Source organism: Grus americana, chromosome 29 (assembly GCF_028858705.1).
Source record: "Grus americana isolate bGruAme1 chromosome 29, bGruAme1.mat, whole genome shotgun sequence".
In the NCBI taxonomy this organism is placed as follows: Eukaryota; Metazoa; Chordata; class Aves; order Gruiformes; family Gruidae; genus Grus; species Grus americana.
The window spans coordinates 1,483,115-1,534,686 of NC_072880.1; the positions used below are offsets into that span (position 1 = coordinate 1,483,115).

The 51,572-nt window shown below is 48.9% G+C and overlaps 3 protein-coding genes across 3 annotated transcripts; 1 reads left to right on the forward strand and 2 right to left on the reverse strand.

Moving 5' to 3' along the window:
- Positions 1 to 9,008: 9,008 nt before the first annotated feature.
- On the reverse strand, positions 9,009 to 24,852 carry NCSTN (nicastrin). The gene is made up of 17 exons (XM_054806532.1): positions 24,721 to 24,852; positions 24,360 to 24,464; positions 22,325 to 22,448; positions 21,694 to 21,812; positions 20,503 to 20,648; positions 20,164 to 20,314; positions 19,579 to 19,688; positions 18,682 to 18,834; positions 14,791 to 14,895; positions 14,531 to 14,608; positions 14,216 to 14,385; positions 13,080 to 13,182; positions 12,708 to 12,803; positions 12,102 to 12,189; positions 11,809 to 11,960; positions 11,253 to 11,465; positions 9,009 to 9,705 (listed from the first exon to the last, which is right to left on the reverse strand). The coding sequence occupies exons 1-17, from the start codon at positions 24,830 to 24,832 to the stop codon at positions 9,583 to 9,585; spliced, it is 2,148 nt and encodes a 715-aa protein (XP_054662507.1). The 5' UTR covers positions 24,833 to 24,852; the 3' UTR covers positions 9,009 to 9,582.
- Positions 24,853 to 24,945: 93 nt separating this feature from the next.
- COPA (COPI coat complex subunit alpha) lies at positions 24,946 to 46,172 on the forward strand. Its single transcript, XM_054806174.1, has 33 exons — positions 24,946 to 25,055; positions 25,247 to 25,360; positions 25,839 to 25,912; positions 26,211 to 26,291; positions 26,586 to 26,662; positions 27,103 to 27,212; positions 31,043 to 31,152; positions 31,730 to 31,829; positions 32,396 to 32,531; positions 32,975 to 33,057; positions 33,657 to 33,807; positions 34,228 to 34,294; positions 34,407 to 34,482; positions 36,553 to 36,635; positions 37,593 to 37,732; positions 38,657 to 38,742; positions 39,159 to 39,297; positions 39,631 to 39,793; positions 39,905 to 40,051; positions 40,339 to 40,528; positions 40,651 to 40,746; positions 41,125 to 41,213; positions 41,448 to 41,571; positions 41,866 to 41,955; positions 42,047 to 42,156; positions 42,355 to 42,432; positions 42,635 to 42,703; positions 42,922 to 43,058; positions 43,663 to 43,849; positions 43,934 to 44,044; positions 44,265 to 44,426; positions 44,529 to 44,723; positions 44,994 to 46,172. Exons 1-33 carry the CDS (start codon positions 25,016 to 25,018, stop codon positions 45,051 to 45,053), a joined length of 3,675 nt encoding a protein of 1,224 aa, XP_054662149.1. The 5' UTR covers positions 24,946 to 25,015; the 3' UTR covers positions 45,054 to 46,172.
- On the reverse strand, positions 46,171 to 48,038 carry S100A11 (S100 calcium binding protein A11). The gene is made up of 3 exons (XM_054806175.1): positions 47,883 to 48,038; positions 46,635 to 46,772; positions 46,171 to 46,459 (listed from the first exon to the last, which is right to left on the reverse strand). Exons 1-3 carry the CDS (start codon positions 47,883 to 47,885, stop codon positions 46,307 to 46,309), a joined length of 294 nt encoding a protein of 97 aa, XP_054662150.1. The 5' UTR covers positions 47,886 to 48,038; the 3' UTR covers positions 46,171 to 46,306.
- Positions 48,039 to 51,572: the final 3,534 nt, after the last annotated feature.

Here is a 51,572-nt window from a genome sequence, read left to right on the forward strand (position 1 = left end):
GGACACTAACCGGGGACAGCCCACTCTGCTCGGCTGCAGTGACACAAGCACAGATGCCCTTTCCATAACGCAGTCACCTTAACTCTGCCCTGGGCTAACGCAGACTCTCAACCTTCTTCCTCCCGTAGGTAAAAGCTGAGATTACAAAGGCCCCTTCATCTGTCAGCGTGAAATTTCGCTCTGCCAGGTGGGAGGATTTCATCTGGGGATATCCCTCAGGTTGGAAAACGGTTGCTCTTTGTACCTGAGAAGTGTCAACGGGCAGGACGCAGCCCTGGTGCTGAGCCCTGCGCGGCACGCATGCAGCCTGCAAAGCCTTGCAGAGCCGATCGGCTCGTGGAGGGCGAGATGAACACCGGCAGGGCTGTGCCAGGGAGCAGGGGAAGATGAAGCCACGGCCGCAGGTCTCATGGGAGGGTGACGGCAGAGCAAAAAACTCCAGACCTTTCTCCAGCAATCCAAGCCAATATTCCCCCCCGTGGCTGCAATCCTCCCCTGTCCCCACTCAGAGCCTTCAGCCCATGGGAGCTGCCGTGGTCCCCGGGGATTTTGGCGGCTGCCTCGTTCTCTACCTCCTCAGCAAGAACTTCTGAGCTTCAAATATCCTAAGGCTAGCCAAAAAGTGATGAGATTTGGGGGGAGGGAGAACAAGAGACCCTCTGGCTTTGTTCTTCACTTCTGAGTTTCCCAACTTCCTGGCTGGCAGAAACTGGTATTCCTTGTCAAAACCAACTAGGTTTCTTAATCGCAGGAGCCCACAAGCTGGAGCCTGCAGAAAACCCTTGTTTCCTCTAAATTCCTGGGCCTCCTTTTCAACACAGCGTTCAAGAAGAAAGAGGCTGGTGAGCACCGTCGGGAGCACAGCCAACTTTTAAAAAAATCTCTCTATACTTTCGGCTTGACCTGTGAGGTTGATGGACCCATTGCAGTGGTTCCATCCAAGGGGATGAAGCCCTCCAGGACTTTCCCACCTCAACCCACGAGGTTCAGGGATCAGCTGCAGAGAGAGGAACTGTGGCACAGGGCTGGGGGGGGGGGACCCAAGCCGGGTTCGTCACTCCAGGCCTCCTGCATGCATGCAGGGAGGACACGGCGAGGTATGAAAAGAGACTAGAAGAGGCAGCATTTGGCAGGAGATGAGGTGACATATTGTACAAAGCCACTGGGGACCACGCTGGCCTGGGCTTGTCAGGGAAAACAGGCAGCTTTAACCCTTGTGCTGCTGGAGCAGATCCAGCCCAAGTTTTCTAACTTTTACAGAGTGAGGGTCTGCACGTCCAAACAAGGGGTGGGAGACCTGAAGGAAGATCCCTGCCACAACTCATAGCTGCTGGAAAGACAGCGTCCCTGGGGGGGGTGTTACTACACCTGCCCGTCAACTGGTACCTTCGTGCACACGGCGGGACTGTGCCCCATCTCTCCAGCAAGGGCCCTCTGCAGAACAAAAGGCGCTGGGCTCCACTGTGTTCTTGTGACCACCCAGCTGCTCATTCATGGCAAAGTTTTCTCTGGCAGATCTGCCTTTTTGGACCGTTCCCTGCAGCCAAGCTATCAGAGATCCCGTAGCATCCACAGTGTCACGTTTGGTGCCATTATACTTTGTCCAGATATGCACAAGTGCAGTTTGTGGAGGGGGCAGCTGCCAGCTCCATCACGTCTGGTTTGCAACACGCTCTTGCAACCAACGTCTGCAGCCCGGGCTGGCTGCGAAGGCTTGGACGCTCTGCACAGACGGTGCAAGGCCTCGCCGACCACCCTGTGATGCTCAGCCGGGTGATGCTCCAGCTACCATACTCTTCACAGACAGCGAGCGGGAAGCAGAGCTAGTTTGGATCGACGCTAGAGAAGCACCTGAGCAACCTGTTAGTCTTCACGCAGGGTGACGATGCCCTGCAAAGTCAGGGCTCAAGGCGTTTTTAGGCACGTATGTTAGAGCACATAAATGGGCGTGCACGTGCAGGTGAGCTGTGCAAGCTGCGTGTGCACAAGTGCACATGCAAACTTGGGTTGCAGAGTACGCATGCGTATGGGTAGGTGGCTGAGCAAGGTCCAGCACCCCTCAACACATGTGTCTGCGCGCACACCCATGTTTACTTGTGCGTGTGCTTAGCTAATAACAGAAGGCTCCTGATCCGCACAGCTCTCTCCACGCCCTGGCCACGCTTGCCTGGCTAGTGACAGAAGCTCTCAGCTCCGATAGCCCCTCTCCTCGCCTTTGTCTCCCTGCCTTTTATTGAGTGCAGGTTTTGTGAGCGGTCGGTGACAGACGGCCCCGGTGCTCGATAACTAGACAATCTGTCACCACCACCACTGACAGCTTTCACAAGGAGCCCCTTTCCTTTCATCCTTCCCGGTTCCCTTCGTCTCTGCTTGTCCCCCTTCCACACGTGCTCTCTGGCTTTGTTCCCCCCTAAAAGCCAAATAGCGACAGAAGCTCCTGATCATAATATTGCTCTAATCGAGTCTGTCATAATCGGATCCAATCTAATTACGTTCAGATCCCTCTCTTCTCCTGACTCTCTCTATTGCCTGTCCATCTGTCCCTCTCTTCCCTTCCAGTCTTTGTGTCCATCCATCTGTTATCTGCAGGCCTTTCTCCCTTCCCATCATCTCCCTGGGCCCCTGCCCCATTCGCAGCGTGGCCGCCCCGGCCCTTTCCTCCAGCGGCTCCCTCTCCAATCTATCTCTCTTAAAGGCCTCTCCATCAATCCATTTAGCAGCAGCTCCCTGCCTCCTCTAGCCCATCTGCTTCTCCCTTTCTGCTGGCTGCGAGATGCAGAGATGCCGTTTTGTTTGTATGTCGATCTTGATTAGCCCCAGAAACCTCACTGTTAAAGCTGTGCTGGCACTGGGGAAAGATCACCTGGGTAGCAGAGAGCTGTAGGTCCTAAGAAGCATCCTCCATCCCTGCCTCATCATCTACCTCCTCTAAGCAATTGCATCACACACAAGCACCCAGGCTGGACACGCAGAGAGAGGACAAGGTGGAGCAGAGCCGGGGCAGACGGCTGCAGTGGTACCCAGGTATCGGTGTGTTGTGGATTTGGGGCACGGGGTCACTCCAGGGTCTTCTGTGCCTTTCCCAGCAGCAGCAGGTGCTGGTCTCTGTCAGAGACGAGGGCAGCAGCAGAGATGGACCCTGGGCATGATCCAGTCTGGCAATTCCTACACTCCTATTTGTAGTAGTCAGACCCTGATTTTAAACACATGTTGGAGTCAGATGCCTGCTGGGTGCCAGCCAATGGCCCTCGCTTACTGCGACAGTTACCCTGAGCTAAGCTGCCTTCATTCCTCGTTGCTGCTCATGGGTAGGACACACAAAGCAGTTGTCAACGATCATGGCAACAGGACTACTGGAGAGTGACCATGGGCTACTGGACAGAGCACAGGACTGGGACACGGGCCCCAATGTATCCTTTAGACAGCAGCATCACACAAAGGCTCCATTACATCTGTATCCGCTTTATTGCTCCATGGTCCACAGCCTTATGTAGGGAAAGGATGGGCTTAGACCCACTTCACAGAGACTCAAGGCACAGGTCGTACAAAGCTCAGAGGTCTTTAAAGTATGCAGCCCTGACAGATCTAGAGCAGTTTCAAAGGCGTGCAGAGGAGTAGCTCTTGTGGCAGGTCACAGGTTTTCTCCACATACTTATTTGGGAGTTAAAGCTAAATGCTCTCCCTTGAGCAATCCATGCCCAAGTGACTGTTACTTGTGAGAACGGGGTCTGGTGGTCAGCATATGCATTACAGCAGCATGTAGAGCAACACCTCAGCCTCTCTAAATCCTGAGCAAGGTATCAGGTAGGCAATAGCCCAACTGGGAGCTGGACCCAGCCACACTGCAATGCTGACCATCAGAGAGAAGTGCAGGGGGTGAATGACAGTCCTAGCAAGGCCATCTGTGGGACAGCTCGACTCCAGCCAGCTGCAGGGAACAGGAGAGGCAGCAGAAGCTGGGCAGACCGGAGAGGAAGGAGAAGTGTCATCTCAAGTAAGAGAAATAGCGACTTCTTAGAGAAGTGATGGAGAGCACAGTACTATGAATGCTGCTCTGCCACGTCCCAAGCTCAGTCCCCAGCTTGAAGGCGGCGACGGTAGCTCTTCCTATAGTTCACCCAACAAACTTTCCTGCCCTTTGTCAGAAAGCCTCTTTCTTGATCTCCAAAAAGCAATCCCTTCACCCCCACAGCAGGCTTCATCTCTATTTCAGCTACTGATAAAACATAGAAAACAAATTATTTAAGATGACACCAATTTTTTCTTCCTGTCTCCACCGCTTCCTTCTCCCAGAAGCCAAACAGCCCTGGCTTTGTTCTGGGTATTAATTAACTTTCCTGCCTCTTAATATTCCAGAGCCATAAAGTTCCCAGGAGCTGGGAGGCCGGGCGCTAAGAAAACACACATTTCCTCTCCTTTCTCCTTGTCTCATTGACTGTCACCCCCATATGTCTCCCCCCTCAGGGCACAAGGGCAGCTGCAAACCCTCCTCTCTGGGCTCAGCCCCAGCCCTCTGCCTCCCGGGAGGCAGCTGAGTTCAGGGGTCAAGAGAGTCAGTGGCATCTTCTTTTTGTGCAGAAATCCCTGGTAGAGTTGCACGGGGAGAGAGGAGAGGAAATTGATGCTTGCAAATTATGTGTGCGCATGAAGGGGGGAGCGTGTGTCTCAGCAAGATGCCTGGGGGCTCTACGGCAGAGACAGCATGTGCCAGCTGCCCTCCTCAGCAAGAGGAGTCAGGGGCTGCCCAAAAAAACCCAGGCGGGGCTTTGATGTAGCTGGAGGGGGTTTGGGGAAAGTTTCTTCGGAGCAGGTTGGTAATCCAGGTGCTATGTGAGGCATGGGTGGGAGCTCCATGGAGAGTCTGCGGGGTTATCAGTAAGGACAGGACTTCTCATGGGTCCAGGCAAGGCAAGGTACAGGGATGAAGCTAATTTTGGAGGATCCTGGACAGTCAGGCAGAGATCCCTGAGTTTCTACTCTTGGCTTAGCACATTGTAGCCAAAAGAGCTGGCAGCAGGTAGCGAACGACCTCTCAGAGTACAACAGGACAGGGCTGTCCAGCCAGCACCAGACTCACTGGAGCTGGGTGTGGGAGGAGGCAGGAGTAGGCACAGAGCTGCAGCCTCTACCTTCATGAGCAAAACACAGCGCAAGGTGCAGACAGGCAACTGCCCCTGGGAGCAGCTGTCCCAGCTTTCACTGGCGTCAACGGCCTGTTTATTTTGAGGAGCAGTTCAGCAAGACTTGCTAGAAGTTGCATCACTTCTTTTTCCCCTGGCAGAGGGCTGCAGAACTTGCTTCTTCCAGGCTCCATCTCCTGAGGATGAATTTGCCCTTGGCTGCTCAGCTGCCTTCTCCTTTCTTCCCTGTTTCTTTGGTGAAGCGTTGAGCAAGGGAGAGAACTTGCAGAACCCCTCTCCCACTAAACCAGCAGAATAACTGACCTGCTGAACTCAACGCCTAAAAGATGCCAAGGATGCCAAGTGCTTGGACAGAACTCAAAGCCATCCAGCACCTACAACCATCAGGAAGAACTGGTTGGACTAGTAATGATGTAAAACAACCTCAAAATGTAGTAGTTCTGGAAGAAATTCAAGTAGTCATGCTTTGGAGCAACAAGACAAAGTCTTAACAGAAGAGAGCATTTTCCCAGTACCTGAACTTGATTGTGATGCTGAACTGAAATGGAGTGAGCTTTTGTTTCCTCTGCTGACTGCGCTACAGAGACGGTAACCTTTGTCAGCTGGGAGAGTATCTTAAATCACTGCAGCAAGGTTTGCCAGAAGAAATCTGTTGAAGCCAGAGAACAGCTAGGTATCTCTAGTTCCTGGGAGCTGTTTCCCAGCTGGACTATGTCCTCCTGGACCAGATATGACAGATACAAGCGGTGCTTGCCGCATCCCTTCCCTAGACCAAGAGGCAGCCAGGGCTGCTCTGCTCTGAGCCGCTGCTTCAAAGACGACCAGACAGGGAGCAGGAAAGTTGTTTGCTTTCCACATGTTTTGCATGATTTCCCATGCAAACTTTTCTAATTATCAAAGCAAATTGGCTTTGAACAGGGGAATTATCTCGTTCACGTCAGCCTACCTCAAAGGCGGCCACACCACCAGCTTTGCACCGTCATCCAGCACAACTTAAGACTCTACCTTATTTAGCCAGCACACATCAAAACACAGGCAGTTGCTCCTCAGAACTCAGTAATTCTGTTTCTATCACAAAGATAAAAATAAATCTACATATATGCCAACACTCAAACTACTTTCCACATTAATGTACTGAGAAGGCACTTATTCCCCATTGCTTATTAGCATTAGGGATGCTCTAATTAATGCACATAATCTCAGGAGTGATGGAGAAAAGTGTATCAGGGGAGTTATCAACTTTAAGGTTTGCGCAGCTGAGGACAGCTGCTGTTATACCAGGATGGGCAGGAGGAACTAGAAGTACAGCTCAGCCCCAAACCAAGGGCAGCTACTGAACATTACAAAAGAAGATGCACGAGGAGTCAAGCCTGTTTCATTTTTAAACTGGGGACATGAATCTACCGCAGATAACTGTACTCAGACTGAAGGCATGGAAAGGACGGCTTAAGAGTGAGCCTTTCCAGGGCTAAAACACTAACTCTGGGCTTAAAGCAGCAGACAGCAACTCCCTAAGGGGCAGCGATTTAGTAGCCATACACAAAGCAGCAAAGGCTTTCCTGGCCCCAGCGGAGGGGAATGAGCACTCCCAAATCCAGTCAGCTCTTTGTTTGAAGATCAGGAGTGAAACTAAACAACTGAATAGGTCACAGAGATCCCAATTCCTCCCAATTCGCCCTGTTTATGAGCTGGAGAGGGGTGCAGGTGAACGTAAGACCTTTTTGCATGGTCTTGTTTTCATATCAAATGGGATTTCATTCTCCACAACACAAAAAGCAGCTCCTTTCACCAACATTAGCTTTACCTTAACAAAACACCTTTGTATTTCAAGTACTGTTCACCTCAGGGTCTCGAGAGCATCCCCTCACCCCTGTGAAACAGGGCAGTAGCAAGGTCCGTGTCGCTGGTGAGAGAAGGGCACTGCAAGGGGAAGGGAAGCAACCGCAGCCAGTCTGGCGAAGGACAAGGAAGAGAAACCTAGGAATTAGGACTCACTCTCGTAGCTCATTTACTTCCCAGACGAATCCCGCAATCCTATTTCTTCCCCACCCCCTTTCATCCAACACTCAGGCCCGATTCCCCAGAGGAGGGAAGGCTCAGATCTGCACGGCACAAGCCTCATCATCAAAAGCCAGCTGAGCAAAACGAATTTACTGACCACAGCAAAACACAACAAGGAGGGCTGGAAACACCTACGGCTACTGCCTTTCCTTTTACCCCGCTGTGCAGCAACACTGCTGGCACCAAGAGAGTTTGAGGGACGTGCAAACCCCCAGCTCAGGGTAAATTTTGGGCTGACAGTCAAGCGAAGACTTGTGGTGTTTTCCAGCGTTGGCAGCAGGAGGGAAAATGTGTCTCTGCTGCAGTGCCTGCCAGCTTAGCCCCCTTGCTTCTCCCTTCCTTTTGTCAGCCACTGATAGGAGAGTTGCTCATTGCACTGTCCACAGGGGAGACCTGTTGGCCATCCAAGGAGCGGCGTAGGCACAGACAACAGAGACAGCTGTTTGTTCCCCTCGCCAGAGAGCAGCTCTGAACAAAAAGCTGGGAGTGGTAAAAGGGTTTATTTCTGTTTGTACGGGGAAAAGCAGGAGGAAAAAAAAAATCCAACCAGAAGCCTTCAGGGAAAAACGAAAAAAAAAAAAAAAAAAAAAAAAAAGCCCAAACCCAAGCACAGAATCTAGATTAAAAGATGGGAGAGAGAACAGTATGGGAAGGATATATCTTTAATTTGAAAATTATCAAGAACCCTGTGTATATTGACCCAGTTTGCTGATCAGGCATCACCGATCCCACCATCTCTCCACACAGCACTGCTCCACCATCAGTTAAATATTTGCATTTTGATATGTAAAGAAAAAAAAAATTATAATAAACTTACTTTAGGGAAGGAAAAAACATTGGTCCTCTGTCTCATCCAAAACACTCTCATGCACAGAAATAGTTTACTTTTTGGGGAACTGATTTTGTTCTGACAAAGTTGGAATGAGTCCAAAGATTAGGAGTTAGAGGCTATGAAAATCCTTACTGTAAAGGCAAGATATCTCCCTGTAAATTGAGATATGAGTTTCTTCAGCATTGCTAGGAGAAATGAAAAGAAATCAGGCACAGAAACACTTCACCAAGTATCAGGAGCAGTTTCCTGATAGCAGGACACATTAGCAAGTGGAAAAAGTCTCCCTCAGGGTAGTGCTGAAAGTACAAGGTCTGAATTACTTTAAAACTCCAGAGCATACGCCTAGCTGAGAAAAGACTTAAACACAATAAGCCCACGCTGTCCTCTGGGGAAGGGAAAGCGATGTCTGCTGTAGTGCTAGTCAGCTCCGATTTCTGGAATTCATCCTCTCTACCTGTTTTTGAGGTCCTCGCTTTGGACAACAGCACCATCACACCTTTAAATCCCAATTGCTGAAGAACAAGTGAATTTTCATATTAAAAAAACCCAACCAGGAATATCCAAGTGCCTGGTCAGTCACAACCGCTAGCCCTGAGAGCCCAGTCTTGCTGAGCACTGAGCAATAGCATCGAAGGAAATAAAGTGTGTAAGCATGCTCATTAAAAACCACGTTTATTATACCAGCACCTAGGGATTGACGGAGATCAAGGTACCATCGTACAAAGCACCGTTTGGAGTGATCGGCCATCCCTGCCTTGGAGAGCTTACAGTCTAAACAACAGTGAGTTAAGTCCCTGTCCTGTCTGAGGGCACAATGTCTGTCTTTTGGCCAGTTGTAGAAAGAATTTGAACTTTCAATAAGAGTCAAAAAAGAAATCAGACAAATTCTGTTTCTCCCAAGACCAACGCATATTGCAACACCCAGTGGTTTTGGTCCTTTTGGCAGCAACTAAGACAAAAGAGGCAATGGGTTAACTTGTAAGCGGAGATTTTTTTAATTAAATGGAACTATTTATATATATACAAAACCCAGAAAATATTGCACCATTAAAAAAAGGACATTTTACATCTAATCATCTGTTAAACAACCCTTGCCCTCCCTGCATTGTAGTATACACAGATTCACAGCAGCTGTTGGACATTAACAGGCAACCTGTGCTGTTGGACACCACGGAAATCTGTCGGTCCACATACATCCCAGAGAAAATCCCTTTCCCCTTTCCACTCTTGCCTTCATTTAGGGAACACATCCATCACATTGTCGTCTCAGTGGCATTCAGGACCAATCCTCTCGAGTTGCTCAGAAGGAAGGACAAATTAAAAAGAAAGGCTTTGGGAACTTCTCAGTCAGAGTCTCTTTAGGGCTTGGTCGGCACGGTTTTCTGGGAAAGTCTGTTACATTTTAGGGCTTAGTCCCCAGAACCCGAGTACAGAAGCTCTGGAAAGAACCATTTGCATCCCTATCCAGAGAGAGAGGCATTCCAGTGTAGTTTTATCTTTGACAATTGTAATCCAAGGGCTAAGACTTCTCAAGCCCCGAGAGCATCTTCAGTAAGCCACAGCCCCAGGGTCCCGCGGGATGCTAAAAAGTACATCCGCTTTGGCGTTGATAAAATACGTGGCGAGGAGAGAGAAGACCAGAATGGCAATGCCCACAACCAAAGTGATTATCTGGGAAGGGATGAGAAACACTTAGCATTGTTGTTACAAACGCAGACCTGCAGCACCTCACACAATTTGCATCAAAAGGGGGTCTCTGTCAGAAAGCTACAGGGACCAGCTCACTACTGAGGCACTACGTATGCTGAAATAAAAAGATACTCCGAGGACCTTAAAGAATTAGACAAAAGTGACTGCCAGACAGGGTCAGGTCAGGTCAGCTTTCATTGTAGTTATCAACAGCGCACACAAACCCATGTTTAAGAAAAAAAGGTTAGAAATAAGGATAAGAACATATTGTGTTTCGGAGCGGTCGACGCAGTTTACAAAGATTTTTAGCAAGCATTTAATGTAACACTTCGGCTACTCCTGCGTGAGCCGTCACGTTCTCCAGCAAGGAACTGTAAATACCTTCAACAAGCAGAGTTGCCAGAATCAACATCTGTCAATAGCCTTTGCATAACTGAGATTACCTCCTGCTCAGGACCCTTCTGGAAGCCTGAGTGCCAGACCAGTCTAAGGCCTCGTTAGACTCCTTCCTGTCACCCCTTCTCCTTGCACGGCAGGACTGCCATTCCCAGTCTCCCCTGGATATCTCCGAACACCCCCCATGCAGTGGCCAGACAATCACACGCCGCTACAACTCTCAGTACATTTTCTATCGGGTCAACACTTCAGGGATGGCTGGGCTCAAACTGTGCATCTCCAGGGCACCAGTATCTACTGGGCTGTAAAAAAGGCCGAGACACACAGGCAGGGCATTGTGCTTGCCTGACAGTGTTAAAAAGGCCCAGTGCCACATAAATAAATCGCTCATATTTCAAATAACCATCCGAGAGATGCAACAATTGCCCGGGCTTGCATGGCCTTTGGGTGGCTTACTGCTAGAACATGATGACAACAGCGCTGTGCACTCCTGAGTCTGTCCTGACAGGGAATGACATCATTAACAGCCAACCAGAGGGCATCGAGACAGGCACAGAGTCCCAAAGTGACTGCAGGCTTAACCCTTATTCTGCTGGCACTTAAGCCACATCACATCCAGCTAAGGGCTGCTTAGAGTAGGAGACACTGAACCAAGAGCAGCTTCTGTTTGTGAAGGTTTGCACAAAAGTTATTTCTGCGTCGTCAAGATGGGATTCGAACTGCAGGAAGGAAGATCTGAGTTGCACATCAGGCAAAACACCTCAACGGCCAGATTCACCAGCCTGGCTTCCTGTGCTTGGGGAAGGGGTTAAGACTCCTGTCACTTCTGTCTTTTATTCACAGAGCTCAGCCTGCTCATGGGACTCTTGATTATTCTGCACTGTCTCGGCCTCAGCCGAGGTTATTAACCCACAAATGGCTGGAGGAGGTAGGGTCAGCACCAGTGACGCATTCTTGGTTACCTCCTTTTCAAGAATCAAAGCCTGGCTGTTCTTAACGTGGGAGCTCACACAGGATGACGCTACAAGATCTTGTAACAAACTCTTAAGTGTTTCTCCGGCTGTCAGGAGATGTTACTCAAAGCTAGCCACAGTTTTTCCTCTACTTTCTTTTTCAGACGTGTACAAACTCACCTCTAGCTCCTTGCTGGCTACCAGAAATATTCGGGCACGGATCTCTTTCCACCGACTCTCTGTCCATGTGGAGTACTCTGTAGATCCCCACTGCCTCAGCTCAAAGGCAGGAGAGAGCGCTTTGCTTAAGTGAACAGTTGACCGAACACAGTAGGGGACTCGTGATGTTGAATTAGGGTTCAGAGAACCCTGCACCCAGGCATATTCATACATCTGCAAAGAAAATGGGAGAGTAAGAGACAGAAAATGGGAGTGTAGGAGATAGCAAACAGCCACTACCAAATAACCAGACTATCCCCTTGTTCTAGAACCTTACCCATGTGTCTGAGGAGAAAGAGAGGGGCTTTACTGACTGTTCTTACTCTAGGGGATCCTTTTGACCGCTCCTCTCCTGCCCTCGTTAAGATGTCTCCCTGCTGGAGGAGTTTCCCAGCTCTCCCATGTGTTATTACAAGCAATAGAAAGCATTCCTAACTGGCTTTCCTCAGACGTGGAAACAAGCAAACTGGACAGCAGATTTGCCCTTACCTATCATCCCGCTCTAATATATACTTACTTCTTTCTCACTGCTGGGTGTTTTTTCAGGGTTCAGGCACTCTTCCTTGGTGAGGTTAACAACAGTGCCGGTGAGGTTGGCCAGAACATACTGCACGAGGTAGGTAGTGTTCACAGGGCTGGAAACGGCGACGTAGTGTTGGGGAACATCACCTGGAACAAAGAGTCAGAGAAATGGGATTGACGGGGAGATGGCCAGAAGCAGACAATGTCAGTACGATGTTTTAGAAAGCTGCCAGGTAACATATGGAGTCAAACTCATTCTTGTGTTTGTCTTCCCTATGTTGCTCTTACCCAGAATTCCTTTTATGTCTGGTTTAATGATGGACTGAAACCAGGAATTGTTCATTTTAATCAGAAACCCATAAAGCATTCGAGTGACCTGGAAAGAGATGGAAATTGGTTTATACAAAGAGGAGAGAAAATAGCATCTTAACAGCTATACCTCTCAAGATTATTTGGCTGATAGATGTTTCCCACTACAGGGGCAAAGAGCACAGCAAAGGAGAGACTGTATGTCACAACTGTCAATAATTCAGGACCGAGCTGTGAAAATTGGTTTTGATTCCAGCTCCACTGACTCCTTAGCCGATCCTTGTGGCACACATTGCCATTTCATCTCAGCTTCCTCTTCTCCTTTGTGGAATGGGGATAAAGGAGCTCTGTTTTGTGGAGGGCTCGTGAAGGTTAATGTCTGTCCTGAGATCGAAAGGCGAGGAACTAGAGAAGGGTAAAAGGTTTTTCATTCAGCTGTGGTGGGCAAAGGGAGAAAGGGGGAGGCAAAGCCCTCGTGGAGACAGACAGGACAGCATGCTGTGTAAACACATATAAACAGAGACAGAAGGGAAGTACGTGAGGGCTCATCAGAAATGCCAGGGACTCAATTCCATCTGCTCGTACCGTTTTTGGATCTGCCTGAATAGCAGAGGTGTTGTTGGCTCCCCCCGCAAGCCGGTAGAGAGCACGGGCGACCACTGTGGCAACTTCTGCCAGGGACTGCAAAGGAAGAGCGCTCTGTGTTAATCAAGATAGGCAGATCCAGCAAAACAAGCACGGAGAGCAAGCCAGAATCTAGCCATCCATCAAAACGCTTACATCGTGCTAGCATTTGAGTGCCTATCGCCTTTGTCACCGTACAAAGCACTCCCACCTCCTTTCTGCCCTTTTTGGAAACAGCTTTCCCACTCTCCCCATGACCCCGCTTCTATCTGCCCCCACCTAAAGCCCCATCCACCCCAGACACGGCAGCTAAAGAAAAAGCAAAGTAGGAACCTTGGCTGTGTCTGTGACATACTCCAAGGTCTCCTCAGGGCTAAGCCCCTCGGGGTATTGCATCCCGATGTTCTCTGGAGTGTCATACATGCTCTGGTAGTATCTGAAAAGAAGAAGACAAACAGAGGTTGCGGAGGAGCAGAAAGAAACCACAGGGCATGGAATTCGATTCAGAGTGTGCCTAAAGCAAACAGTGGGAGCGGTCTCCTGGGAGCAGAGATACAGCCCTGCCAAAGCACTGCCCTGCCACACGCTCCTTAAACCATTTAATGAGGCTTTATAATTAACTTGGCCCTTCCACAGCTTCTCCCATCTGAGGATCTCCACACAATTTACAAGCTGTGATTAGCTTTCAGGTGGGCGACAGCCCAATCTATTAAATGGGTAGAGAAACTGAGGCAAGGACAACCCGTGCAGAAGGTCTCCTGGGAAGAGGGCTTTTGATGCAAGTCATGCCAGTGGATTTTATTAACGCCTTATCTCGAAGGCAGAGAGGAATTCCAAGCGAACGCTCTTACTCCTTTACAGCAGTGCAGATTTAGAGGTGAAAGGGAAGCTACGTCCCCTTGATTGCTACAAAGCTCAGCAGAGAAGGATAGAAGATGAAGGGAAACAGACAATTTGAAGAGTTTAGGGAAGAGAGGAGAGGCACATGTCTGTCCTCTACCCCACATTTCCACTTCCAAAGTTGAAGAACAGAGGATCCCCAAGGAATACGCTGTTGTAGGGTCATGTGGGGTGAATGAAAGTGCCCTTTCCAATGCCTGGGGCTTTCTGCCATCATAAATAGAAAGCTATATTAAAAAAAAAAAAAAAAAAAAAGGCAGCTAGCTTCTGGAAGAACAGATGAGGCTTAGGCACGCTCAGTTGCCATTTGCTCACCTCTGGCTTCCAGCCAGCTGTGGGGAACATTTTCTGTACAAAACTGGATTTCTTTCGGTTGTCAGAATAATTATGTTGCGCTTGTTCAATTACATGGCACATGTTTGCTCCTCCGCTCCCCCCGGACTGCCACTCTACATGTATGTTAGGCAGCACACCCCGGGGAGAGGCCTTGCAGGAGCTCAGATGCCCTCTGCCGGCTCTGCATCCTTCGGCCACGGGCCAGCCTGTGCCCATCAACCCTGGAGAAGTACCTGTTCTGGAAGGCAGTCCTGTGGTCAGTTAGGACCACTCCAGGGATGTGCCGGGCCCGAAGGAAGCGCTGGAAGGAAGATGGGGGAAGAGGCTGCGAGTATCCAGCTTCCTGTAAAGTCACGCGTGCTCCCATGCTGCTATCACTCAGAATATCTAGCAAGTTTCTAACCTGAAAGAAGAGAAAACAGTGCTGTTCTGCTGTTCTTTTGGATGTATAATTTCTCTGGAAAGGTTAACATCCTGAACATCTGCAGTGTGCTAAAGATCCCACAGCATTTTGGTTAGCTGAACGACTACAGATCACTTTCTATTACCTGCGCTTCAACAGTTTCGTTCATCCGAGAGACGGGGTCTGTATGCATCCATAAAATTGAGTCATTCCTTAGAGCCACCTTCAAGAAAAAAAAAAAAAACAACCCACCGTAAGTACATGACTGGACATCACTGAGTCTTGCAGAGCAGGGAATTCCAGTCCTGGGAAAAATCAAAACCAGTGAAAGGCTGGCTGGGAAAACCACAGCTAAATTATCACAGAGAAACAGGGAATAAAAAGGTCCCCTAACTTATCCCACACCTGATTCAACTCCACAAATGAATAAATGTTGTCCAAGCGGAGAGGAAACTTGTCTTTTTCCATATCATACACCATTCGTGAGCTGCCAATGTAATCAAAAGTCTCCTGCAACAGAAAAAAAAAATAATACATAAATCACATACGGATAGCTGCCTGGCACAACTAACAGTAATATTTGAGAGGCTGAGGTGGAATAAAACCAAGAGTTTGAGGGCCAGCTACTGCACCAAGTATTTCTGAAGGTGCACACAGCCTGGCACACACCAAAAGACCAAAGTAAATATTACATTGTGCCTGGCTCCAAAGACAAAGGTATTGTAGGAAGGGATGGAGCAAAGGACAGAAACGAAGGCAAAGAGCAAAAAACACAGGGGACAGCTATTGAATTCCATGAGCAGGAAAGGCACAGAGGTAACGCCAGGCTTAAGTGAGCACCGATATCGAGCAAGATATCACAGAGAGGCGTTAATGCAGCCTTTACTCTGGCATAAGTCATCCTCTTTGTTTTTTGGTAAGGAGGAGAACAAATCAGGGAAAAGGGCGATTCTCCATTCTGGGAATTAAACATATGAAGCTTTCCTGAAAGGAGGGGTGTCTGTTTCCCTGGAAAAAAGGGAGGGAAGGCTAAATGACAGAAATGAGTTTGTCAAGGGAGCTGCAAGAAGCTGAGCATTTCCTGGGAAAGAAGAGGTGCCCCTAAGAAGAGAACCCCCGTGACAAAGAAGGGCAATGAAGTCAGCCAGCCACCGGACTTCCCCCTTGACTGATTTACAGCCAAATCTTATCACTCCTCCTGCACCCTGGGAGCATGACAGAGAATGTCCGCTCCACAGCGCCGTACGCCTGTCTCCCCCAGGGAAATTCTGACCAGGGATATATGTGCTGAGGAGGGTGAATGAAGGGAATCACATGGCTGCAGCATGGGGCTGTGGGAGCCAGTTTCACAAAGCTGCACAAAAGAAGCCATCAATGTAGATGCCTTGAGGGGAACATCAGCTGTTGGCCATCAGTCCCTCCTCCACAAGCTCATTCTGCTTTTCCACAGCTGCCAACTCCAGTGCTGGGCTCTCAAAAATGAGCTACATTTCGCTGCTGTCAACACATATATTTTTAATCTAGCTGTGTTGGGTTTGCGTGGCAGGGTTTTGGTAGCGGGGGGGCTACAGGGGTGGCTTCTGTGAGAAGCTGCTAGAAGCTCCCCCTGTGTCTGACAGAGCCAATGCCAGCCGGCTCCAAGACGGGCCCGCCGCTGGCCAAGGCCAAGCCAATCAGTGCCTCTGTGATAACATATTTAAGAAGTAGAAAAACACTTAGAGAGAGAGAGCTTTTGCAGCCGGAGAGAGGAGTGAGAAGATGTAAGAAACTCTGCAGACACCAAGGTCAGTGCAGATGGAGGGGGAGGAGGAGCTCCAGGCGCCGGAGCAGAGATCCCCCTGCAGCCCGTGGTGAAGGCCATGGTGAAGCAGGCTGTCCCCCTGCAGCCCATGGAGGAAGGATGAGGGGGTGTAGAGATTCCACCTGCAGCCTGTGGAGGACCCCACGCTGGAGCAGGTGGAGGCACCTGAAGGAGGCTGTGGCCCGTGGGAAGCCCACGCTGGAGCAAGTTCCTGGCTGGACCGGTGGACCCGTGAAGAGGGGAGCCCACGCCAGGGCAGGTTTGCTGGCAGGACTTGTGGCCCCGTGGGGGACCCCACGCTGGAGCAGTTTGCTCCTGAAGGTCTGCACCCCGTGAGAGGGACTCCATGCTGGAGCAGGGGAACGATGAGAGGAGTCCTCCCCCTGAGGATGAAGAAGCGGCAGAAACACCGTGAGATGAACTGACCGTAACCCCCACTCCCTGTCCCCCTGTGCCGCTGAGGGGGGGAAGGTTGAAGCCGGGAGTGAAGTTGAGCCCGGGAAGATGGGAGGGGTGGGGGGAAGTGTTTTAAGAGTTGATTTTATTTTCTCATTCCTCTACTCTGTTTTGCCTAGTAATAAATTAGATGAATTCCCTCTCTAAGTTTGGTCTGTTTTGCTCGTGACAACAATTAGTGAGTGATCTCTCCCTGTCCTTATCTCGACCTACAAGCATTTCGTTATGCCTTTTCTCCCCTGTTTGGTGAATGAGGGGAGTGAGAGAGCGGCTCTGGTGGGCACCTGGCCCCCAGCCAGGGTCAACCCACCACAGTCTTTTTGGCGCCCAACGTGGGGCGTGAGAAAATCGAGATAAGGATAGTAATTGGAGGAGGTAATGGGCAAAACATTGACTGAACGTAGATTGAGAGTGAAATAGCGGTGAAGGGACGAGAGGTGGATTCTGTGTGTATTGTCTACTCTTGTTTAGTGTTGTGATAGTGTTGCTTTGATTCTGGTGGGGGGAATTCTTTTTTCTTTTTCCTTGTTGATGTGATTAGTGTGTGTAGTTTTTGTGTTGAATGTATGTTTTAATAATTCTTAAATATGTGATTCACAGAGGCGAGGGGTGGAATGTGTTGGGTTTGCGTGGCAGGGTTTTGGCAGCGGGGGGGCTACAGGGGTGGCTTCTGTGAGAAGCTGCTAGAAGCTCCCCCTGTGTCTGATAGAGCCAATGCCAGCCGGCTCCAAGACGGACCCGCCGCTGGCCAAGGCCAAGCCAATCAGCGCCTCTGTGATAACATATTTAAGAAGTAGAAAAACACTGGGAGAGAGAACTTTTGCAGCCGGAGAGAGGAGTGAGAAGATGTAAGAAACTCTGCAGACACCAAGGTCAGCGCAGATGGAGGGGGAGGAGGAGCTCCAGGTGCCGGAGCAGAGATCCCCCTGCAGCCCATGGTGAAGGCCATGGTGAAGCAGGCTGTCCCCCTGCAGCCCATGGAGGAAGGATGAGGGGGTGTAGAGATTCCACCTGCAGCCCGTGGAGGACCCCACGCCGGAGCAGGTGGAGGCACCTGAAGGAGGCTGCGGCCCGTGGGAAGCCCACGCTGGAGCAAGTTCCTGGCCGGACCGGTGGACCCGTGAAGAGGGGAGCCCACGCCAGGGCAGGTTTGCTGGCAGGACTTGTGGCCCCGTGGGGGACCCCACGCTGGAGCAGTTTGCTCCTGAAGGTCTGCACCCCGTGAGAGGGACTCCATGCTGGAGCAGGGGAACGATGAGAGGAGTCCTCCCCCTGAGGATGAAGAAGCGGCAGAAACACCGTGAGATGAACTGACCGTAACCCCCATTCCCCGTCCCCCTGTGCCGCTGAGGGGGGGGAAGGTTGAAGCCGGGAGTGAAGTTGAGCCCGGGAAGATGGGAGGGGTGGGGGGAAGTGTTTTAAGAGTTGATTTTATTTTCTCATTCCTCTACTCTGTTTTGCCTAGTAATAAATTAGATGAATTCCCTCTCTAAGTTTGGTCTGTTTTGCTCGTGACAACAATTAGTGAGTGATCTCTCCCTGTCCTTATCTCGACCTGCAAGCATTTCGTTATGCCTTTTCTCCCCTGTTTAGTGAATGAGGGGAGTGAGAGAGCGGCTCTGGTGGGCACCTGGCCCCAGTCAGGCTCAACCCACCACACTAGCCCTTTTCTGGGTTTCATTTCAGAATTTAAAGCTTGGCCACCATTGCAGTTCATCCTGAACGGGGGTGAGGAGGAGAACAGACATACAGACAGGCACAGTGGGAGGACACAGGAGGGAAAACAAAGTTTGAGTCATTCATCCAGAATGAACTGTGGGGCAGAATATGGGTTGCCCCAGTGGAAGCTCCATCTGCCATTGTTATCCCAGTGCAATTAAGATCCCGTTCTCACTGGGGGAGCAGAGAGAACTACAGTGTGGGGATGCAGACAAATGACTCCGCACAAAGAGTAGGGAAAAAGTTCATTTGCAGGGAGCCAAGGGCTGATTTGCTACCTTAGAACAAGCCAAATGGTGGAGCGATGCTGCTGCTCTTACCCCTTGGAAGAAGGTGAACATTATATTCCTTTGCAGCAAATGAACATCTGACACTTTATGAAGGGCTTCAGCAGCAGCCAAGTGGGTCACAAAAGAAGAGACAGCACTCTCTGCCCCAGGTGCAATGTTCCAGAAGAAGGAATGGCTGTCAATCTGTAAACGTGAACAGGAGGTGTAAGAAGTGTGCACGTAGACAGACGAATACTGTATTGGGAAAGAAAAATCTATCACCTCTCTCCTAGTCTTCTCATCCTCCTGATAAGGGAAGAACTAAAGCAAGCCGCCTAATCAAACTTAAAAAACCAATTGCATTGCTGTGGCAGCCCAGAGGCCTCGGAGCCCTGCCACCGCCACCAGCCCTCAGCCCTGACCTGAAAACTGAGATTATCAAGCGTGCCGCAATTTTAAACACTGTTCAGCATGAGGCTCCAAGACAGCAACAAAATGGAATTTTGAATTTGCATGTCTGGAGGGTGTAAAGTGACTGGAAAACAGACTGCTAGATGGGGAAGTGAACTTCTTTCTCAGCACTGACACTGACTCACTGCGTGACACCCAACAAAATCTCCATGTGATTCAGCCTGTCCCCCAAAAAAACATACAGATGAGCCAACCGCACCGTCTCCCTCTCTGCAACACTTTTTAAGGATGTGAAATATCTTAGGAAAGCACAACAGATACGCTAACTATTTCTACTTGTCTGGTTCCATCAGCAAACAAAATGCTGAACAGTCTCACATAACAAGACAGAAACAAAATGCAGATACCCTTACATTGAGACAATAGGTAAGCCCACCAACTAATTAAGAGAAGTATATGCCCATGAGACTCTAAGCCCACATCTTCCCAGAATCCTTCCAGCTCATGCTCTACTAAGCAAGAATAAGAGGTACCTACTCGTGTAGCAACAATAATAACTTCCTTCTCAGGATCGACTTTTCCAGATGAATTGATGGGGTGCAAGGTGCTCCACACATTGTAATCAAGAAGAGGATCACACACAACCTCTAGGAAGCAGAAACAACATTGCTTGAGTTGAGACTACGGCAGTGACAAATGAGAAATGAGCTTTCCGGTCAACTGTAGCTCATCAGCAGTTCTATCAGAGGAGTAAACTCAGCAGGGGTGAAGTCCTGGCCTCAGGAAAGTCCCTGACAAAACATTTACCAGGACCAGGATTTCAATTCACGTACACACAGTCTAACGGAGCAGTAATCTCAGAGCCATTCTTAATGATCTATGTAGTGGGTATTAGGTGCCTTTCTCAGTCAGCAGCTCTTCTACATGTTATTTTCTAAACTGGTGACAAACACAGTCCAAAATTCTTTACCACTTCACTAGTTCATTTTGCAAAGGCTCAGGTGGCAAGCAAGCCTTTAAGAAAACCCTAATGTTTTCTTCCTTTTGCACAATTGTATTCCACTCGGATTTTTACCCCCAGCCTTATCCCACAACATGACAAGGAAAGAGGAATCCACTCACCTGGATTAATGCTGAAAGTGCTTTGGAGGGAGCTGCGTCTCATGCAGGTAACTGTGCTGGTGACGGCATGCATGTGGGAAAAAAGCTGCATGGCACAGAGAGGATACTCAGGGCCGGATCCATCACGAGGGACATTATGGTCTTGATAACACTGGACAGAAATAAAAATCATTACAAAACTCAGTCTTTCTGTAATAGCATTGTGTTCCCCATATAAAATTAGACCATACATTTTTACTGTAGATTTCAACATCTAAGCTGAGAGTAAACAAAACTTCTGCCCCCTTTCCTGACCTGTGTGGCAGTTCCCCTCTCCTACTTGTTGAGGAAGTGCAGTACCTGCTTAATAACTTGAGTCTCATTGGCATCTTCAAGGAGAAAAATAGGGAAGTCAAAATCCTCATACGAAAGCCCGCTCCCCACAGGATTCCACACAGTCTTATTGCAGTGTGCAAACTGAGGGCCGTAATCTTTGGAATAGACACCTGGAAACAGAAAGAAATGGGCAAATCTGAGCCTGCAAGAGAATAACAGACTGCAGGAGAGGTAAGGCCTGCTGAGAAAATAGCAGCAAATCCAGAATGAGCACCATTATGGGCTGAGGAACCAGCTGACAAAAGCTTGGAGAGATGGAGTTGGTCACTGCACGTGGCGGAGTGGCAGAGAGAGCGCGCTGTGCCACGCAGAGAGAACAACGAACGTGCATGCTCAAAGCCATCCCATGCCAGGAGGCTGGCATGAGCACTCGGTGAGCATTTATCACATGCTGAGAGAGTGGAGGAGGCACGCAGAGAAACATTATACTTCAAAAGGAGGAACATACAAACCCGCATTTTTCCGAGCTCATCGTGTGCTGGAAGTACCCCTATGGCATCCGTAATGTGCCAATCATTTTAACACCTAGATACTGTGCAAACAGCATGAAGGCAGAGACGTGACAAATGCCAGCACACCAAACTCATCTCAGGAGCATACGTGGCATCCTTCACAGCAGAAAGCTTTGTGCAAACTACAGAAGGTGTAGCAATTTCTCCCCTCAAAGTTCAATACAGTAAATTTGCTGTATAAAAAAAAATAGTGAAATGAAAACCTAACTGAAACCACAGGGGGAATTCAGGGAGGCAGAATGTCATTTTAAAAAGTAGCAACTGGCCCAGACAGAGACGTAAACACACACTCCACTCAATCCATGCAAGCACAAGATACTTTAATGATCACGTGTGGACTAAGTACAAGTTTCACACGTTAAAGAAAAAGAAGTTACAATAACCCTTGGTCAGGTTTAACACTTGAGTGACTTAATGCTGTTTTAGCCAGCTTATCTAAGAGTCTTCCCCCAAAAACCTGTCCCAGCCCTGGCTGAGTAACTATGAGATTCCAGCTCAGACCAACTACTTCGAACTAACATATTGAGCCTGTTTCCTTTGACGGGTAGCTGCTGTTCCCTTTGCACTTCTTGCTTTGACTGTGCAACGTAAAGGCAACATTTCTGTTCCTCTTAACAAGGATAACGACTTAACATTTTCTTACCAAAGCCATCATTGGGGCACTTCAAACCAGGAGAGAATCCCTGGGGAGGGCTAAGTTGGGCAACGGCCACAGCAAGGCCTGACACTCGTGAGGTTCCCTTCAGCTGCTGCATTACCCTCCTGGAAGAGACAAAACACGAGTGAAATGTTGAATTCATTAATGAAGAGTTACAATCCAAGCCGTATTACAGTCAAACATGTGATGATGCTTTTGATCAAAATAACCAAGGTGTCCCTTTTTATCTTCTCAGAACTGCATAAGGTTAGCATACAGCAACAAGCGAAAAACTTCAGCCGCTTCTTTCCTGCTCTGCCCAAGAAGAGATGTGACCAATCTTAGTCACGTTGTTTAATGAACTTTAGTAACTGTTACAGTGACGAACATCCCATGAAAATTTACACAGAGCAGAGCTCTTCTACCAGCAAAGCAGCCCATTCAAGAAGAAATAAATTCAGGCACTAAAACACAGTAAGCCCACAAACGTTTCAACCTCGCTATACTTCAGTGCAGTCAGGGCCAATACTGCTATCTGTCCATTGAAAAAATAACATTTTCAGCACCAGGTTAGGGACCCATATTGATGTTCTGGGCTCCAGTCACCCTGGGAACATAAAAACTGCAGATGACTGACCTGCTGAAGAGGTTCCCATCGAGCAGGATCATGTAAGGTGGGTGTGGGCCATCAGCAAGCACCCAGTTCAGATCCTCTTCCTTCTCAACCACATGGATGACCCCCGTGTCTCCGCTGATGGAGGCTGGGGAAAGAGAGCGCGTCCTTCATATTTCACAGTGATCTACTTCCTTCACACCCCCAAACCACCCCAGAACAGCAGGGCAGTATGTTACTAAGGGCTTGAGGGAAGAACAGCTCATGCGATTAGAGGGTCAGAGGAAGCAATTTGGTGAACTGGCACCATTTAGCTGGAGCAGGACAGAAAAAGGAACAGTGGCTTTTAGTACGGGGGGAAAGAAAAAGCTGAACAGCGTACACTAAGAGATAAGCACTCATGCTTTGAAAACATCGTTTGTTTAAGCACATCAAAGCACTTAAGGACTCAGAGGAGACAGGACTTGCCTCAAGGACCACAGTCACAGCAGCAGTTTAGTGCTGCCCCTCAGCAAAGAGTAAAGATGGCAAATTCAGAAACCGAGAGCTCAAAGACAGCTCAGCACAAGGCCTGGAAGAGCACAAGGGGCAAAAGATTGTCGCAGCAAGACAGACTAGCAGCAAAGCAGGTCAACCACTTGTCATTTTGCCCCATCCCAAAAAAAAAAACGGACAACACACAAAGCACTTTCATAAGAAGGTACTGATAAAAAAAAGCACTTTGTTAGTAACTGCTCTCATTGTCAGAAACTGCCTGTGAGCAGGAAGGCAGGACTGCGTGCGGCTGTCTGCCCTAACGTTAGGCTCATGCAGAAGGTGGAAGAGGAGTCATGAGAACCTTGTACTCTTGGTTATCTGACAGACCAAGCCCAGCTGTGCTGCCCTGTAGCGGCAGCTGACAATCTCTGCTGCAGGGAGTGGCTCGTTGTGGAAGCAAAACTGAATTGGAAATGAGCAAAACACTGACTCACACTAACTTCAACCAGGAATACCACTTGAATGGGGTTCCTTTCTCTACCTTTTAATTTCAGCAGTCCTGCCTTCCCTATTTCAATATGACCAAAAAACTTACAAAGTTGCAGGCACTGCACAAGCAGCTCAAACAAAACCCTTTTCTCCCTTCAGACATCACCTTCTCACCTATTCACTCCCTGCTCCCTTTCTCTTGTACCTTGTTAACCCCAACGCATTCTGCAACGCTCACGGCTTTGCCTTGTACCCCTTGAAGCTGTGGCTCGGTTTTGTCCTGTGCATGCACTGACTGCACAAGCTCAAATGGATGAAGAGCAGCCCTGAGGAGAAGGACTTGGGGATGTCGAGGGACGAGAAGCTCAACATGAGCTGGCAGTGTGCACTGGAAGCCCAGAAAACTGCAACCGTGTCCTGGGCTGCATCACCAGCAGCGTGACCAGCAGGTCGAGGGAGGGGATTCTGCCCCTCTACTCTGCTCTGGTGAGACCCCCCTGCAGTGCTGCATCCAGCTTGGGGGTCCCCAGGACAAGAAGGACATGGAGCCGTTGGAGCGAGTCCAGAGGAGGGGCATGGAGTGACAGGATGAGGGGGAATGGCCTTAAGCTGAAGGAGGGGATATTGAAATGAGATCTGAGGAAGAAATTCTTCCCTGTGAGCGTGGTGAGGCCCTGGCACAGGTTGAGAAGTTGTGGCTGCCCATGGATCCCTGGAAGTGTTGAAGGCCAGGCTGGATGGGGCTTTGGGCAACCTGGGCTAGTAGAGGGTGTCCCTACCCATAGAACTAGATGGGCTTCGAGATACCTTCCAACCCAAACCAGTCTGTGATTCTATGAAAATGCTGCTCTGCCTTTTCAGGTTTTTTTGAAGTCCATAGGAAGACGGTCTCTCTAAGGTCTCCACTCCTCAATTTAGCAGAAACAGGTCAGCATATTCAGCATTACAGAAGCAGGATTGGATAGGAAGGCAAACAGTGCTTAGAACAAGGGCAATACTGATCTAGGCAAGTCGAACATGAGCTGCACTACACCCATCACCCACGGCATGACGGTCCCAAGGAGCAGCTCTGGGGTCCCGCAGCTGTACTCACACTGGCAGCCGATCTGGTGGGTGGCATTCAGGAGGCGAACGCACGGTGCCGTTTTGTTCAGGGGGATGTAGATCTTCCTCTCAACAGAGTTTCCCTGGCAGGAGCCTGGGGAGAAGACACAGCCCCATCTCAGACAGGACAAACCAGGGGCTCCCCGCATCTCAAAGGGATCTCCCCAGCTCGAGGGAAGGGGGAAGGCGAGTCCCTCCCCAATTTCGAGGGGGCCAGGCGAGGGCTCCCAGTGCCGCCATCTGAAAGGCGGCCAGGCGAGGCCCTCCCTACCCTCGCTTCAGCCGCGGAGCGGCCCCAAACCGGGGGAGGCCAGGCCCGCCCTGCCCGTCCCACTCCCAGCCAGCCTCACCCGCTGCCAGAACGGCGAAAAGCACCCCCCACCAGGCCGGGAGCGGGACCCGGCACCTCCCCGCAGCGGCCTCCATCCCCCGGCTGCCCCAAGCTCTGCTCCCCGCCGCCATTTTCCCAGCCCTTCCGCTTCCTCCGCCGCGGCCACGCACAGACACCGCCAAAAGCCGCTCTGCACCAGCCGGAGGACTGAGACTCGATGGTTGAGGAGGTGGCGGAAGCGGAAGTCAGCTGGGGCACTTCCGGGGCGCCGACGTGGAGGGCGGTGGTGGTGCCGAGGGCCGGGGTGGAGGGCGATGCTGACCAAGTTCGAGACTAAGTCGGCCCGGGTGAAAGGTAATGGCAGGACCGAGTTGGGACCGTGTTGGGAACCCCTGGGGAGGCCGTGCCGGGAGCTCTTACCCGCCCCGAGGGTCCCTGGGGGGTGGCGGCTCCCCCAGGGCGGCTCCCCCAGGGCTGCTCCAGGCCCGCTCCAGGCCCTCAGGTGCGCGGAGGCCTCGCTGTCACGTCTCTGTGTGCCTCGGCAGGGCTCAGCTTTCACCCCAAGAGGCCGTGGATCCTCACCAGCCTGCACAATGGCGTCATCCAGCTGTGGGATTATCGGATGTGCACCCTTATCGACAAATTCGATGAGCACGATGGTCAGTGTGCTTGGGGGGGGTGGGGGGGAGGGTGTTGGGACCTGCTTGTGGAGGAAGACTGGGGTGCGAGAGGAGTAAGAGAAGCTCTGCTGAAGCGTTGCTGAGGCTTCTGCCTGTTTGACTTCCGATCCTCTCTATTTTAACCTGTGTTTCTTTGCAGCCAGTTCGTTAGGCTCTGAACGTTGCTTGTGCACGTGTAAAGCGGGGTAGTGGGTTTGTTTCTGCTGTGAAAATGTTACCTGTAAAAACAGATCTGAAGGGCCTGGATGTTTTGCTGCAGGCATCTTGGTGGAAAGGAATGGTTTTGGGAGTGGGATCTTGGACTGTTACATGACTTTTTATTGTTGCTTTGAAGATCTTAATTTATCAGTAGCAACAGGAACGAGGAGGAATGCAAACTGTAGTCTTTAAGTGGTACAAGGGAATGCTCCAGCTGTCAGCCATCTTGCTGTGTCCAACCTGCTCTTCCTATTTGTAGGACCCGTTCGAGGCATTGATTTCCACAAGCAGCAGCCTCTGTTTGTTTCTGGAGGAGATGATTACAAAATAAAGGTAAAATTTTACCCCTTTAGCCCTTGTTCTTTAAAAGGCATTATCCAGGGGAGCAAATGTGCAAAGAAACTGGATAAAGGATGGGAGAGAGCGCGTGTGGGAGGGAAATAGTGTCTGTCTTGTTTCAGGGACGTTAGAGTTAACTGCAGCAAGTTGAAGTCTTGTTGTAGCTCGCGCTAGAAACACATTTTAAAATGGGAGAGAGAGGCTTGTAGATGAACTGAAATGTGAGAATGCACACAACAAATCTAGTGGATAGTGGCATGTACCATCATTGTTCTGCTTCGGTGTTGTACAGGTCTGGAATTACAAATTGCGCCGTTGTCTCTTCACTCTGCTTGGGCATTTGGATTATATTCGCACTACCTTCTTCCACCACGTAAGCTCCTCTCGTCCTTACCCCTTACCTGCTTTCTTTGTATGTGAAAGGGAGTCTTTCTTTTGCTTCCCTGGATGGGAATCCTTGCTAAAGAAATTGTGCTGGATTTGCTGGTATGAGTGCCCTCCAGATATGGTGGCCTTCTGTAGAGGCATAAGAGGCATAAATTCTGCCTATGAGATCTAAAATAAGATTTAAAAAGGGTCATTCCTGGGGGCAGTTGAAAAATACCGTGTGGGGAGGGAATGTCTGGGGTGCACGTTACTTCATATACCGAATACTTTGTCTTTTTAGGAATATCCCTGGATCTTGAGTGCTTCTGATGACCAGACCATTCGGGTTTGGAATTGGCAGTCCAGAACTTGTGTTTGGTAAAAATCAACGAGTGCTTTAAAAAAATAACTTCACGGTTTGGGGGCGAGCTGTCTTTGTTTTGTTTTGTTTTCAAGTGGAAACCGTGCTTAGTTGAAGGGATAGAACTGACAGAGAACCGAGAATCTTGTCTTTTGCTCATTTATTCTGATGCCACCAGACTTATATTCATAAATTGACGTGTTGTTTGGTTGAAAATTTTTTGAGGCTAAAATAATATGTGTTAGTGCCGAAGGCTGTGAAGTTATTGATATCAGAAAATCAGCCCTTGAATGCTCTCCGTAAGAACAGATGCGCTCAGTGTTCAGTCATGCTAACTCTTGAAGAGTAGCATTTAGCAATCCTATATTCCTCATCGTCCCTCCTGAGACTGAGCTTATTGGAATGTGTATTAATATACCTTATGTTTAAATGGTCTTTTCTGTCCTTTTTGTTGTAGTGTGCTGACAGGACACAACCACTATGTGATGTGTGCCCAGTTTCACCCCTCTGAGGACCTGGTAGTGTCAGCCAGCTTGGATCAGACTGTGCGCGTTTGGGATATTTCTGGTGAGCTGCCCAGACCAAGGGGGTACCCGGTGGCAAAACCCACTTCAAAACTGCAATTGCTGAAAGCCGAGCCAGGCAGGAAAGAGCAGTTCGGATCTGGGGACAGCAGGAGTAGCGTCTTGACTGCAGGAGCCTCATGCAGAAGATTAAAAAGTCTCTATTGACGGGGACCTGTTCCCCTCAGTTTCCATGAAGTCGTAGGGTGTTGGCTGGAAGGGAGCTCTGGGTGTCATCTAGTCCACCCTTTTGCTTGAAGCCGGTGTTCTGCGACAGTAGGTGAGGTGAGCTGTAGCTTTGTGCCACCAAAAAAACCTCTAAAGGTGGAAATTCTGCAACCTAATCTCCCAGTCTGATTTTATAGCCAATATAGACAACAAGTGTTGCTGTCAGAAGGGACATAGTGTTGTCACCTGATCAGCTTTGCAGATGTGCCAGACTTGTAGGAGGATTTTAGAAATTTCTGGATCACCTTTTATCCCCTTAAAAAAACTGTCAGAGGCAGCAATAAGTCATTCGTTCTGAGAGAAAGATAAAAAGGCCTCTGTACGGATTGCAAAAAGGGTAGGGGTTTGGTAATTTTAGGGTGTTTGGGGTTTTTTTGTAGCCTAGTTGTGGACGGTGACAGGAAGATATTATTAGGGATTCTTTCCACTTTTTTCAGTCTGCTTGTCCGTTTCATACAATGAAGCGTGGCTTAAAGATCAGAGCAGGAGTTGCAAGTCAAAACTCCAGAGTACTTTGCTGATATCATAGCTGTTTTGCAGTTATACCTGGGCCTGAAGGTGACTTAAGGGAATGAATTGGATCCCTAAATGAAGAAAATATTAGATGGAGATAAAGGACTAGTGGGAGGCAGAGGGGACAGTACTGGTGGTGTTACAACAGGATAGACAGACTTGATCTGACCCGCCGCTCTCGCCATTGCAGTTTTGGTTGGGCACGCTGCGTTATTTGTAGCACACGCTCAGACGCGGCCAGCTGTGTCAACAGCAGGGGCTGGGGACAGGATATCCTGGTTATTTAAAACCTGTCCCCCTCTCTGTACTGCCAGCATGGGGAGTTTAATAGCTATTCTGCCAGTAAGCTTTGCTGCTGCATTCTCGCACAAAACACTCTCTCTCAGCAGCGTTCCAGCTGCCAAATTGCTTTGGAGATAGTACAGACCTTTTTTTCTCGACTGATATGTGATGAGGGGTTTTAGAGACATGCTGAATTATTGACTCAGCTGTCGCTCCAGTCAGACACGACACTCCGAGAATGCTAGTGTGTGGAAAAACCTACAGAGAGATGAGAAACAAATTCAAAATACTATTCCACTCCCCAGTTTTTCCCCAAAGTGACATGTCCTTAGCAGGATTCTGTTCTGGCTCTAGCAGTCTCCTGGGAAAGATTATTTCCCCAGTTTGTCTGATGTCTATTAGTCCTAGAGAGCATCATTTGGTGTTGAGCTTTAACCCCGTTTCTGAGTGCTACTGTTAACTTGCAGCTTCTGCTGACATCAGTGGGAATTGTTTTCAGCGGGTTTTGGGATTACGAGCACTGGTTCTTTGACGCCCTCAGTTAAATGAGTTTAAAGGTCACATTCCAAAATCCTCCTCCCAAAAGTGTCAGCCTCAGCAGAGAGTGTGAGGGACAAGGATCGTGACCCGTACTGGTCACCAGAATGTGAAATGACCCTGTTTTTTTGAATTCCTATACAGATAGTGTTCCTTAGTTTGAAACCTTCCGATAAAGGATCTTCAATGTAAAACAAGTATCCTCAAGGTTAAAGGGTCTGTTTCGTGCTAATTTCCTGAGAGAGACTGTGTGAATGCAGTCAGAATAAGCTTGTTTATATATATTAAAATGCATGAACGTTTGTGTTGTATTATTCACCTGTGCTGTGGAATGAAGTCCTTGCTCATGATGCTGATACTAACCTGCAGAAACTACAACATAATCTATTTTTCTCTGTCTCTATAAGTATTAACCCCCGAGGAGGATGTTAGTGGTCCTGCCCTGATCAGAGTGCTTTTGTGTGTGCTCTAACATCACGCACTAGCTCCTGTTTAACCTTACTTGTGGTTGGCAGACGTCTGATGCTTGGTAGGAAACTTCCTTATTCTGTCAGAGCTCTGTTTAATCAATCTGGATGGCCAGTTTAAGTGAGAATCACCTGAGAAGCCCCGGGACTGGGGGGACCTGAGCTGAGAGTCCCCAGATAGCATCTGTGGACCTAGACCACCACTCTTCAAGCACCTTCAGTGGATGCACGTTGGTGGCTGGCAAAAACCATCTTCAGCCTCCACTGCGCTTCTCCAGTTGCCCACTGGAAGTGGATGGATTACATGGACAGGAAGGAACCTGAGCCCTGCACCCAAAGACTCTGTACCCAAGAGCCCTCTTTAGTTTCCGTTGAAGAAGAGAATAGAGCAAAAGAATTTGCAAAGGACTGTCTGTCTTCTTCCTTCTCTCCTAACTTGCAACTTCACAGTTAGCATGTTGCCCCTTTACTCTGGTTATTTTAATACCTGTTCTCCTGAGTGCTCGTGAGCATGTTGAGCTGAGTCTCCTTTTCAGTTTTTTTTTTCTTAACAGCTATCCTCAGAATGCCTAATATCTGCCTTTCTGCTCCGAGTCCCTTTTCTGTCCCTGCTCCCTCCCCAGAGCCACACAGGAGGCTGGTGTGTTCTGTGAGTGTCCTGCCTTTCCTCTCGATTTGTGCAGTTCTGCCAGAAATTTTCCACTTGTGTCCCAGTCCTGTTTCACTGGCTTGTCAAAGGCTCAAGTATTTTCTCTTCCAAAAGTTTTGTGTTTCTTCACTCATTTTTCTTGGATTATGTATTTTTTATTCCTCCTTTCTGGGATATTTTCTGTCAGCTTTGTAGAAGTGTCTACTCAACCATTCAAGTCCTTCACCATTACCCAAACCATCTGTATGTGCACCTCAATGAGCTGAGCATTTGTGCTTTGCTGTGAGACACTGCTTAACGTGTTGGTTTCATTAGACTAACTTTGTCAGAGAGGTTGTTGAGGTGTTGAGCTATCACAATTGCAGCAAGAAAATAATAATTTTTGTCTTTGGTGTTGTTTGTTTTCTTCTTACTCATCCCTCTCTGTTGGTATCCATGCCAGTGCGATTCTGCTTTTATCCTAGACAAGTTTTTCTTATCCTTGATAAATTTCCTGATAACAACCTTGGGCCAAGTACTTTTAAATGGAAAAGCATATTTTCTAAGTTTTGGTTTAAGTGTGTTGTATCTTGTTGTCTTTTCCCTGTGCACTGTTGGAGCAGAGGCTTTTTTCCATTCTCATTTCCCCTCCTGTGTTCCACTGAGTTTTCATGAAGGGTAGGAGATACATGTCTGTTTTAACTTGGATGACTTAGCTTTCTTCAGAAGCAGGAACAGACTCTATTTCATGTAGCTTTAGCTCCTGAAAATATTTTGTGTCCAGGCAGATTGTCCAAATCCAAAACCAAGACGTCAACAAAGTGGAATGGGTGAAAGTCCCTGGAAAGGTGCAAGCTCAGATTAGCAAAGGGGTGAGAGAGAGAGAAATCAGAATGTGTCAGTCCTTCTTTGCTGAGGTGCCGCTGTCTGTGTCCCAGTGAGCTGAGGTGATCCTTCGTCCGACTTGCTGCGTTGCAGGCATTCCTTTCGGTACGTCTAATCTGAGCTTGCGCTTTTGGAGGAAGTGGAAGGCAGTCCTGGATGTTTCTCACCCAGTTTCCACCTGAAGATGTGTGTAAACAGTACAGGAGAGCGCTCAACTTGTTAAATTAGAAACGTCTTGATAATATATTTTTTGCTTCCTCCACCCCTCCTCCTTCTTCCTCTTTGTCCCACAAGGCCTAAGGAAGAAGAATCTGTCCCCTGGAGCTGTGGAATCCGATGTCAGGGGAATAACAGGGGTGGATTTGTTTGGGACAACAGATGCAGTTGTGAAGCACGTTCTCGAGGTATGGTGTTAACGTGTGTGTGCAGTACAGCCTTTTCAGATTTATTTAATGATCCTCTAAAAGCCCAGAGAAATAGCAGAGGAAAAAAGAGTTGAAACACCTGACTCAACTCTATAGAGTTATATGCTCTTGTAGATTATGACATTACTTTTTTTCAGTTTAAAATCTGAATTCTGGAGATGTTTGCACTGTAAACAAACAGATACAGTTTTCTCTGTACAGCCAAAAGCTCAGTTGAATAGCAGATGTTATTACTTTGTGTTACTGGAAGCAACAGAGGAGATGATAGCAGTGACAGCCTTCTGTAACGGCTTGTTAAAGCTAGGAAGTGGTGCTGCTCTGCTGCCGAGTTTCAGCTTTGCTCTACTGGTGAAGAATGGTATCCACAACATTTATTATTGCAGGCATCTATAATCTTACTTTCTGTAAGCTTTCGGTATGAGCAGCGTGGTGTATAAAAATAGCGGAAGCTGTGTCTCAGCAAGCCTGTCTGCAGTCTTTGTTGCTTTGTCCTTCCTTTGCTTGTTCCATTCAGTCACCAAATTGCTTCAAGTGATTGTTTTCTTTTTGCTTGTAGGGCCACGATCGTGGGGTGAACTGGGCTGCCTTCCACCCCACGATGCCACTTATTGTGTCAGGAGCTGATGATCGGCAAGTGAAGATCTGGCGGATGAATGGTAAGAGGATTTTCCAGGGGCTGGCAGGGAGAAGGGGGTTGAGAGTTGAAATTTGTATTCGAACATCTGTAGGCTGAACCTGGAGGTAATTTACACTTTGTAAACATGTCTGTGTGGTAAATAATCCCAAGCAGCATTGACTTTTGCAGCTTGAGGAGAGCTCGGCTCTCTTGCAGATGCTTCTGGCTTTTGATTTGCACGTGCTGCTGAGGAGAAGCTTGTAGTAGAAAAACTTGACTCTGAAGTTTTTTGAATATTCACCAATGGAATAAGAAAGGGAGATGATTCCAGAGCCAGAAGCCCTCCATCAGGAATGGTTGTGCTTCTGTCAGCTCAGTCCAGCTAAACTATGTACAATTCTTAGCACCTCTTTAATAATCTGTCTTATCTGTTTCTCTTAGGTGAGCTGTGCTAGCAGTTAGAGAGAGATCATAAATTAGAGGATGGTGTAGTAACTAGTGGCTGATGCAGTTTGCTTTATTATAAAGTGCTTGCTGTGCTTCTGCTATGGCAGAGCTTCACCTGTTCAAGCATTGTTTTCCTCATTCTTTTCCACTTCTGGTTAGAATCGAAGGCCTGGGAGGTTGACACTTGCCGGGGGCATTACAACAACGTCTCGTGCGCTGTCTTTCACCCACGGCAGGAACTAATCCTCAGCAATTCGGAAGACAAGAGCATCCGTGTCTGGGATATGTCTAAACGGTTAGTGCTTGTCAAGCATCTGATTCAATCTTACTATGAAAGCTTTTACACGTGCGAAAGACCTACAGTTATTCTTACAGAAACTGAGCACTAGCAGTTCTTAAAACATCAGTGCTAGTGTTGGTAATTCATGAGTGAGAAGTCATGTTTTTTTACGTTTTCTGTCCCTCTGAGACATGCCAAGAGCAAGGCTTGTAATTGTCTGAAGGCGGGGGAAGAGGGCTGGCTTGTCTAGTGATACTGCTGCTGAAAATATGTTAAATGAGAGTATATTATTGACAGAAAGCTTTGAATAAAGTGTGCTGAGCTCTCAGTGGACTCTTCGTGCTGAATGCTAGAGATGGTCTGTATGGCAAAGCTTAGGATCTTCATTTTGGGAACTGAAGTTTACACCAACGTTTCAGTTTTATTTATATTCCTTATTCCTTCTGTTGCACATTTAGCACGGGCGTCCAGACCTTTCGGCGTGATCACGATCGCTTTTGGGTATTGGCTGCTCATCCCAACCTCAACCTCTTTGCTGCAGGTAAAAAAAACTCCTACTCAATGTCTGACTGGTTGCTGTGGAAAGAAAATGTATTCCATACAGGAAATCCATGTAGGATTTGCTTTTCTTTAGCACACTTTGCAGAACGCACTGACCTGCAGATGCTTTTATTAAATGCATTGTAGGGAAAAGATCCTTACTGAATTTCCTGCAGTGTCCAAGAGCTGTGAGTGGAAGACAATCTCATTGTATCGGCTGCAGTTCAAAGCTAGAACAAGATAGCCTCTGCACTAACTAGTGAAATGCTCTAAGGCTAAGAAGGGACGGGACAGATCCTAGGGGAACCTATAGGACTAGTAATGCTTAAAGAAATTTGTGACAGTGAGGTAAACTGTTTCTAGAAGAGCGTCAGATTTATTAGGAAACCTAAAGGGGGGTGGGAACATGGCCCTTAGTGAGAAAAGACGTGGAATCACTTAATTCAGTCAGGCTGAGGAGTGGCAGATGTGGCTGGCAGTCATTGGTTATGATTTTTGTTGGCTCCTTCTTGTTTTGAAGGACTTGATAGTGTCATCTTCATAATGAGAAAAGCCAAGGATTTAATTCACGTGTTTGAATTCTCGCATGTCTTTTCTCAGGCCATGACGGTGGCATGATTGTGTTCAAACTGGAGCGCGAGCGGCCTGCTTATGCTGTGCATGGGAACATGCTGTATTACGTGAAGGACCGTTTCCTCCGCCAGCTTGATTTCAACAGTTCAAAAGACGTCGCTGTCATGCAGCTGCGGAGGTAGGAGATGGTTGCTCATTGTGTTACAAGGGGTGTTGGCAGCGTCCTGAATCCTTTGTTATTTTGTCGCTTCTGGATGGGTCGTGGTGTTGTATTCATGTTCCTCAGTTTCCACTGACTCTTCTGTCAGATGAATTTACTAAGCCTACAGGAAGTTTTTTAGGTCATTTCTTATCTGTGCATAGATTTTTTTTTTTTTTTTCCCAAGTTTCAAACTGAAATGCCAGATCTTTCATTTATGAAACACTGATGTTTTCACAATGTTTCCAAGTGGTTTTGATTCAGTAAATTCATCAAAACTGAGCTTTTTCTGGTACTCAATATATTTCAGAAAATTAAGAGCTTTTTCCAGAAGGTGACTTAGGTAGAAATAATCTTGGTCCACTCTAACTTTCTCTTTTCTTCATGACTCTTCTTCAGTGGTTCCAAGTTCCCCGTGTTCAACATGTCATACAACCCAGCTGAGAACGCTGTCCTTCTCTGCACAGTAAGTCAGCTTTGCTGCATAATGTGCTAAAGAACTTTCCACGGGGCTGTGAATGTTGGTTCTGTGAAATCCTACCTCAAAATGGGTTTTTCCCCCCCTCCTCTGTCTGCAGAGAGCCAGCAACTTAGAGAACAGTACTTATGACCTATACACCATTCCCAAGGATGCAGACTCCCAGAATCCGGATGGTAGGCATTTCTTATTTCACATTAATCCTTGTGAGTTTTTATTACTGTCTCCTCCTCCGCTCTCCAACTGTGTGTGTGTATTATATATAAAAAAAAAAAGCTTCATTTCTGTAAGCCTCTCTTGTTGGACTCTTTCTCCGTGTTTCCCAATGCCCCTGCAGCACGCATCATTTGGCAGGCTTCCTGCTCACTATATCACACTATACTGACTTGAAAAATTCATGTTCATCCCAAACTTTTACTGCTACAAATATATATTTTATAATTTTGTTATTAGGAACTTTCTGTTTTCCCTTTTGACGCAGCAGGCAGCCTTCCTGGCTTGTCAACAGAGATGGATTTTAACTAGATATGTTTTGTTCTAAGAGGTTTTATACTCTGAAAAATGGCTGTAAAAGTGACGCTGCCAGGGTGCCAGTAGTCATTCTTCCTCTCGGCAAATTCCAGATCAGTTTTGTGCAATTTACAAGTCAAAACATGATTTAGGGGGGGGAAAAAATATAATTCTTTCTTCTAACTATGTATTCCATTTGGGATCTGAAACTCCAGCTGGTTCCTTCTGCCTCTGTCGTCACGACAGTAAAGATTTTGAAATGAGTGGGAGTGATGAATGAGTTAGACTGGAATCGAGCTCATTTGTTCATAGATTTACTGACTTCTGCAGGTCTAATGAAGGGAAGATTTCTTTGCTGAGTACAGCCAGCAGGTGTATTTGGAGAGAGAAAGAGAAAGGGAGCTTTTTATGCATTAAATGTTACTGAATATATTTCAGATATTTAGTTTGAGACGTTCAAAGCTGACTTGTCTGGGTACGCCCAGCTTGTGACCCTTTAAATGAGGAAAGGGGTTATTCTTCTAGAGGAAGAAATGTCTAGGCCTCATGAAAACCGTGCACTTTTAATGCATTTTTCAAGAGCAGCATAAAATTCTTCTGATTGATAAGTATCTTCTCCAACAAGCTCCTATATATATAATCTGTAGTCCAGGAATATAATGTAGTTATTTAACATGTGCCTTGGAGCTGTCATCCTCATATCCTTCGGCTTATTTACCTGACCTACAAGGGAAGCTAAGCTTTCTTACCACTCTTTAACAGTCATCTGGGTAATATATTTCAATCATTTTCTGCCTGATCTACAGTCAGTGTTAAAGATTTAAAGACAGGAAAAATGCTGAGTTGTGGATATTCAGAAAAACGGGTGAAGTTGCCATCAGAAAACCCCAGGCAGAGCTGGGAATTGAATTCAGACAAATCTTTCTTGTCTTGAGTAGTAAATGAAGGCGGAGGGGCGAGGCAGTCAAGTCGAAATCATCATTTGTTAGGGTGTAGATCTGCCACAAATGGCACTCTGCTTGGTGAAATAGCACTCGGTCTAGCGCGTGAGTCTCCAAAAACGCTCGTGTTGAGCAGCAGAACTGGTGAGAAGAGGGGCTGAGAACTAAAGAAAATTTTTCTTTAACCAAAACAGCAGCAGCTCTCTTGCTTCACTTCTCTGTTCCCTTCCGCTGCTGCACAAAGCCTTCTCCACATCTGAAGCGCATCCTGCAGTCCCGTTCTTTCTGTGCTGTCTGACGTGCTGAGTGCTGTGTTTGTATTAGCATTTTAAAACTGGGAGAACAGCTGCGTGCTGGGGAGAGTGCAGCCTTTCTCCTCCAGCTCGTTATATCAGTTTGCAGGGGGGGAGAGAGAAAAAGGGGGAGGCTTACATTGAAGCCGGGACCCTCGCTGCTCAGTTCGTTTGGCCAGCAAGGCTTTGCTCGTTAGCTTGACAGACGGTGCTGTCGCCCAGGATGGCCCACTTCAGCGCCAAGCAGTGGCATTGGCGATACAGCCAACCACTTGTCTTGTGCCTTGGCTGGAGAGAAGGGCTGGCGCTGGCGGCGCGGAGATCTGAAAGGACATCGCGGGGGGGGGGGGGAGGAAATGAGTCTTGTGAATAGCCTCAGGTTAAACATGAATTAGTAGGAAGCATCTACACCAGCCAAGATGGGATCAAACAAGACTGAGTAATGTGTTGCTGTAAAAGCCTGCCAGAGGTTTTATTCACTGCCTGCGTTTTCTCTCCCTAGCCCCTGAAGGGAAACGTTCCTCCGGGCTAACAGCTGTGTGGGTAGCTCGTAACCGCTTTGCAGTCCTGGATCGCATGCATTCGGTAAGGGGACAAGCTTAATAGGGTCATCTTTTTAATGGGGGATGTTGTCATTTGGAAGCATGCAGATGGAAAACGGGGAGATTGGGTTAACAGAATTATTGGAGATACAAGTAGACTGGCAAAGCATTGTTGGTAGAGAGTGGGCTACAGGCATACATGAAGAAATATAGTATGGTGAAAATGTAATGAGTTGAAATATTAACGTATTTGACAGTAAATCTTAGCTCAGTTGCTGGAAGCTGCTACAGCAGGTGAGTTCAGGAATGAAAGCTGACCGGAACAGGGCTGTGAAGCCACCCAGGTCACTTTCATAGCATGGAAGTAATGGGGAAATGGTGAAAATACAGGTTAGATTTTTAGTAAAGCTCTTTGTTCTCACTTGTGGAGTGCAATAGAAGAAAGAAGGGGGAAAGACAGTCTGGGAAAGTTTTCCCTGCTTGAATTTACTTGATGTGAAGGGGAAGAAAAGTCTTTGCCCCATGCAGGATATTGTATTTTTCTTTTCTTTTTCTAATTCAGGGTGGGTTTTGGCATAGTAAACTCAAATTTTATTTCACACCTATTCTGGTACTCCTCCTGTCTTTCCCTTCTCCGCTTGCCATTCTCCCTTCTTAGCTTCCTCATTTCCTTTTTCTGTCTACACTGTGTTCTCTCTCACTGTTCCCTAATATTTACTTTGTTCATACGCTCATTGTAGAGAGGGTTTGCAAACTGTATCAGCCAGCAAGTAATGACAGCAGTGGGATACACTCTGTCTGCACCCTGACAAGCTTGTGGTTGGGTTTTTCTAGCAGGATAAAGTGTGATCCTGCTTTGAGAAAGGGTGCAGCTCTTATTTTGGCCTCTTGTCACTGAGGTTCAGCTATACAAAAATTCTGAGTTAAAACAATCCTAAATTTCTTTGTAGAATCTACCTAACTGTCCTGTGCTGTTACATTTCCTCTCATCAAATGGCAGATCCTAATCAAAAACCTGAAGAATGAGATCACGAAGAAGGTGCAGGTGCCGAACTGTGATGAGATTTTCTATGCTGGCACAGGGAACCTGTTACTGAGAGATGCAGACTCCATCACCCTCTTCGACGTGCAGCAGAAGCGGTAAGATCCAGTCTGCCGGGAGAAGTTTTAATATTGTAATCCTGCTGGCGTATGCCCTCTGGGGACAAGTAATAGCTATTAATGCACTCCAGAATTTAGCATCAGCTGCAGGCTGCGTCAGACTGATCCAAACCACGGCTAACAACTGTTACGAAGAGCAGAGTGTAAACATAGCCAAGGTGCAATTTATGCTGCAGGCATCGTGCCATTGATCACAGGGAGATGTGTGCCATACCCCAGTAAATCCTGTGACTACAGAATCGGGTGCTATAAAAGTGGAGAGAAATCAAAAAACCCAAACTCAATCAAGCTAAGCTTGCCTGATGTCTTGTCCCTTAACGTTTTATATCTGCTCAAAATACTCTTTTGTCAGGATGGTTGTGCTGGCGTACGTGTTGCTGGCCACAAAGAAATGGGCAAGGAGTTGATGCTTCTGGCCATCTTTGTAGGCTTGAGAAGGTTCTGGATTATCTGTAGATAGATACGGTGTGTGTTGATTGCTTATGCCCCAGAACTTCCCTCATTTGCTTATTTGTATGCCTTTGTCTTTCTGGTATTGTTGGGAAAGTTACAAGTAAATTAAACAATGCAAATGCTGCTTGGAAATACCTTATTTCCCTCCTTCTGTTAAATCTATCCCTAAACCCCCCCTCAGAAATCTAAGTTTTGAAGTCAATTGTCACTCAAATACATTTGTTACTGCACAGGTATGGAGAGAGGTTTGTTTTGCTGTACTGGACTGCAGAGATGCTCAGTCCTGCCTCATGATTTTAGAGCTCCAGAATGGCAAAAAGGGGCTTCAGAGCATCTGCAATTTGGGTTCAGGCTATCGGGTACTGGTAGTTATCATACAGAGCTTGATCACAGAGCTTGCTGTGAAGGGGTATTGTTCAACTTGCTGATGTCAGTGCTGTCCTTTCCCAGAACTCTGGCCTCAGTGAAGATCTCCAAGGTGAAATACGTCATCTGGTCGGCTGACATGTCCCACGTGGCTCTGCTGGCTAAGCATGGTAAGCGGCAGGGGGACACAGTGTTTCACCTGGAACTTAGCGCACACTGGGTCCTTCGTCGGTTGGGAGTAGAGTGCTTGCTAGAGAAACCATTCAGTGCCATGGCGAGCTGTGAAGGTGCAGCTGAAGACATTCACCGTGTGGGCCCTGCCACTTTGTCTCTTCAGCAAAACCTTTCTGTAAGCTCGTAAAACAGAGGGCTTCTTGTACTCCTTATAATGATCCAGCTAATCTCTTTCATAAAACAAAGGCAGATGGTGACAATTTAGTTGTGGTTGCCATCACGTCCTTAGTGTCTGCCACTCTGAATATAGTTTCTGTGGCTGGGACTGTGGAAGAGAGAAGCCGTAATTCAGAGGCAGATGTTTGACGGTAGAGGGTTCTCTAGCCTTACTTCTTTTGGCTTTCCTCTCCAGCCATCATGATCTGCAACAGGAAGCTGGAGTCACTGTGTAACATCCATGAAAACATCCGTGTCAAGAGCGGTGCCTGGGACGAAAGCGGTGTTTTCATCTATACCACCAGCAATCACATCAAATATGCCGTCACCACAGGGTGAGTCTGGGAGTCATGCGCTGAGTCCTCGAACTGGCAGGCCTTGTGCAGATTGCCTTGGGGTTTTTTTGGCAGACACCGAAACTGGTGCTTGTGAAACGGCACTTTTATTACAGCATGGAGCTACGCAAAGACAGCTAGAGCTAAATACTCACATTTGGTTGCTTACCCTGTGCGCTGGTACTTTATCGCTGGGCTGGATGGCTGGCTTGCTTTTATATTGCAGGCTAAAATAACGTATAGAGTGTTGAGCCTCCTTTGAGGTAGGGGACATGGTCATACAGATGTGTTGCGTTGGCATGCACGTCACACGTGTGCTGTGTGTTGGCATAGGGATCACGGAATCATCCGCACCCTGGACCTACCTATCTACGTTACCCGCGTGAAGGGGAACAACGTGTACTGCCTGGACAGAGAGTGCCGCCCCAGGGTCCTCACTATCGATCCCACAGAATTCAAATTCAAGCTGGCATTGATCAACAGAAAGTATGATGAGGTGAGGAGACATGAGAAAGCCTGTGGTCTTCCTTGACCTATACCTGAGGGTAAAGGGAAATCATTCGCAAGTGGTGTTGACAGCATCAGTGCCTGGACCTTTTGTTTGCAGGTGCTGCACATGGTGCGGAACGCTAAGCTTGTGGGCCAGTCCATCATTGCCTACCTGCAGAAAAAAGGCTACCCAGAGGTGGCCCTGCACTTTGTCAAGGATGAGAAGACCCGTTTCAGTCTGGCGCTGGAGTGTGGTAACATTGAGGTAAGGTGGCAGCAGGTGCTGTGAGAAAGACATCCCCTCTAGGGTGTCGCTTACAAGCCTTACTTTTTGCTGCAAGGAGGAATATCAGGAAGAAGAAGAATTAGTAGAGTGTGATATTGTTGAGGATGATAGTAGCCCTGCTAAGGCACAGGCCCACAGCTGGGGGAATGATTTAGTGCAGTGATCCTTGTAATCCCTTGCTTTCCATCACGGGCATTATTAACAGAAGCCTGCAGAGAAAACTGCTTTCTGCAAAGCCCTTGTAACCATGTCAATTCTTTTGTTAGATTGCTCTGGAAGCAGCCAAAGCTCTGGATGACAAGAACTGCTGGGAGAAACTGGGAGAAGTGGCACTGCTGCAGGGAAATCACCAGATTGTGGAGATGTGCTACCAGCGCACCAAGAACTTTGATAGGCTCTCCTTCCTCTATCTTATCACTGGCAATCTGGAGAAGCTTCGGAAGATGATGAAGATAGGTGAGTGCCAGGGTGGTGGCAAAGAAGAATGAGATAAGAGGATCTGAGGGAAGGAGCAGCATCACAGTGGAAGCTAAGAACAGCAAAGCTATCGTGACTTTTTTTTTTGTCTTTTTGCTTAGCTGAGATCCGTAAAGATATGAGTGGCCACTACCAGAATGCCTTGTATCTAGGAGATGTGGCAGAGAGAGTGAGGATCCTGAAGAACTGTGGGCAAAGTGAGTAATATCAGACTAATTGATGTCCCTGTGGGATGGAGAGAAGCTGGAGAGGTTCTTGAGATGAACAGTAATTTTTTGGAGGCGGATCAGTGTAATCCCTTATCTGAGAAACTGAATCAGATGAGCAGAAAGTAACCCAAGAGCTGGAATATCATCCAGGAGACCTGAGTCAACTATAGAACATGTTCAAATGGTCAGTCATTGCCTGCACATTCTAGTCCTGAATCCCATGACACCCCTCCAGGTGTGATTCTGCACCTTGGTATGCTGCTCATCTTTCCTTTGTGAGAGTGTGGCCATGTGTGCTGCCATGAGAAGTTTTCTTTCTTTGGGCAGCGAAGAACACGCACTCATGTTAGTTACATCCCATTTCAGAGTCCCTGGCCTACCTCACGGCTGCAACTCATGGTCTGGATGAGGAAGCTGAAAGCCTGAAGGAAACATTTGATCCTGAAAAGGAAACGGTTAGCAAACTGATTTAATGCTTCCTACTTCGTTATACGAGCTCTGGAGTTTGGGAAGAAGATGACAGTGGGATGTGGTGTTAGCGAGAGTGGCTCCTTTCTGGGAGGGAGGATCCATCTCTACTCCAGTCACTGCTTATCAGGCTTGAGACTGCACCGCTTAGAGGCGGGTAGGTCGAAGAATGTGATTTTCCTGATGTGGCCTTTAACTGTTTTCTGCTCCTCTCTGCTCAGATTCCAGACATCGATCACAATGCAAAGCTGCTGCAGCCTCCTGCTCCTGTCATGCCTCTGGATACCAACTGGCCGTTGCTGACTGTCTCCAAGGGGTTCTTTGAAGGAACAATTGCTAGCAAAGGTATTGCTTTGTACTTGGAAAGTTGCATTAAGCTGGGATGTGCAGAATGGAGATACTTGTCTCCGTGGCTCCTGATCTGTTGCTGTTAACCTCAGATTTGTTGTGTGTTACTAGCAGAGGTTGGAACCCAGCTTGGCATTTACACTGTCTTTGGCAAATCTCTCAAATCTTTGGCCTTTTAGCACAAGATGGGACTTGACATTTGGAGGGGAGGGTGCTGGCCCAACATAATTCTTTGCTAAACACCTGACCCACTTGGAGATGAGTAAATGAAGGATTCTGCCCTTTTTGTAGGCAAAGGGGGTGCCTTGGCTGCTGATATTGATATCGACACTGTTGGCACCGAAGGCTGGGGAGAAGATGCAGAGTTGCAGCTGGATGAAGGTGGGTGAATCCAAGAGTTTTTTCTTGGAGAAGTCTAAGTGTGTGCCTGTGTAAGAGCTCTGACTATTTCCCCCCTGCCCCTTCCGTGCAGATGGCTTTGTGGATGCTGGAGAGGGCTTTGGGGAGGAAGGTCTAGGTAAAGGACAGGAAGAAGGAGGTGGATGGGAAGTCGAAGAAGATTTGGATCTTCCCCCTGAACTGGTAGGAGGCTTCTGGGAGGCTTCTTAAGTCACCCAGTTGTAGTTACGTGGGAGGGCAATGACAGCTTGTGGTGGCGGTGGGGTGGGAAATGTCTTCTGGGCTTCTTCAGAGACTTGGTCACCACAGCTGTGGCCAGCTCTGATTTCATCTGGGTGCTGGAAACTTCCACACTAATCACTGCTCTCTCTGTTTCCCCAGGATGTTCCTGCTGGTCCGGCAGGAGCAGCAGAGGACGGATTCTTTGTGCCACCCACCAAGGGCACCAGCCCAGCTCAGGTAGTGCCACAAATCTTTGATTGCCTTTCTCAGAAACTTTCTACTTTGGCACTTCTTTTTTTGGGTTTAGTCCTTGTTAGCATTCATCTGTGAGCCCAGCATAGGGACTTGTTAAGGGGAATTAGGGGTGATGAGGGCAGGTAAGACAAATATGTGTGTATACACAATTCCTCCTGTATATGTTTCCCTTCTGTTCTTGTAGGTGTGGTGTAACAATTCTCAGCTTCCCGTTGACCACATTCTGGCAGGCTCCTTTGAGACAGCAATGAGGGTAAGTTTTCTCTGGATTTTCTAGGGAAAAGATTGTGCCCTTGTCCCCGTGTATTTTTGTCTCTGATCTGAAGCTTCGTTTTGTGTCCTGTTGTGTATCATGTTGTGCATTGTTTTCTCTGGGTATAAAATAAGAGGTGCTGTGAGCCTGAGTGATGTCTGTGCAGCCTTTGTACAGCCTTGGACAACTTTTACTCAGCAGATCAATGTCTCTTTCAGCTCCTCCATGACCAGGTGGGAGTAACAAACTTTGGACCCTACAAGCAGCTGTTCCTTCAGACCTATGCCCGTGGCCGTACCACCTACCAAGCCCTGCCATGTCTCCCTACCATGTATGGATATCCACATCGCAACTGGTAAGCAATCAGGTTACCTCCTTTTCTGTGTTCTTTCCCTTGTGCCATATACCTCCCAGACTCCTTGACAGTTGTAGCCAGAAATGTCTCCTCCCTCTGTTGCGAAGGGAGGAACCTGCCTGTTTGCTCGATATAAATATGGAGGGATATAAATACGGAGCGTTCTGTCTTCACTGGGATTTTTCTGCTGCCTGTAGATGTAAAGATGTTAAATAACTGCTTTCATATTTTTTTTAGAGACTAAAACCAGGGTGAGGTAGTTGAGATGCTGTGTTTTCTAGCACTAATACTCTGCCTCTGTCAAAGCTGGCCTGAGGCGTTTAGAGAACCACAGGTGTGTTTTTTACAGTGGCGCCTGGAAGCCACTGTAGAAAAATAAGCCAGACTTCCCAGCCTGCGCTAATGCAGGCAGAGCTGGGCATTGTGGGTGGCAGAATTATGGAAGCACAGATGTCTTTTGTGCTAAGCTAATGGCAAAGAAAAACAGCTTGGCCCTCGGTCAAAACATTTCTGACAAGTTGCAGTCAAGCTGACTGTGTGTGTGTTCTTGCTGGTGTCTGCAGTGGTCCCATTTGTACCCCCAACCCCTCTTTGGTGCCCCCAGGAAAGAAGCTGGTTTGAAGAACGCCCTCCCTGCTGTTGGACTGAAACTCAACGACCTGATCCAGCGCCTGCAGCTGTGCTACCAGCTCACTACGGCTGGCAAGTTTGAGGAGGCCGTGGAGAAGTTCCGCTCCATCTTGCTCAGCGTGCCCTTGCTGGTGGTGGACAACAAGCAGGAGATTGCTGAGGTGAGAGGCAGACTCTTCTGTCTGCTGTCTGCATGCCTGTGGGGCAGGAGGCCAAATGCTTGACTCTGTCTCCCTCTCTCAAAGGCCCAGCAGCTGATAGCCATTTGCCGGGAGTATATTGTAGGACTTTCGATGGAGATTGAGCGGAAGAAGCTTCCCAAAGAGACCCTGGAGCAGCAGAAGCGAATCTGCGAGGTATAGAAACTCTGTGAATTTCTTCACTAGGAGGGAGATGAGGGGGAAGTAGCCTTTGGGTTTAAAAAGGCATCGGGAATCCTGAATTCTGCCATTTCCTCCTTTAAAGCAGATGTGGCAGTGGTTACCCGGGAGGGGTTTCTTGCACCGTTTTCAGGGCATCCAGTTTTTCCTGTGGTTGGTAGTGATTTATCCCTATTTTCCCTCCTCTCTAATGCAGATGGCTGCCTACTTCACCCACTCCAACCTGCAGCCTGTCCACATGATCCTGGTGCTGCGTACAGCTCTCAACCTCTTTTTCAAACTCAAAAACTTCAAGACAGCTGCTACTTTTGCCCGTCGGCTGCTGGAGCTGGGTCCAAAGCCTGAGGTGGCCCAGCAGGTACGTCTGTGAGGTGCATGGCCAGAAATATCTGCTGTGGCAGACCCGATTTGAACTGCGTCCTAGCTACCCTTGGGTCAACGGCGTTGCTTTTTTTTGCAGACTCGCAAGATCTTGTCAGCGTGTGAGAAGAATCCCACTGACACCTACCAGCTCAACTATGACATGCACAACCCCTTTGACATCTGTGCCGCCTCTTACCGACCCATCTATCGTGGCAAACCCGTGGAGAAGTGTCCGCTCAGCGGAGCCTGCTACTGCCCCGAGTTCCATGGGCAGATCTGCCGCGTCACTACAGTAAGGGAGTCTCAACCTCTGTTACCACCTAACCCTAAACTGACTTGGCACGGCTTGTGGGTCAAGTTGGACGTTGGAGGACTTGGCACGTGAGGTGGAACGGTTTGGGAATTGTGAAATACTGTGTCGTTTAAATGCTGCCTTCAGGGACTGACGTTGCAGGGATCGGCAGCCTGCATTCTCGAGAACCGTCTAGGCTCTGAATGCTGCGTACGGGGTTGGGCTGTTGAGTCGTTTTTAAGCATTAATCATCTCCTTTTTATTCCTCAGGTGACAGAGATCGGCAAAGATGTCATCGGGCTGCGGATCAGCCCACTCCAGTTCCGCTAGGGCATGCCTGTCCTGGGGAGGTGTGAGATCACACAGTCCCGTTTCACAGCACAGTGTGGAAACTTTCGCCTCCCACCATTCCAGCTTCTCATCTAGTCTCTTTAGCGTAGCCGTGCCTGTGCTGTGTCTTACCTGCTCTTCCCCACCTGGGAATGCTGTAGTGAGACTCTTAACTGCTTCCAAGTAGTAGCAACTTGCGTTTCTGTTTCCAAATCCAGCTGATGTGAGGTTTCTCTGTACCGTTGTCTCAAGGCAGATCTTTTCCAGAGTGAGTGGCTCTTGCTGAGCCCTGGTTACCACGCGGTGTGCTCTGTAGAAACCACTTGAGAGGCAGCAGCTGCCCCTTTACATCCTTTAACGTTGGGCTCCTGAAAGAAGAGCTCAAAGATGCTGCTGCAGCCTGGAGAGCAGGAGGAGCCGAGCTTGGCTCTCAGGGGAGCGCAGCACTGTGTGGAACCAGGGCCAGCGCAGAGCCTGTCCCTGCTGCCCTTGGAAGTGGCAAAAGAGCAGCTCGGCATCCAAGCGCTAGTGTTGACTTTTTGTTTTGTTGTCTTAGCAACGTTTCTCAAAATAATCGGCTTCTCTCATGAATAAAGTCAGTTGACCATCTTGATCTTCCTGTTTTGTAGCTCAGTTGGTCTTACTAAGATAGAAGAGAGGTTAGACTTGATTTCCTCTCATCCCCCCCCCCCCTCTGTCATTTCTCTCTCTTGCACTTTTAAGCTACCAAACTTGGAAGGTTTTGAAGTTTCCAGAAAATGGAGGCTGTAGTCCTGAAATAATTTATCATGCCAGCAGGGGCTGCTTCTGCTAATTATTAGTGTGTAATTGCTGTTGCCACTGCTCAAATTATCCTTACTGGTAATGCTCCTGTCTTTGCATTTACCTTGCGTATTTGTAGCCTTTAGTGTTACTGTACCTTTCCCCATAGTATTTAACAGGCTGGAGGATCTCCGAAGCCGGGCAGATCCTAGTGACAAGGATGAGAACACGCATGTTCTCGCATCAGCGGAGAAGCAGAGGGTAGAACCTGGAGATCCTGCTCCCTCAGTGGCTCGACCGCTTTCCCAGCGCTTTCTCCTCGCTCATAATGCTGCAATAAAACCATGCCTTACGCTAGGATTTTAAACCTTTTATTTTATACGTAAAAATGAGGAATGGGGATGTCCCCATCTTAAAGGCACTACTTCCAGCTTTGCGTCGGTCTTGTTCGAGGAATGTTCACAGCGGCGGGGGAATCACAGCAGCCAGGGCTAAGGGGTAGGGGCGTTAACAACCAGGCTGTTGTGGCAGGCCACCGCAATGCCCCCGATGAGGTTCAGGAACTCCTGGAAATCTAGCTGCCCGTCGCTGTTCAAATCGAGTTTCTTCATCATCCTGTCCACGACACCTGGGTCCTTCTGATTCTGCAAAAGACCAAAGAGATGGGACTCGATGTCTGCCTCGAGGTAAAGGACCCCCTCGCTGAACCCCCCCTGCCCCAGGTGCAGCCGCTGCTTGTGGGGTCAGAGCCTTTAACTGCTGCACGGGGGCCAAAGCGCGTGTCACGAGAGAGTTCTGGCCTGGGTTTTGCACACTCACCTTCGTGAAGGCAGCCAGCTCGGTGTTCATGAAGGCCAGGAACTCCCTCTTGGAAAGCGTGCAGTTGTTCCCATCGCGTCCCGCGTACCGCTGGAAGACGGCGAGCAGGGACTCGATGCAGCGTTCGGTCTCCGTGGGCTGCAGGAGCAAGAGCAAGTTCAGGCGAGCGCTGTGGGGAGCTCTGGGCTTGCGGAAGAGCAACCCGACTGTTTCTGGCGGAAGGCTGGGCTGAGGGGGGCCTCCTGCGATTGCTTTTCTCAAGGACTCTCCTATGCTCAACCTGTCCAGCAGCATTTTTCTTTGGTATTAATTTCTCTGATGCCTTGGCACTGCACTGTGGTGCAGGAAGGACCCAGGGGATTGGGGAGTGGTTCATGGAAAATCCCCTCGGGAGGTGTCGGCTCCTATCAGAGGAGTGTTCTGGACTGGGAAGAGCTCGCGCTGCAACCACAGCGACTAGTTTTTTCCATGCTCTCCATCACGGTTTGGCTAGAGCTGCTTTTCTGGAAAGATAAGCCTGCCTCCCCCTTTCCCTCCCCCTACCCTGTCTGGACAAAGGAGAAATGAGTCATGAGAGAAACAGTCGACCAGAGTTTACTCCCCAACTCTTGCGTCCGGGTGGAGCTGGGCTGGCTTCTCCGGGGGGGCTGGACAGGGCGAGGTGAGGGAGATGGGGGGATGTGGGGCTCTTTTCCCTCTCCCCATGGCTCCAGTTTTTTTGGGGAAGGGCATTGCAGGGAGAGCTGGGGGGAATCCGCCCTTCCCTGCCTGGGGCCTCCCTGCCACATCCTGCCCTGCCTGAGGCTCAATTCAGCCTTTTTTGGTTAATGTGAGAGGAGCTGATTTGCTTCCTCCTTCAGCCATGGGTCCTCAGCTCTTGGCTCCTCTGCACCCTGGTGTGGGGGGGAACAGGACGGTGGAGGCAGAGCTGCAGCCCTGAGTCTGAGGCATCAGCGGGGAAAAAGGAGAGGAAGGGATGGGGGAACAGCACCAATGCCCCCCTCTGGTCCCCCACACCCCCAGGGACCCTCTGCCCTCCCTCTCTAGCTCTGCACCCTCTTCCCGCGCCCAGGGCTCATTCCCGGCAGAGATTTAGCTCAGCCCTTGGCGCTGTCTGCCATTTCCCGTGCCAAAGTGCGTCTCTGCCTTCAGCTCTGGGTCCGCTTGCGGGAAACGCTCCTTTGCCATCACCCTCCTGCCCTTAGGAAGCCGCCTTTTCTCCCCGTCCCGGGGTCCGGGAGCACTCACCATGGCTGGGGTGCAAGGAAGGGGCTCGGTCCTCAGCACGGCTGCGGTGCGATGTGGCAAAGCAGGAGCCGGGGTGGTTCTGAGCCTCACCCCGCAGCCACCGCCCTTCCCAGCCCTGACTCAGCCCCTGGCTTGCATTGGGCAATCGTCAGCTCTTAACGGCGGCTCTGGAGGCGTCTGCAGCCCCCTCTGCTAGACTCTCCATCCCTTTCCTCCCGAGTTTTATTCTTCACAGTTATTTACACTTACATTTTCTCATTCTTGCCAGTTTTCTCCCTTCGGTCCTTTGCCACTCGTCCCTTTTACGGCTCCCAGGCTCAGGGCTAAGCCCCCTGCCCCAGGGCTCCCTCACTGCTACCCAGAGCATCCTCAGTGTTTCTTTTTGCCATGGTGAGATTTGGGCTTCCCCAGCTTTTCTAATGAGACCGGTAAAGGCAGATCAAGCATAGGTGAGCAGGCAGCATTCCGCTGCCCGCACAGCTGGGGCTGCCCACCCCTGGGGTGGAGGGGGGACAGGAGGGACACAAAAGGCATCTAGAAAATTAAGTGATGTGCTCCAATAGAGGATGGGGGCTGTGGAGCTTGTGCCGCTCGGAAACCAGCATGCGGGGCGATGACTCCCGGCCGCTCCCCATCCGTTGGGAGCCAGGGAAGCTGCTCAGACCTGTGGTGTTTACCCGTGTTTGCACAGCTGTGCCACAGTTGTAGCATCCGTCTCCGCGCCTTTGCAACCGGCGCTGACGCAGAATTGCCCGCCCAGGGCCGGATTTCCCTGTGACTCCCAGCCATGGGCGCTGCTGCGTTTCCCCAAAAGATTTGGGGGGATCCTGGAGCAGAGAGGTCGGGGATGCTGTGGCTCAGCATAGAGCAGGAGAAAGGGAAGCAGCAAATTGGAGGGACAACCGTCCCCAATATATTTTCCTTTCTTGTCCTAATTTCCTGCCTTGAAACTCTCCTTTTTTTCCCCATGTATTGGGAGAAAAAACACTTCCCCTCCCCTCACCCAGCCCCTCCCAAACTGGAAACAGTTCAGTCTAGGTACATCAAAAAGCTTTTCCAAACCCGGGTGCCGAGGGCAGGAAACCTGTTGCTCTTCTTGGATTTTGCACTTCCACCTGCATTTTGCAAACTCCTCTCTGTGCTCCTTTGACAATAAAATACAAGCTGGTCAGAGGGACAAGTGTTATTTCCCTTTTTGCAACAGCAAATCCCAGAGGGGGTCGTGGCCCAGCTCCGTCCTGGCTGCAGCGGGGGATTTCAGGAGGTTTCTGTTTCTTGCTGCTGCTGTGGGTGTTTGCAGTCCAGGCTTTGGCCCTGTTTGCAGACAGACCATCTGTGCTACCATATGTTTGTTACCAAGACGTTCGACTGTCACGCGCGTGAAAGGGGCATCGCTGAGAGCATCGCCCCGTGCATCTGCCTGCCCCTGGCTGGGACAGACCCTTCTGGGTCCCTTTGGCGCCAGGTTCAAAGCATCACGGGATGGTGACTGTGGCTAGGTGAGCAAGAAGCCCTGGGTGCTGCTGCTGAGGCTGCATCAGGCTGTGGTGGACCTGAGATGCCCTTGTTCCTCCTGCCTGGCCCCGATACCAGCCAGTGGGCTCTGGTTGCATTTAAGAGCAAGAAGCAAATGGTGCTGGGGTTGTCCTCGCTTCTCTCTCTCTGTCTTCTTGCACAATTGCAGCCCCATCTGCTGCTGAGGGAATTGGTTCTTTCTTGCTCAAGAAAAAGTGAATAAAATCTGGTTTTCTCTAGGGAGGGTCAGGGACGCCTCCATCTCCAGCCTCGTGCACCACGTGTGAGATCCAGTGCATGTTCTGTGCCATGCTGCTGCCTCTCTCTTGCCCAAGGATCCAGGAGTGGTCCCAGGTATGGGGCAGCCCAGCGTAAAAGGCAGATGGGTGCATGTGGCCAGGAAAATGTGCATCTGGATGGCTGTGGACTGCTGGCTCTCCCCGTAGTGCACGTCTGCCATGGAAGCCGGAGCACACGGGCAGAACCGCATGTCCCTGTGTGCATCTCGGACCACATCACATGCAGGCTGCAATGGGAGCCCCTGAAATCATGCAGATCAGTAGAGAGGGCCAGAGTTTGAGAGGTATGTGGGCTCTAGACGTGTAGTAGGGAGGATTTGTTGGGATTTTCAGCAGCCCTTGTCTGGATCTAGTGCCTGGGCTTAGGAGGAATGTGTGATCTGAACTGGGACACCCTCCAACCAGGCTGAAGCCCTTGTAGAAATTAGATGCAAGGATGAAGGATGGCAGCAGTCAGTGCAGTCATCAGCTATTTATTCTGATTTTTCATGCAATACAGCAGTGTGAAGAAGAAAGAGACCCCTCACCCACCACCATTACCCTGCAGTAACCACAGTGTAACTCAGCGACTTCAAAGCCTCCATGAGGCTGGAGCTGGGATTCTGCTCAGCTGTTAGGGGAGCAGAAAGGCGTAACCAAAAACATTGTGTCTAGAAAAGTGTTGTTTTGTCTGTGGTGGTTTTGTAGGTTTGTTGGTTTGGGTTTTTTTCCTCAGCCTTGAGGATTTTCAGGCCTCAGAATGAGTATGATTGAGCTACTGGGATTTTTAATTATTTTTTTTTTTTTACATTGCACAGCAGAAGCTAACAGAAAAGCCAGTCACGAGGCTAGGGAGACGTGAGTGCAGTGAGATGCAGAACGGTCATGCCACAGGGTAGAAGAGATGACAGGGACATAAAGGACAGAGAAATCCAAGGAATCCAATTAGAGCAGAAAAGTGACTAAATACTGCATTAAGGTGGATAGACATAATGCAGGGAGGCAGAAGCTGCAGATCCTGGGGTAACTCTTTGCCTACCTAGCTGCTGAGGATTTTTTAGATGAAAAAACCCCAAACCCACTTGACACCCTCACAGAGAACCCCATTAACCATTTTGTGTCGAACCCTTCTGTGCCAACACGCAGAAGCATCCTAAGCTGAAAACAGAGGGCAGAAGAGAACCTCAGAGAGACTTGGAGAAGCTCCACCAGCTCCAGGGAGAGGACTTCCCCTTAAGATGCCTTGGTTTCATCTCTGGCAGGACGGCTCGGTGCCTCCTGCAAGACTGGGGGGGCTGGGGGACCCTGGCTCTACTTGGTGCGAAGATGTGATTCCTCCTCCCGTTGAGACTGGGAATCGCTCCCTGGCTGGAGGCTCCTCTTGCTGTTGTCCTCCTGACGCAGCCGGCAGCTTTTCTCGGGCAGGGGAAGCTCTGCCTCCTCATGGCAGTGGCCAGCTTCATCCCTCCGGACTGGCTCACAAGCTTCCTGTGGCTCCAGAGCCTGGGACAGAGGTGGGCAGCTCTTGGCCTCCCTGTCCTCAAGCTTACTCCCCTGGAAGCTGGATTTGGGCTCCTGCCGGACCCGCTCCCTGGCAGCTTTTGATTCATCTCCCTGGGGCTGATACTCCTTCTCTTCCTCATCAGGCATCTTGGGGCGCTGGCTGTCCCTCCTGTCTTCCTTGGGCTTTGCTCGGCAAGGGTCACCCTTAACACCATCTGACTCAGAGGCAGGAGCATGGTGAGCCCCTTCCTTCACACCTGTTTCAGACCTCTCCTGTGGCTCATTGAGATCCCCTGTGTTTTCCTGGGAGCTATAAGACGGTGTGCCCCTTTGCTGCAGTGTTTTAATCTCCCTTGTTTCTCGCTCGTCCCTTTGGGGTCGTGGCTCTGGGTAC

Bases quoted from the DNA above. Each gene is read 5' to 3' on its own strand.
- NCSTN (XM_054806532.1), bottom strand. From the start codon at position 24,832: ATGGCGGCGGGGAGCAGAGCTTGGGGCAGCCGGGGGATGGAGGCCGCT. The intron at 19,689-20,163 runs GTGAGTGGATTC...TCTGCTTCCTAG, and splicing joins CACTTTCAGCATTAATCCAG to AGGTTGTGTGTGATCCTCTT. The intron at 13,183-14,215 runs GTACTTCTCCAG...TCTTCTTTTCAG, and splicing joins AGGACTGCCTTCCAGAACAG to ATACTACCAGAGCATGTATG.
- COPA (XM_054806174.1), top strand. From the start codon at position 25,016: ATGCTGACCAAGTTCGAGACTAAGTCGGCCCGGGTGAAAG. The intron at 41,214-41,447 runs GTTAGCAAACTG...CTCTCTGCTCAG, and splicing joins TTGATCCTGAAAAGGAAACG to ATTCCAGACATCGATCACAA. The intron at 44,427-44,528 runs GTACGTCTGTGA...TTTTTTTTGCAG, and splicing joins AGCCTGAGGTGGCCCAGCAG to ACTCGCAAGATCTTGTCAGC.
- S100A11 (XM_054806175.1), bottom strand. The intron at 46,460-46,634 runs GTGAGTGTGCAA...GGTCTTTTGCAG, and splicing joins AGCTGGCTGCCTTCACGAAG to AATCAGAAGGACCCAGGTGT.